Source organism: Juglans microcarpa x Juglans regia, chromosome 3D (assembly GCF_004785595.1).
Source record: "Juglans microcarpa x Juglans regia isolate MS1-56 chromosome 3D, Jm3101_v1.0, whole genome shotgun sequence".
Taxonomy (NCBI): domain Eukaryota; kingdom Viridiplantae; phylum Streptophyta; class Magnoliopsida; order Fagales; family Juglandaceae; genus Juglans; species Juglans microcarpa x Juglans regia.
This window is the reverse complement of record NC_054598.1, coordinates 18,917,571-18,989,659: the sequence shown is the minus strand read 5'-3', so window position 1 is coordinate 18,989,659 and position 72,089 is coordinate 18,917,571. Positions and strand designations below refer to the sequence as shown.

Below are 72,089 nucleotides of genomic sequence, written 5' to 3'. Positions count from 1 at the left end.
TGCGTTTGTGCATTTCTTTCTTGGGCACCTTTGTATTTGCTTTTAATCTTCCCTTCCTGTCGTTCGGATTCCTTTCAATTGATAGCCTCTAACAAATTCTCATGCTTTTTCCTGTAGTGCTAGGTCTTCTCGACCCCACAACTCTCTTCCTCGTGCAGAGGGTGTTGGCGCGGGCCACTCCCCTATCTTCGATGAAATGTCGGGTTTTCCTCCAGTGCCCTCACATTTTGTTCCTCATTGAAATGCTGGGTTCTGTGGCTAGGTATCCCCACCTCGACCGATATCACAGCCTTGTTGCAATATGCCAAGGTGAATGGTGTTTCTCCGATCGGGATTTTGACTATCATTCTATAGGCCCACAACACTCAGAGCATTTCCTCAATCCAAAAACCCTTATTTTCTTCTAGTCTTTTCTTCAATATGCCCATGATGGTTTTAGTTGTTGCCTCAATTTGCTCGTTAGCCTAAGGGTGCCCTAGGGAAAAGTACTTGGCTTTAATTCCGAGCTCGAAGCAATAGTTTCGATAGTGTTTTGAATCGAATTGTCTCCCATTGTCTGAGATTATACTCTATGGTATCCTAAATCGACATATGATTGTCTTTCATGGAAATTTGGTGATGTTCTAAGAAGTTATGTTGTCGTGGCTTCAGCCTCTACCCACTTTTTGAAATAATCAACAAACTTTGCTCTCCCTTTTCCTGGCGGCATGGGGCCAATTAGGTCCACCCCCACTAGGCGAATGGCTATGGGGAAGTGATTGATATCAGTTCCTCGAGTGGGCTGCTTGGGACTGGTGAGTGTAACTAACATTGGGAGCACTTCCTAGTGAATTAATTGGCGTCTTTAAGGGCGTGCAACCAATAGTACCTTGCTCTCACGAATTTAGCCGCCAGAATTCTTCCTCCTGAATGATTTCTACATATCCCTTTGTGCACTTCCTCCATGATGTATTTGGCATCTTCTCTAGACACACATCTCAATAGGGATTTTGAGAAACCCCACTTATATAGAGTGCCATTAATCATGGTGAATCGAGCCGCTTTGCTATTTACTTTTCTCGCCTTTTCCTTATACCAGGTGAGTCCTACTAGTACTGCCTTGTATTCGGCTTCGTTGTTTGCGACCTTGAATCTGAGTTTTATGGCATAGTATGTTTCAGTGCCATTCTCAATGAATCATCGATGTATATTTGCCATGGTCTTTTTGTAGGACGTTCTGATGATTTCTCGAGAAAATGTAAAATTTCAACCACGAAATCGGCCAAAACATGTCCCTTCCCCACGGTCCTAGGGATATAGTCGATGTTGAATTCGTTTAATTCGATGGACCACTTTACTAGCTGACTCGAGGAGTCCAATCGCTGCAACACTTTTTGTAACACCTGGTCCCCGCCAAGCCACTTTACAAAATCTTTGGGTTTATAGTCATGAAAAAAATAATAATAATAATCATTTGAGATTACGAGTAAAAATTTTTGGAAGAGAGTTTGGGCCTAAGATATTTTTGGTGGATTATAATATTTCATTAGGTTTGATAATTAGGTTTAAAATCTTTTGATGGACCAAGTAGATGTTCATTTGGAAAATTTATGAGACAAGTGTATATATTTTTTTAGGCTAAAGAGCCCAGCCGTGAGATCGAATCCAGACTTCACATCGCATGGTGTCAAGCCGTTCCTATTTCATGCACGTCCACCCCTTCCTTTTATTTAGGTTTGTTCCGCTTTCTACTTATAGTTTATATATAAGTTAAGCTTTCTCAACCCTAGATTCATTGTCGCTGCCCTCATTTCATGCCCTCAGCACACACGAAACCATTGCCATTGCAGCCAATCTCCACCCTTCCGTAAAGCACCAAACCGCAAGCCTCGGTTGCGTTCAGCAGCTCCGCCACCCTCCGTAGCCAGGCTAATGCGTCGTTTCGACGTTTTCCACCGAACTCAGTCCACGCATGGAACCTCAGCCACTCTAGTCCACCACTCAAGCCGTGCGCCACCACCCTCTCCACGTAAAATAAAAATAAAATAAAATAAAAACCACCTTTGTTTGCACCACCGAAAAACAGAGCACCAACCTTCCTCCATAGTGAACTCCGACGCCGCCACCCAAACTGCTCAGCCTCAAGCGGGAACAGCCGGAAGACGCCGGTCGTATGCCCAGGTCCGCCGTGACCACCCTCGGTAAGCCGAGCTCTGTCTCCGTGCTCTGTCTCCCATCGTTCTCTCTCGCTCACCTCTCCTTCTCTTTTTCTCATGCTCAGCGCAACTCGACGAAAGCTCCGCCGCACACCTGCTCTCCAGTCGTGTCGCCACTGCCTACCCAGTCCAGCCGTCGCACACTGCTGCCTGGTTTCCCCTTGAGTAAGCCCTGCCGCAGCGCATGTTTTAGTCTTCTTTAGTGTCTGTTAGTTGACTATAAGGGAAACAGTATATATTAGATTTTTCGGTAAAGAAGAAGAGTTTGTTTTTACCTTCCTACCCTTTTATTTTCTAAAACATGCTTTAAATTTTTGGAATGGCTTTCAATGGACTACAAGACTTATGCTGATGGCTTAGTTTTAACTTTTAACTGATTGGTGTTTAAATCTAATGAGCTTTTTTTTTTTTTTTTGTGGATTGGGCTTGAGATTAATGAGACATACGTCATTTTGAAAGACTTGTGTATTTTTATTTTATTTTATCAGGCTTGATTATTATGTTTGATACACTGTTTTAGTATTTTTTATTGGGTTGCATGTGGGTTTATTTGGTTAAGTTGGTATTTTTTTAAGAGACTGATATTTTATCGGAATATTTATTAAGTAAATACTGATAAATTTTTATAATGATCAGGAAGTACAAAATCTTATTTTGAATCCTTTTAAAAGAATATTTTTTATTTAAACAAAAACTATGATTTTAATGGTTTCGATATAGTTATGTTCTTTTTTAGTTTTATAAATTATAGTAAGATCTCATTCGTAAATAAGTTAGAATTTAATATTTTAGTCGGAGTTATTAAGTTGGATATTAATGAGTTTAGAAAGTGATGTTGGTATTTTAGGAATAATGAGAATTTTGGATTTTGAGGAATTAAAAATAGGTTATTTTAGAAGTTTAGGCTTAAATATCGAAATACGAGATTGAATAGAGGTTTATGAAAATTTACGTGATTGTTTTATAGGTGACGATTAAGTTTGTTCGGCATTGTTAAGGAAATTTTCAAAAAAGTTAAGAAATCTGGGTAAGCGGGGTTCATATACTAGTTTTGCATAAAAGAAATGAAATGAGGTTGACTTTGAAAATAAGCATGTTTGTTTTTTAAAAGAACTCTGAAAACGATCTCAGATGTTTATTCTGCATATGCATAAATTCTATATAAGAGAAAATATTTTCTGTCATGACTGGTGTAGACATAGTTAATTTTGTACATTTTATTCTGAACTATGCAAAAGAGCGAATGTGAAAATCTAAAAGTTTTTGGTTATGAATAAATGAAAATATTTTGATTCTGTTTATTTCGAACATGTGAGATGATCTGAAGCTATTTAGTATTTTGTTTGATATGATGTGTCATCTGAAAATCTTGGCATGAATTTCTAATTCTGTATTCTGATTAAATCTGATTCTGATATTCTGCTCGGTTTCCGTTACGGCTCAACCACGGGTTATAATAGTGGATACGGCGCAACCACGGGTAATAATAGTGGATAAGGCCGAACCACGGATTATAATAGTGGATACGGTCCCGCCACGGGTATAATAGTGGTTTATAACCCTACCACGGAGGTTAAATATGGTATATGTCCTGATGTGATGTTCTGATATTATAAAGATCAGGTCTCAGATTTTGATATGCCAAAAGATTTTTGAATAAGAAATTTATTTGAAAGCTTCGCTCTGAAATTTTTGATAACATGCTTTGGTTATGCATTCTGAAAGTAACTATTTTGTACTGCCTTCTAAATTCTGAAAATACTCATGTTTACACACTAGTATATATTTTCTACTTACTGAGTTGTTGATAACTCACCCTCTTATCTCCATAATATTTTGCAGATAATTTCAATGCATCGGCTGGAAGTCAAGAATAGGGAATGCTTTCAAGTTTTGTTGATCATAGAGGACTAAGTGCCTTAGGGTACAAGGACTTTTTGGAGAGTATTTTGGTAGTGTTAATATTTTGTGTTGCTTTGATATTTTGAGCAAGGAATATTTCTAGTCTTTGTGGAAATATTAATGTATATATTGAGGTACTTCTAAGGTGCCATTGTGTAGGAACATGGATAATTGTGTTGAACGAATATATTAATATGTTAAGGAGACTCTGGGTTATTTTTAAAAGTGTTATTGGAGATGATTTTTAGGTAACGTGAGTTAACTCTCCGGACCCTCAGGAACGGGCATAACACTTTTTGTAGTAGTGTTGCTGTGACTATTCTTATGGGGTGTGCATGGAAAATAAGGCCTCAGCCGACAGGCGGCTTTTACTACTGTGAATGCTATCATTTCGACCTTTAGATATTGGGTCTCGACCCCTCTGAGAGCTCAACTTATATAGTACACTAGTCTTTGTACACTTCATTCTTCACATATGAGAGCGGCAGAGACGGTATCCAGTGTGACTGATAGATACAAGAGCAGGGTTTGTTGTGCTTGGTTTGACTCAACAGTGGCATGCACTAGGTATTCTTTGAGCTGCGCAAACACTTTCTCACACTCAGCATCCCAAGTTTGTATTTTCCTCAAGACCCGTAAAAACGACAAGCATTTGTCAGTTGACCTAGACACAAATCTGTTGAGTGCTGCTATTTTCCCGGCCAACTTTTGAACCTCATTTAGGTTCTTTGGAGACTTCATCTCGATGACTGGTCGTACTTTCTCTGGGTTAACCATGATCCATCTTTCTGATACCATGAAACCCAAAAACTTGCCCGACTACACCCCAAATGCGCATTTCATTGGGTTGAGTTTCATTTTGTATTGTCGTAACACCCCCAAACGCTTCTCTTAGGTCTTCTACATGCAGCTTTTGACTAATAGGTCGTCAACGTATACCTCTATATTTCGTCCTATTTATTCTTTGAACATCCTATTTACCAGCCTTTGGTACGTTGCCCATGCATGTTTCAGACCAAAGGGCTTGACTTTGTAATAGTATAGCCCCTAGTCAGTTATGAACGCCGTTTTTTCCTGTTGAATTGACTCATCCATATCTGATTATACCTTGAATAGGCGTCTATGAAACTCAACATTTTGTGTCCCACGATGGAATCTACGATCAAGTCTATTCGGGGTAATGTATGCTATCATTTGGGTAGGCCTTGTTGAGATCGGTAAAATCTACGCACATTCGTCATTTCCCGTGTAATTATTTTTACTAGCACCATATTCGAGCGCCATTTAGGGTAGTGGGTTTCTCTTATGAACCTAGCTGCCAGGAGTCTGTCTACTTCTTCCGCAATGGCTGCATATTTCTCAACAGTAAGGCTTTGATTGAATTTTGAAGATGTTACGACTCAGTTTTTTGGGTTTCTATAGTCTAGTTTCACAAATCCATTCGACTTCGACATTGAAATTATTAAGAAAATAATACAAATAATTAAATCTACCTCTTCACATCAATTTAACCTTTTGAAATAAGTGGTGATTTTATATGATATCATAACATAGATCTTGAATTCGAACTTTAACTCTACACTTTATCTCTATTTAATTAAATATTTTACGTCTTGGGCTCATTAATTGAATGGAAGCTTGCCCATTTACGTGTTGGACTCATTCTTAAAATTTCACGTGAGGAGAAGTGTTAAGAATATTTGTACAAGTACCTCCAATTCAAGCTCTATCAATACATAATTTAAACTCGCTTGAATTGATTCCATTCCTTACTTATAGTTTTTCATGGTCGTATTTGGATTAATATTTTGCATGATCATGTGTTAAGTTGGAAGGGTACTGGTTGCACATGCAAGAAATTGTGTTGTTAAACACAGGTAGGTGCTGATTGGGTGGATTATGCTTGCGGTATCGGGTTGGATAAAAAATAGGGTTGCATTGTTTTATTTGTAAAGGGTGAACATCTTGGTGTAAGGTTAGATTGAATGTGTATGATAAGTGTTATTTTTATGTGATTTTTATTATTCTTTTTATTTATGAAAAGTGTCATTTTCTCTTCAATACTATTGATTTTATTTTATTTCTACATATTTTTGTTTATTTTCTTGGATTTGAAGAAATTAGAAGATTTGTGTAAAATGAGAGCATTTTGGTATAAAAGAAGAAACTACAAATCCAGACCAATAAAAGGCAGCGAGATCTGAAAAGAGCATATGAGATTTGGGCGAGAAGCCTTGTCCCGTGGGCAGCAAAGAGATGTTTCTCACCCAAAGGCGAGAGAAGACTTACCTCTCGGTAGGTGAGGAGAGGACTGTGTGGTCTTTGTGACCTCATGTCCATTCATTTGTGACCTCCACGCCAGTTATATTCAGCGCACATAGCATCTACTCCGTGGGATAATTTCTCCCAAGCGGGATCAATCTGCTACTAACCACCAAATTCGAGTTTCGAAATCAATCTATTGGAGACCAAATCCTCCCGAATTCCGCAATTCAAGCCGCATATCACTGAATTTTCCATTTTAGATAATCCCGTTATTCTTGGGATAATTTCATTTTATTTTAACATATCTATCTGTAGAAATTATTTTCTAGATTTTTAGACTAGATTGTAGCTGCAGTTATCTTGTTTCCGTATTTAAATTTCGACATCTATTTAATCTCGACTTGTGGGATAAATAACATTTTTTCGAGTTCTAAATCAGAGTTTGGAGTTTTTATATATTAAAGTCTGGGTTTGAGTTTAGAGTTCCAATTTTTATTATTGAAGTGTTCTTTCGAAAAGGGGAAACTGGAGGGCAAATGTGAGAGCCGAATGTTTCATCAACTGACTTCAACAAATAACACCAGTTTTATTGTTTTTCTTTTTAATTTAATTATGAACTAATTCTATTTTCTAGAACTTTTATGTAGCCTGACAAGAACACACAATTTATATTTCAAGTTATTTTATTTTCAATATTCCCATGATTAAATGTTTATTTCTTATTTTTAATGCTTGCAGGTGCAGATACCTATGAATTGGCGCATATGTTAATGCACATTACGTGTTCCACAGCAGGTGCAGATACCTATGAACTGGCATGTATGTTAATGCACTCACAACTGGTGCAGATACCTATGTTATGATGCGGTAATTGACAAGGACACACGGATAAAGGGGAACCATGTAGCACCCATATGGTCACTATATGGTCACTTTTATTAGTCACGCTTAATTATTGAATAAGATTTCAAGTTCATGTATATCATGTTTATGCTTATGTTATTTAACGTTTAGTTCATGTTCAATTTCAGTCATTTAACGTTAAGTTCAAGTTCAATTCATGTTCAGTTCACATTCAGTTTTATGTCATGTTTAAGTTCACATCAATTCATTTCTTCTCATGTCAGTTCATGTCATGTTGAGTTTCTAGTTTAGTCTATGCTCTGTTTAAATCATGTCAGTTCAAGCCATGTTATATGTCAAGTCACGTTATACTTAGTACAACAGTGCTAGTACTAGTGGGACAGATTATTGCAACCCGCCCTCTCAACAAAATTGCACTGCATGCAAGTTTCAAAGCTGCTTGGAACTTCATCAAAAAATTCGAGATTGAAAATTTAGAGGTAAAGCTTTTCCTTTTCACATTTCAGAACTCTCAAGACCAGCAGAGAATTCTAATCAAGCTCTATGGAACTTTAAAGGTCACTTACTTATCTTCAGCCATGGCCTCCTGGATCCACCTGGCATGAAATTAGCTTGAACTCCTCAATTTTTTACGTATAAATTCATGGCCTCACTTTAGAGCATATGACAATGGAGAATGCTACTAAAATAGGGAATGCTATTCAAAGGTTAGTGGAGGTGGATGTGGACCCTCAGTTTGAAATAACATGCAAAAAGTTTATCACGTAAAAGTTGAAATGGGTATAACAAAACCTTTGAAACAAGATTTCTGGCTTCCTAGAGACCACAACATAGACACTTGGGTCTCTTTCAAATACGAGAGATTTTCAGACTCCTACTATGCATATGGGAGGCTTGGTCACTCACAAATATTATGTACTTTTCTTAAGGGAATCCCAACTGAGTTACCGTTTGGTTCATGGCTTCGAGCAGATTCGTACAGTTCGGGATCATACCATCAATCTCATTAAAATCAAACAGCTTCTCAAGCAATTATGCACATTGATAAAAAAAAAAATGGAGGGAATTTCACCAACGGACAACACCAAAATAATCAGCTTGAATCAGTCTGAAAACCTAAATACAGCCAAAGAAGCTACAAAAGGGAAAGAAAAAATAGATATATTTTCTAGTGAACTCCCTGAAACATTACTGCACCAAACCTTTCAATTGACAACTTCATCAGACTCCTCATCAATTTCACAATCTGTTGGATCCATTCATTCATTGGTTTCAAGTTTCTCAGTTAAAACCCACATGGTTGAACCTTATAATCCAGAATTTATCTCAACCGATCCTCCTCTGAACCAAAAAAAGCCTGTGAGAGTCTCTTCCCCACACGAACTGATATCCAAGAATGAATTTACAAAACAAACAAAAAATGCTGAAATCCAAATTGGCCCATTGAAACTCCTGCAATCTTCTTCGTCAGCATCTCAGGCCAACATCGTGGTGGCCAAACATGGATCAGGGAATTATTAGACAATACAGGAGGCGATAATCGCATCGTTGAAGTGATCGGGAAGTGGGAGGCCATGGATGCCTTCTATGGCGCCGTCTCCCCCAGGCCAACCACAATCGACATCATATCCTTAAGCCCAGCCACTGTCAACGACTTTTCCCTCAGATCACAGTGATTTCTTCCTCAACCCACAGTCGGCCTCCATGTCATGGTTGCCTTCTACTGCAATTTCTCTCTCATCCCATGATTTCCAGCCACAACCACCACAATCGATGATTTTCCCCTCACATCCCAATCGGCAAAACCTCCATGCCTAGATGAAGTCCACTTTAGCAACTCATCCACTGTGTGTGTGCAACCCGGACATCTCACTGTGTACAACATTTAATACTGTGTGCAATAAAGTCTCCTCACCAACTGAAGAGCCTCTTTATGTGGGAATTAACTCAAGGCCAGCAAACCCTTTCCAATCAGCTACAGACGACGAGACTAAAATAAACAAGATTAAGGACAGAATATAGGAAAATCACCTTTAACGTAGTTAGGAATATCAGACCTATGAGTGAAATCATCTGCCAGCTTCATTACGCAAGAGTTTAATCTTTACATGGTCAACACTTTTACTTCATCAAAAAAGATAAAAACATCTTTTCCAAAAAAGATAAATTTTTCCTTAAAGTCATTGACAGAAGTGGTTGAACTAGGGGGTTATTATATCATCTACTGATAGTCTCAAAAATCAATTTCCTACCCAAAATCAACTAATCGACAATCAATTCTCAACATGCAACAGTCAGAAACATGTGCTTTTTGAGGACATCAATCATCCCATGCCGAAAAAGTAAGTTAACCTACAACCCATCACTGTGAGCCTATTTCTCTTCCTGCATCCTTAATTCAAAGGGGCCCTTATATTGATTTGCAAGCCCATTTAAATCCTTTGAAATCTAGTCAAAACTCCTCATTTGATGAAGGCCCACATGGGGACAAAAATAAGGCTTTAACTCCTCATCCGGTCAAAACTCCTATTAGTCAAGTTGTAAACAAAGGGGAAAAGAAAAGAATTATCCTCCACCAATTGAAGCTTTGGACTTGCAGCCAGTGAAGAAAAGAAAAATCAGTTCAATAGAAGATAGTCACCTCGACAATTCTATCCTCTTAAGAGGATGCTTATATAGCCAATATGCTAATAAATCTTAAACATGAACCATTGGGATTCTAAGGTTTGGATAGTGAGAATACCTGATAAGTGTTGAGAATGTTTGTAAATAATAGTAAAAAAGTAATGAAAAAATAATAATAAAATATTGAATAGTAGTAAAAAGTATGTGAAAAGTAATTAATAGTAGACAAGTAGGTGAAAAGTAATAATAAAGTAAAGAATAGTAGTGAGAGTACTTGGGATACTCTCACTTGCCAAATAAGGAGAAGCTCCTAGATCTACCCCATATCTTAGATCAGCTTCTCAAAATTCCAAGAAATCCAAAAGCTAAAGAGGCAAGCTCCAATATGCCTCCCCCATCTAAATGAATACATTAATTTGGAATTGTAGGGATTTGGTTCGCCCTAAAACAATAAAATCTTTAAGGGCCAATATTTAGAAATATAACCCGGATATTATTTTTTTGTTGGAAACCATGGTGTCATATGAACGTACCATGTCTATTGTAAATAGCTTGGGTTTCTAGAATTTTCTGAATTTTTCGACCTTTGGTATTAAAGTGGGTCTTTTGCTTGTATGGCGACCGGGTGTAGATATTGAACTGGTTAATATTAATATGAATGTAATATATGTTTTAATCTACTATGATCCTCATTACCATCCTTAGCTTTTCACCTTTGTCTATGCGTCGACACAATGGAAATTCAAAGCAAATTTTTGGAACCATTTAAATTCCATATCTAGATCATTCCCAAGACCTTGGTGCTCTGTAGGGGATTTTAATGACTTATTAAAACAATCTGAAACACATGAGACTAGTGGCAACAACTTCAAATGGAAGCTAAGGAATTTAATGGATAGTCATGGCCTAATTAACATTGGATACTCGGGCCCTTCATTCACTTGGAGTAATAATAGATATGGTAGTGCACTCATTAGAGAAACATTTGATAGAGAGATCGTTAATCAAGACTAACAAATGCTTTTTCCAGAAGCTTCATTACAAAATTTGATATCCTTGGCTTCAAATCATAATCCCCTTCTTCTGAGTACAATTGCTAATCAGAGTCGGCTACATTCTTTTAAATTTGAAGAATTTTGGATATACAAACCTTTGAGTCAGATAATTATTCAAGAAGCATGGAATAAGCAATTCAGAGGAATACCGACCTATATTTTATGCAGGAAGATAAAAGCAACAAAAGCAGCTCTAAAAGAATGGAATAAAGTTCACTTCAGCAAAATCCAATTTCATATCCACAATATTTAAAGAAATCTTCTTGAAGTGCAAAGTTTACTCCCAACTTTATACAACTCCAACACGATCTTTATAAGCAGTTGAAAAATGAAGAAATATTATGGAGACAAAAATTCCGAATATCATGGCTAGCAATAACAGACCTCAACACTAAATTCTACCACCTCTTGATGATAATAAAAAGGAGAAGGAATGCCATAAACTCCATCAAACTGGCCAGGTAATTGGTTGATGAACCAATTTCTAATTGAAACAACTTTTACCGATTATTTTCAAAATATTTATACTTTTTTGAATCCTATAAATCCGGGTCACCTAGATAAAAAAAATATAGCATGACTTTGTAAAAATTATATTTTCGTTTACATAAAACAGTAAAAAGGGTAGAACACAATTATATACATAAAACAAAAGCACCAGCATAGTTACAAGCAATATATAAACAGTCACTTTATGCAATATTCACAATCACGTCAATAGGCACCTGTACCGTTACGTCAATTTTCTACTCAATTTATATATTTTTATAAAATAATTTATAAAAATAACATTAATTTATATAAATAATATTTTTATAAATTAAAAATATGAGAAATATTTTAGTCTAAATTATATAGAATAAATTTATAAATTGAGGTAATTTGATGTTGTATGTTGGACTATAAAATTATTTTTATTATAAAATAAATCAAACAAATTTCATAAAATCATTTTAATTTATTCTTTTTAAGTAATATTAGTACCAGTTTTAAATTGGTCTCATTTGGTTAAATAAATAAGATAGGAGAAAAGTTAAAATTAAATAAAATATTTTAAAAATATAATTTTTTAATATAATTTTTATTTTAAATTTTTTTAATATAATTATAGAAGTGAAAACTCCGAACCTAATTTTGTATTTATGCAAACATAAAAAATATAAAAAGTTATTGGTTTGACATTCGGTGGTTGCCAATATGTACGGAGGAAGTTTTTTCTCCTATGTGAACGTGATTCAGTGAGGTCGTTGTCGTGTTTCAAGAGGCCTTCCCCAGTGTTTTGGTTGTCGATCGGATCCACAAAAACGATTCCGCCAATCGACAAAGTCACTCTCTCTTGACACGCCATTCTTTAGCGACCCCTAGCCCCTGCTTTTCCGTTCGATCTGAAATTCTTCCGTCTTCCTTAGCTCAAAGAAAGAGAGAGAGCATTGGTCTTCGGGTTTTTTGCCTCGAGACTCGAGCAGGAAAATGTCGTCCTTTATCAAGCTGGACGATTCCCCCATGTTTCTGAAGCAGGTAAACACCCTTTCCGACTATATCGTTTTCTTATAAGACTTCTATATTTCAGTTGTTCTATAAAAGTGCCTTTTCCTGACTCACATGCGGAATTCTAAACCTTTTGTTTTATTTTTCTATCGTTATTTCTAGTTCGATTATCTATCCCTTTTAGTTCTAACGATCTCGTGGCGGTGGTAATTGTTACCAAAAGGTGTATAGAAAGTTTTGGACCTGCATTGAGCTTAACTGGCTTGCTAAATCGTGAACACATAGAGACGGTGGGAGGGAGGGAACTGCTTTAGTTGATCCATTCTTTGTGATCATAGTTGTGTTACTGGTCCTGACATCAATCCCCCTCAAGTCTCACTAATCAACCACCAGTACAAAAAATGAGGGGTGGGAGTAGGGAGGAATGTGGTGATTGAGATGGTTGAAAGAAGGTTGGCAGGCTAGAAAAAGGACTTACTTGTCAAAAGGGGGATAGAATTGCTTTAATCAAGACCAGCCTTTCAACCTTCCCACATACTTTCTATCCTTATTTCCCTTGCAGGTGTGGCTAATTGGATTGAGAAGATTTTTTGTGCCTTCTTGAGGAGGGTAATTGCGGAGGAGGCCAAGTTTCACTTGATTAGTTGGGACAATGTTTGTTCCCTGATTTCTAGCAAAAGGTTGGGGGTTTACAAGTTGAGAATTTTTTAGTAAGCCCTTTTAGGGAAGTGGTTGTGGAGATACCATGAGGAATGGGAGACATTGTGGAAGGTTCTTATTGAATCCAAGTACTAGTGTGCATGTTGGTTGATGTTCTAATGAAGTGAGAGGCGTGCATGGTGTGGGGTTGCGGAAAAATATTAGGAATGGTTGGGGGCTTTTTGCTAGTCACTTTAGCTTTGTGGTTGGTGAGGGATCCAAGGTCAGATTTTGGCATGGCATTTGGTGCAGTGATCTGGCTGGCCCTCAAGATTGCATTTCCTACCCTCTATCGAATTGCTTGCAATCAAGATGCTTTGGTGGGGGATCATTTTGACAACTCTAGTGGCTCTACTTAAAGAAATGTTCACTTCTTAGAGCTGCTCAAGATTGGGAATTGGTACTATTTACAACTTTTTAGCTTTCTGTACGCTATGAGTATTGGTAGTTTTTAGATGGATGGACAACATGCTTTGGACTCATTCTGGGAATAAGAAGTTCATTCTTCGATTCATGTAGAAGTTCACTCTTCAATTCATGTACAAGGTTATGCTATGCCAAAACAATAATCTTTTTTCTTGGAAGTGTGTATGGATGTAGTGTGCCTCCCAAAGTTGTTTTCTTTGGTAAACCCCAAGGGGTTGGCCCAAGTGGTAAAGGCCTTGGTCTTGGGGCATCACTCCTTTCAAGGTTCAAGGTTCAAGGTTCAACACCTCATGGGTGCAAACAATCCTTTGGGACCATACCTCCTAGTGAAAAGTCAGCAATTTAACCAGTTTCATTTAGAGAAACTTTCAAGAGTGCGGTGCACGAGACCAGAGTTTACTCTGCAGGGGTGGGTCCAAAAGGCCTTGCCTTGGAGAGGTTCCTCAACATAAAAAAAAAAAAAAAGTTGTTTTCCTTGGTGGATTACTTCCTTTGGGAAAATCCTTACTATGGACAACCTTAGGAGGCATGAGCTTATTGTTATGGTTTGGTGTTATATATGCAAAAAATGTGGTGAATCTGTGGATCATTTACTACTTCACTACGAGGTGGCGAGGGTATTATGGAATGAGATTTTTCGCAGGACCGAACTTGTGTGGGTAATGCCTAGGAGGGTGGTGGGTCTTTTTTAATTGTTGGAGAGGCCTTCATGGTAATCCTGAATTGCTACCTTGTGGAATATGATTCCTCTGTCTAACGCGGTGCAATTGGGTTGGAAGGAATGGCTGCAGTTTTGAAGACCGAGAACATTCTTTGGGTGAACTTAGATATTTCTTCTTCCACACCTTATTTCTATGGGCTTCGGCTATTGTATTCAATGGGACTAGTTTTCATGACTTTCTTGTATCCATATCTAGTTCCTAACTTGTAACTAGGTGTTCTCTTTTGTATATTTCTTGTGTACTTGTGCTACTCCTATTTACACGAATCAATAAAACTTTATTTTACTTATAAAAGAAAATTCAATCTTTATTCCCTGCCAGTAAAATAAAAGAAAATTCAATCTTTATTGCCTGCCCTTTGGATGGCACAAAAGTAGTGATATCTTGAAAGCGTAACATTTTACACCGATAAATCTGAGATCAGTTATGCACAATCAACAGTAACGGCTCCATCTCTTTCTTTTTGTTTTTTTTCTGCATGTTCTCAATAGATGGTACAAATTCTGTGCAAAAGTTTACAAGATGTTGCTTAGATTCACGGGCTATATTATGTAATGTCAACAACCAAATTGTTAGTCCCAAATTTTATCAGCCTATACAATGAATCTCTAGATCCTCATTATTGTTATATAATATAGCTTGTTTCATAGCAACATTGACTTCAAGATGATTTCATTGGCATTGCTAGTGTTGGCATACATCTTCTATACGTTACTTACAGTTTGACTTTCTATTTAAAGAGAAGTGGTTGTCCTTATTTTAATTTTTCTTTTAAATTTTCCCTGATTGAACAGATACATGCTCTAGAGCAGACAACCGATGAGTTGAAAGATCGTTGCCAAAGGCTATATAAAGGGTCTAAGAAGTTTATGTAAGTCCTCAGGATATTCTCATTCTATCTTACCGACCCTTCTATTTGATCACCTCAATTGTTCTTGAAAGTGTTATGACTAGATTCTTTTAGTGCTCCTCAAAAAAAAAAAAAAAAAAAAAAAAGGAAAAAGAAAATAAGAAAAAGACTATTTGATCACCTCAATTGTTCTTGAAATTGTTATGACAAGATTCTTTTAGTGCTCCTCAAAAAAAAAAAAAAAAAAAAGAAAAAAAAAGAGAAAAAAAAAGAAAAAAGAAAAAAAGAAAAAGAAATAAGGTTCAATTTAGTGTTATTTCAGTATTGAGATGTGCAAATCCTGCCCGAAATTTGGTAGGAGTTGCTCAAAAAATGTGCAAATTGATCAAAGCTTGGAGTTGGGTTGTCAGATTTGGATTTTCCTGGTTTTGTGGGTCCGGTTGTGCCTGGTTTGATGATTCCTGGTTGACTTGGCTTGATGTTTCTTCATTGATCCAGTTTTACAGATCCATGTTGACTTTGAACCTGCCTAAATTTGATGGGTTGGATCCAGATTGACTCAACTCTTAATCTAAATTAATCAAGATCTGTTTTATCAACTAATTTGAGATAGGGATATCCTTAAATCTTAAGCATGTGTTATCAATGCAGCCAAACAGAATCGTCTCATTCCTTAAATATTGCCAATTCAAGCATTAGCCTCTTCACAGTCTTTCAGTGCCACATTGAGGCTTCATCCATTGAAACCACTCAAAACCACCTTGAGCTCATTCAGCCATGGCAGAAACATCGAAATCCATAAAGCCATAAACTTTCACAGAAATGATTAACTGCCACAAAAAAAATGGAGACTACTGACAATACTATCAGCCTCCATAGAAACCATTGAAAACCTCAAAGACCATTGAAAAAACTACGCATGACCAACAAATACAAATCACAAACACCCCTTAATCGGTGAGTAACTTAGGGGAAAAGACCTATAACAATGACCAAGGATTTTTCCCAATGCAGATGTCCAAACTAAGAATGTCTCTCTTGAGGGAGCCTCACTCCTCCGAACAGTCTTCCATGGAAAGATGATGCTATCATTGGGTATTAATGTATTGTAGAATGACTTAACATCAAACACCCCTTGCTTGGATAGGCTCCAACGTAATTTGTGTACACCATTTTGATTCTTTCTAAATGCATAAACTGAGCATAAAAGGATGTAAAGCTGTATACCTTCCAATTATTATGTGCCGCATTTGTGAAATTCACTTCCCATTGAAGAGAACCATTTAGAAGCTTTAGATTATCTTCCACTGATGCTTCGTTCATCCTAGCAAGGCTGAATAGTTCCGTGAAAGCTACTTTGAGGGGTCGATCTTTGCACCACACGTCATGCCAAAACTTTATCTTTGATCCATCACCCACCTCATAATTGATGTGTTGAGAGAACTCCCCCCACATCTGTCGTATGTACTTCCATAGCCCAACCACATAGCTCCCATACACCTCATTCGAGCACCATCCGCCCCATGTATTGCCATATTTTTCGTCTGTGACCTGCCTATATAGGCTATCAAGTTCATTAGTATACTGCCAAAGCCATTTTCCAACAAACGCTCTAGTGAATGTAATCAGTCTTCTGATGTTTAAAACTCCTTCTACCATTGGGGAACATATATTTGGCCATTTTACTAGATGAAACTTAACCTACTCTCCCATAAGTCCCTTTGTATATTTACAATTCGGTTAGCTACACCCATGGGGGTGGAAATAGAGACATGTTTTGATCGATAAACAATATTTTATTGATCATAAGAATAGGCAAGAGCCTAAGTATAGGTGACATATACAAGAGCAATGCCTAAGTGTGCTAATTTAGTGATATAGGGAATTCGTGAAAAGTCATGCCATGAAAATAAATTACAATTTACTTATCAAAAAAGAAAAAGAAAAGAAAAATCAATTACAATTGACCAATGGAGTAAAATATTGAAAAATAAATTTCTAAACTCATCCATTGACCGCTTTTGATCTTCAAAACTTCTTTCGTTCCTCTCCCTCCAAATACACTACCATAAACATATTGGAACCATCTTCCACATTGATGTGATCTAAGAGTTACCCAATGTCTCTCCAAGAAGCTAGAAGGTCGATTACCCATCTCGGCATCACCCAAGCTAATCCCATCTGAGCAAAGATTTCATTCCACAATGTCCAGACAATCTCACAATGAAGTAGTAGGTGGTCAAAAGACTCCGCTTTTTTTTTTTTTTTTTTTTTTTCCACATACAACACCAATCCATGACTATAATTTGATATTTCCTTAAGTTGTTTAGAGTGAGGATCTTCCCCAAGGAAGCCGTTGTTGCCTTTAGGGGGGTGCCTTTGTCTTCCAAATACTCTCCCATGGGAATGGATTTGTATTGTGTGTTGTCATGGCTTGGTAGAAAGTGCGGATTGCGAACTTCCATTTCTTAAAGAGGCACCAAAAAATCTTGTCTTTGGCTCTCCCCACCAAACGGGTGGAGTACATTAGGTCATAGAGCTTCGAAAAAGCGTCAATTTTCCAATCTTGTGCATTCCTTAGGGGAATACCATTGGAGAGTATTAATAGGTACACAATTGAGGCTTCTTCAATAGAGGCATAAAATAAGTTGGCAAATTGGATAGAGTATTTTTTATCATAGGTGACTCAACGACTTCTCTTTGATAGATATATTCTCTTCCATCTAGCCAATCGACGCTCTAGTTTCTCCATAATTCCTTTCCCATATTGGTTTGGCTTTGAAGTGACCTCCTAGAGGAAGGCCTAGGTATGTTGTAGGCAATGATCAGCGTGCCATATGAAAATAACCAGTGTGAAATAGAAAGATCTCCCTCACTCCGAGTCCCCATTTTCTAGAAGACTCCTATCCACCAAAGCCGAGATAATCCTACTAAGGGCCTCCATGATGATAACGACCAACAGGGAAGACAACATATCCCCTTGTTGAAATCCACAGGTGCTACGAAAGAAACCCATGGAAAAGTTAATATTTTTTTTTTTTGATGTCGGGGAACCTCTCCAAGGCAGGGCCCTTCGGACCCACCCCTGCAGAGTAAATCTCGGTCCCGTGCACCACATCCTCGGAAGTTTCCCTGCATGGAACTGGTTAAATCACTGGCTTTTCACCAGGGGGTGTGGACCCTAGAGATTGTTTGCACCCAAGGGGATTTGAACATTGGACCCGGGGGAAGCATACCCCCAAGCCCAAGACCTTTACCACTTGAGCCAACCCCTAGGGGTTAAAAAAAAAAAAAATTAATATTTCTAAGTAATCAAGCTTTGAGATTTCCCTGACAAACTATGCAACGCTCCAAGGGAGGCCCAAGCCACATCAGGGTCTAATACTCCAAAATGACTGGTCAGCGGTCAATGATACAATTGGAGCCCCATTGGAACTATTATAAAGAGTAAGAGCTTCTCATTCCCAAGTATTGTGGGATCCCATACACCACCCACCCTTGGCACTCACAAACTACCTTTGAAAATTAAAAAATACATAAGTCAGTATGGCAACCTGAAGCAGTTTTCAAAATAAGAACTGGAATTTGTCTATCAACTGCCCATCGCCTCTCTCTCTCTCTCTCTCTCTCTGCCCTCCTCAACCTTGGCAGTTTTGGTGTTTTTCTCCTTTTTCATGTTTTTTCATTTAGATTCGATATCTAATTTTATTAGGAGGGTAAAAGGAAAGTAATGTGTTTCAATAAAATTTGTTTTTGTATCCTACAAGACTTGTATTTTTTTTTAAAATTTTATTATTTTTTAATATCTTTGCTATCATTTACAAGCCATAGCAGAGGAAAGCTTCTGATTTCTTGTTTTGGTTTTTTTAACAGAGCAGCTCTTGGGGAAGCATTTAATGGAGACTCTGCCTTTGCAGACTCATTAGAAGCATTTGGTGGTGGACAGGATGATCCTGTTAGCGTATCCATTGGAGGTTTTTGAGATCAATATTTATATTCTGCCTTAATTCCTATGAGTCTGCTATTATTTTTATCAGCTATTATTTCTATGAATTTTATTGCAATTGAATAAATAATTTTTTTTTTTTTAATAAGTGCAATTGAATAAACAATTTGATACCATTATTCTTGTTATTGCACTATTGTCCATCTTGTTTCAGCGGCAAACCAATTATCATTTCAAAATTCAGAAACCATATGCACTAATTTTGTATGCATAGGCATACTTGAAATGTTGAACATTTGGTAATACTTGACTATTATAATTTTTAATAGAACAATAGGCCCCAATTTCAAGTTAATGAGACAAATGAGTTACTAATCATGTTCAAACTTGGCTTTAATATTACTGGTAAATGGAGGATTTAAGCTTTATGTTGATTGATAAGCTGACAAAAAAATATGAAGAGCTACAGTGTAACTTCTATTTCTGGTTCCTCTGTTCCAGGTCCAGTAATGTCCAAGTTTATTAATGCATTTCATGAGCTGGCTACCCATAAAGAGCTTCTTCGTTCCCAAGTGAGTTGTCAATTGTCAAGCAATGAAAATTTCCTTCCAATTATGTGTTGGCATTTGTGAATCCTAAATGGTATTTGTTTCTCATGTAGAGAATGGTAAATAATTGAACTAGAAGTGCTTTTGCCTCTAAGTATCTATTTTTAACATGCCCCTTTCACTTTAGAAAATTCATTTTCATTATTTTGACATTCTCTTGGTCTTGGTAATTGCTGCATGAAGATGATGCTTTGTTTAGTAAGCCAGTTTTTCAACATGCTGTTTAATGATTTTAAAATTGGTATTTTGCAAAAAAAAAGTCCCGCATACCATCCTAGGCTCAAACACACCTCCAACTATGATTCATGACATCTCACACCTCAAATCAAACTTTTTATTCTGAGTTACACACCGTGTCAGATTGGTGGATCAAATGTGGTAAAATGATGGATTCCCTCCATTTTAACATAGTTGCTCTCATTTTTTTTTTAAATAAAAATAAATTAGTTGGCCACCATGGGAACCATGTTGTGGCTTCTATGGCTCTCTCTCTCTGTCTCTCTCTCTCTCTCTCTCTCATGCAGGGTATTTAACTTAGGTTCAGGCACGTATGTTGCACCTTAAACATCATTGGTATTGGTTGCCATAGAAACTCATGTGTATGCTTTTGTTCCACAAACTTTTGTAGTTTCACTACATCAGCAAGACAGTCATCTTCGAAATTCTAGTAGTGGTCTATCTCCTGCCATAAGCCCCATAGCTTATGGTAGTAAGTTGCCACAGACCAATCACCCTAGTTGGTTCCTTAAATTCATCGCTTCTAGTCATATACTGGAGACGCAATTCCCTTGCTCGAATATGTTTCATCAAATGCCTCCATGTTTCCTTTACACTGTGAAGAAATAACAAATCCTGATTGATGTCTGGCTGCATGATATTTAATAACCATGACCTAATGGTGGAGTTTTTCACTTCCCATTTACTGTATTTAGGATCTGGAACCTTTGGATCTGGAATCTTACCATTCAGATATCCCATTGGCCCTCTACTCTTAATATATTAATGCTGATGTATCTAAGCCAAATGATTACACCCATCCATTTGACAGTTGTGATTTGAAGGGTTGTGTTATCATTTGGGGAGGAAACCTGACTATCCCCTTTCTGTTCTTACACAGGTCCGACTCACATAAGACATGTCGAGACCAGGCATAAAAGAGATCACAAACCAAGGCCAACTAAGTATTAGAAGGCTAATCAAAGCATATCATACTTGAGAAATTACTCCAATGGTAATTAAAACACACTACAATGAAAAATAAGACCAAATGATCCTCCTGCTCATTCTGACTCTTGGAGTATACCATTATGTCATTAGTGAACTCCACGAATTGGTTGAGAATCTGAGATGCTCTTAAAATAGTTTCCTAATGAGGTCTATAAAACTGTTGGGGCATTAACCAAACCAAAGGGCATGGTAAGGAACCCTTAATATCCAAAACTGGTCTTGAAAGCTGCCTTTGGAATATCTTGATTCTTTACCTTCAGTTGATGTTACCTTGAGTGATGGTGTTTACAGAAGACCTAAACTCCTTTAAACAAACATAAACATTGTCAATGTAACTTAGATGATTCTTGATTGTGACTCAGGTTAGCTCTCCATAGTCAATAGCCATCATTTTTAGACAAAGATTTTTTTTGATCGGTAAACAAAATTTTATTGATCATAAGAATAGGCAAAAGCCTAGGTATACGGGACATATACAAGAGCGTCGCCTGAGCGTGCTAGTTCAGCGATACGAGAAACTCATGGAAACTCATTCCATTAAAATCAATTACATCCGACCAATGAAGTAAAGTATTGAAAAACAATTTCCTAAGCTTTTCCATTGATCTCTCTCGATCTTCGAAGCTTTTATCGTTCATTTCCCTCCAAATGCACCACTGTAAGCATATTGGAACCTTCTTCCATATTGTTGCAATATGAGAGTTAGCCTGAAGGCCTCTCCAAGAAGCTAAGAGATTGATCAACCTTCTCGGCATCACCCAAGTTAGTCCCACCCTAGTGAAGAAGTGATTCCACAAGGTCGTGACAATTTTACAATGAAGTAATAAATGATCAACTGACTCCCCACTCTTTTTGCACATACAACACCACTCCATGACAATGAATCCATGTTTCCTTAAATTGTTGAGTGTGAGGATCTTTTCCAATGAAGCTGTCCATACAAAGAAGAGTGTCTTTAAGGGTGCCTTTGTCTTCCAAATACTCGTCCATGGGAATGGGTTTGTTGTATGTGTGTTCATGGCTTGATAGTAGGAGTGGATGGTGAACTTCCCTTTCTTGGAGTGACGCAAGAAAATCTTGTCATCAACTTCCCTCCTCACGTGAGTGGAATATATGAGATCATAAAACTCCGATATTGTGTCGATTTCCCAATCATGTGCTTTTCTAAAGAAAGTGACATTCCATCGAGGAGGACCATTTGATATAACCAAAAGGTCCGCAATTAAGGCTTCTTTCATTCTTGCTATATCATAGATTTCTGGATAAGCTTCCTTGAATGTCTTGTTGCCATACAATATGTCATGCCAAAATTTGATTTTGATTCCGTCACCCACCTCAAACCAGGTATTTCTAAAGTATGCATCCCATCCTCTTCTTATGTGCTTCCACACCTCATATAGTGCACTTATCTCATTTGAACACCAACCTCCCCATGCTTCACCGTACTTCGATTCTATTATATTTCTCCACGAGGTCCTCCGTTCTTAATGGTATCTCCACAACCATTTTCCCAACAAAGGCATGTTAAAAACTTGCAAATTCTTGATACCCAGACCTCATTCTGAGATGGGAGAGCGTGCTATGACCCATTTTACCAAATGAAACTTAACTCATCATTCATCCCCCTGACAAGAATTTTGATGTCTGCAAGGCGACATTACGCCAAATACACCTTTTATCTACCAACTCATGTAACTATTACTACAATTCACTTGAATTAGATGCTGTCATTTTATATGGTGCATTAGGAATGGGTATAGTGCCCTGAATGAGGTCAATACTTATGCATACTCCCTCACAATAGGAATTTTTTCCAACTTCACTATGTCATTCTGATATTCCACAAGTAAGAAAGACTAGACATGCCGATTATCAAAAAAGAAAGAAAGAAAGACTAGACATCCCTTCCTAAGCAAGTTGCCTGAATAGTTGAGATCATTTGTGGGAGGGAGTTTAAACACCAACCAATAAGTTTGAATACCGATCTTTCAAGAGATCTAAATACCACTATAGTATACACAACCTTGACCAGATGTTAGCAGGTATCCCTAAGATGATGTTCAAGCCATTAGGTCTGTAGGCCCCTTGTTGGAATAAACAGTCTCATGCAAAATGGCCAACCCTGACGCACTTGTAATAGACACTGGTTGCATGCTGAACTATGTTAATGTGTTTGTTCATATTTAGGGCAAATTGGTGCTGGTCTTCCACCGACCTTGATTCCTTCCTTAACTCCAAGGCTGATTCGATGTCATTACAACTTGTTCCATAATATATTAAGTTCAAACAATAATCATTATATCAAATATTGTCACTAGAAAATCCAATCCTATTATCACTAGTGACTTTGTTTCCTTACTAAATTACTTGTCTTGCTAACTAGCCAAGATTCTGTGAAGCCTTTTTGTACTCATCCATGGAAGCCTGGATGAGTTCTTTAAGGATTACCCTTAATTCACTCTCTTTTACATATGAATCTTTTCACAAAGATGGGCAAGCAATATTTACTTTGATATTTGGCCAGGGAGCCTCCTAGACATACAATTATGGTTTCCCTAGAGGCCTATTGATATCAATATCACACCACGGAATGGGTTTGAGCTCGATGAGCTTCCTATATGTACATATATTTTAAAATCAAATTTCCGATAAGAATCCATATTGTTTTCATGGTTTTCTTGCCCTTTTTCTTTTTCTGGTTAGGTGTATCTTTTATATACTTCCTATGTGCTTGGATGTTTAGGTGTATGTTTTGTGTTTTTCCTATGTGGTTGGATGGTGCTCTTTTTGTGTTTAAATGAAATTCAAATAATTAAAAAAAAGGAGCTCTGATGTCTCTACCCTACACGTGCTTATGCTATCTATCTAACGCTTTATAATAATGCTTCATCAGAATTTAAACAGAGATCGCAGGTAATGTTATGAAGCTTAATTTGTTACTCCATCTGACACTTGAGTCAAAGAAGCAAAAGCATGTAATTATCTTTGGAGTTCTATGAAAGTCATTTGCTATAACTTTTATATAGTTGATGGTGAATATATATTTAGCCTTGCATCAAAACGGTGAAAAAACTAATTTCTCCTTGATGGAAAAAGGCTAAATATTTTGTAGTTATTGTGTTCTATTTTGAATTTTAATTTTTATATTGAGTAGACAAAATCTTTGTCGCAGGTTGAGCATGTCTTGATTGACCGTCTAACGCAATTTATGACTGTTGATTTGGAAGATGCAAAGGTAGACTTTTGTGCCACTAGCATTTATAATAATCACCTTCTTGGAAGATGAGGTTTTGTTGTTGAATTCCAGTTATTTGGTTTAGGCCTTGCTAATTTAAGTTCAAGGAAACCATGTCCTATTAAGATTAGACATTAGATGGAGACATATGGATGCAACATCGTTTCTTTCTTTCTTTTTTTTTTTTTTTTTTTTTTTTTTTTTTTTTTTTCTCTCTCTCTATAAAATTGTTCCTGCTTCTTTCTTATGTTAGATTTTTTTGATACGTAAGAATAAAACTATTGATTGAAAATAGGCATAGCCCAAGTACACAGGAAGTATACATGGAGTACACCTAGTAACAACTAGGAACTAGAAATGGAAACAAGCAAATTGTGGAGACTATACCTATTACAACCAATGACAGAAGCCCAAGAAAATAGAGTGTTAAAGAAGAAACTCTTCAACTCGTCCAAGGACCTCTCCTGATCTTCAAAACATCTACTCTCTCCATCCATAGGCACCACATAATACTAAGAGGAATCATTTTCCACACAGCAGTAATACGAATATCTTGAAGAATTCTCCACTACCTTTCTAGGCATTACCCAAGCCACACTGGTCCAGTTGAAAATATCATCCCCCAAAAACCTGGCCACCTCGCAATGTAACAATAAATGATCAATAGTTTCCCCATTTTTCTTACATAAATAACACCATTCCATAATGTTTAGACCACATTTTCTCAAGTTGTCAATGGTGAGAATTTTCCCAAGGGAAGCAGTCTAACCAAAGAAAACAATCTTGGGAGGTACCTTGCATCTCCAAATACTCTTCCCAGGAAAATGGTTACTATGAGGACCCGAAAGAGCCTTGTAAAAAGATCGAATCGTGAATATCCTACTCCCAACTGGAGTTCAAATCATCCCGTCCTCAACATTACCAATATTCATAGCACACAACGAACTGAAAAAATGAGCAATGTTTCCAAGTTCCCAATCTTGAGCCGCTCTATTGAAAGAAACATTCAACTGGGTTGAGCCATTGGAGCAATCCAACAAATCAGCCATCATAGCCTCCTTATCACTTGCAATCTAAAAGAGAGTGGGGAAAACTCTCTTAAGGGCCCTAATACCACACCAAACATTATGCCAGAAATGAACACTAGAACTCGTACAAACCTCAAAACTGATGAATTTGGAAAACCCCTATCCTTTATGAATATTTTTTCACAACCCCACTTCATATGCCCCCCTAACTTCAATAGAACACCATCCCCCCTTATCACTCCCAGACTTAGATTCAACAACCCCCAACAAAGCATCCTCCTCCCAATGATACCTCCACAACCACTTCCCAAGGAGTTCCTTATTAAAAGTCCTCAAGTTACGCACCCCCAAACCACCACAAACAACCGTGGAACAAACTTTGTCCCATCTAACAAGATAGAACTTAGGTTCCTCCCCAATTCCACCCGAAAGAAAAGCATGAAAGACTTTCTCAATGCGAGATGCCAAATTGCAGGTAAAGGAAAAAGAGAGAAAATATGTTGGGAGATTGGGAGGAGTGCTTTTGATAGGAATGATTCTGCATCCTTTAGACAAGTAAATTCTTTTCCATCCTGCTAGCCTTCTTCCAGTCTTTTCTAATGCACCATCCCAAATAATCTTCGCCTGAAAAGCAACCGCCAAAGGAAGACCAAGATAATTAAATGGTAACGAAGTAACTTTACAACCCAGAATGCTAGCCAAACTTCAAATATTACTCACAGAATCTACGGGTATCATTTCAGACTTCAAGAGGTTCACCTTCAATCCCAAGATAGCTTCAAAACAAAGCAATAATGCCCTCAAATATTGAATATAACCACGACCCGGCTCACAAAAGAGCAAAGTATCATCTGCGAAGAGGAGATGAGAGATATTAACACCACTCACTGAGAAACCTGAAAGAATTCTTCCTCCAACAGCAGCATCCAGCATACGACTGAGAGCATAGATGACAATTACAAATAGAAAAGGAGAGAGAGGGTCCTTGTCTTAGCCCCCAAGAACTGTTGAAAAAACCCACCGGAGATCCCTTCACCAGAATCGAGAAAGCTTGTAGTCCACATCAATTACATTCTCAATAGTTAGGAATCTGGATATCAGTGGGCATTATCCAACCTCCAAAACTGAATATCATGTTAATGCATGAATTTCCATTGAAAGTAATTTTCTTTTTTCATGGATTCTAACTAACTAATGTCCTGCAAATTCTAGTTATGAATCCTGAATTTTGATTTATCACAGAATCTACTGGTGGGTATTGGGATGAAGTTCTTTTCTTCTCTTTTTTTGCTTTTTGTTTGTTTTTTTACTCGCTTACCCTTCATTTGCAGGAATCAAGTAGACGCTTTGAAAAATCTATTCATGCCTATGATCAGGTATGAACATTTATTAGATGCATTTTGATGCATTTATTGATAATGGAATGAAGTTTCTCCATTTGAGGTAGGAACAATAAGTAAATGTTCCTACTGATAATGGAGTATTGTTCCTACCGATAATGGAGAAGGTATGAAACTTCATACATATTAGAAGGTATAACCAATGACATTTATTAGATGCATTTTGAGGCATGAAGTTTCTCCATTATTCCTGTCCTGATGCTTGAGTGGTATACTAGTAATTGAACTTTAAATGAATGGAAATTCTTAGACCTTAAAACCACACTTCTAAAAACTCTTACCTCATCATCTTTCCAATCTGGATTTTGTTGATATGTTGCGCTGTGAAATTTCCATCAATTAGTCTCTCTTGTACATCCTTTTTATAGTGTCATGTCAATGAAGTTATATCCTTGACTGTAGTCATGTATGTTTGTATGTATGTGTTTTTACATTGCCAGGCACGGGAAAAGTTTGTGTCTTTGAAGAAAAATACAAGAGGAGACGTTGTTGCAGCTTTGGAAGAGGTAATGCTTCGTTTTTATTATGTAATGACTAACCTATCGAACCCTTTCCTGAACAAATGTTTACATCTTGTTATGACTCAACTTGTTGATCTTTTTCTTGACCTGTTTTGCGTTTAACTGAAATTCTCAAGATAATCATTCCTAGCATAGTGGTTTATCTTAATCTGAGCACATGGTGCTATGATTGTTATTCAATGTGCTGGCTTGCATATCACTGTGTATATTATAGATATTGGTGTGACTGGCCAAACATTAACACTCTTCTTCGAAAGCTCAATCTCTTAACAAGTGCCATGTTCATAACTGACTGTTTTGTAGCGTGATTAGTGTCTGGTTGATGGAGAGTGACATAATATGTGTTGGACTCGACTTGTACGGAATCATCTCCACAGTTTTGAAGAACATGGGTTTTTTTTCTTGAATATTGCTTTTATTTTGTTGTTTTATAATACGGGTATGTAATCTTAAGCACATGGAATCTGCTTCACCTACGGGGTTGACAGATTTGCGTTGTGGTAGATATGCATAATGAAATAAAATTGTAGATGAGAACGAGATTCGGGCTCTAGCGTGTTAGAGGAAATAGGGGCACTTATTAATGTGGGAAAAAGACGTGTGAAAATTGTATGAATCGATTAGAGTGATTCTCCTCCTGCTGCTCAACCAGCTTGGTCTGACCTGACTTTGACTGCTTTCTGATCGCTGGTCAATGAAAACTCCAGATCCTTAGCTCAATACCATAAAAATAGTGGTATTATTTTTAAGCATGGTTAATATATTTGTATAATTTGGCGAAGTATTCAGTATCCCTTTTGGTTTGGTTAATATAGTTGCATCATGGTAAAATATTCAGCATCTGTTTTGTTTTGGTAAAGGAAGGAACATTTTCTTTCCAAAAGTTTAGCATCTTACAGTCCACAATGTCCCTTAATTTTGACAGGATCTACAGAACTCAAAGTCAGCTTTTGAGAGTAGCCGTTTCAATTTAGTATGCCTTCATCTTAACTGAATATATGCTCTTGGAGAAAGTCGCTTTTGTCATTCTGCTTGTAATGTACTGTGCTTTCTGGTTCAAGTGTAGGTAAATGCCCTGATGAATATTGAATCAAAGAAGAAATATGAGTTCTTGGAAACTATAAGTGCAATGATGGATGCTCACCTGAGATACTTTAAGCTGGTTTGCTTGTTCAACTCTTAAATCTAAATTTCGTAGATGTCAATGTGTTTGCCAATTTGTAGACTGAAGATTGGATTTGCTATGCGCTTCAGGGTTATGAGTTGTTGAGCCCAATGGAACCATTTATTCACCAGGTATGATTGTCATTTACTTCTCATTTGACATATATTAATCCTTTTGATGTTGTCGAATGGAATCCTCTGGCATTTTCCGCACACATATTATGGTAGATGGCTCAACTAAGCATGCATGGAGTTAAACAAAGAAGGTTGAGTTGATGTATTTCGTCATGATACTTATAAAAAAAATGTATTTCTTCATGTTAAGTCATTTCAAAAAATTACAAGTATCTTGTTAAACTAAAAACAAAGGGATTGCAGCATGTTGGAATTTGCAAAATATGTGAATGGATCACTTCTTGCCGGAAATTTGCTTAACCCTTTTCTTTTGTTCCTTCTTGTTTTCCATTTTCTTTTCATGTTTTCTTGTTAGTTGGGCATTTTGGTATTAGTTTTCCGTTTTGTGATGGGTTTGAGGTGGAAGCTTCTCATTGATTCTAAGATTTTTGAGTCTCAATGTGAGAATGAGTAGTGGTGGCGGATTACGGAGAGAAGTTGCTGTCAATGGACAGCTTTGCTGTCCATATTTGTTTCCTTATTTATTTCCTTGATTTTCTCTTCTGTACAATTAGTATAATATTTGACAGATTGTATAGGGATAGAATTAGCATATACTTATTTCTTTCCATGTATAGAACTCTTCTACAGTTTATATAATAAACTGAGATCACAAGGCCAAGACATTCGGCCATTCATACAGAACTTTGACCTATTTTGACATGATTATTTGGGATGGTGCATTAGAAAAGACTGGAGTTGATGGAGGAATGTATAGGGAATTTTTCTGTAGCTTGTTCTTTTAAAAATGTGGAGGATGGGTGGGAGTGGGCCTTTGTGGGTGTTTATGGTCCAAATTCAGATTGGGAAATGAGTTTTTTGTGGGAAGAATCGGTGGGTTTGTATTCTCTTTGGGATGTACCATGGTGTATGTGCTGGGACTTCAACATTACTCAGTTCCCGAGTGAACGTTAAGGTGAATCTAGTTTTTCTTCGGCAATGGAGGAGTTTTATGTGTTTATCTTTGATTTGGATCTCTTGGATCTTCTGCTTGTGGGGGGTGTATCCACTTGGTCCAACAGTCGAGGTTGGTCGAGATTTGATCAATTTCTTGTTCTCCTTCTTGGGAAGTACATTATCTGGAGCTGTGTCAAAAGAGATTGCCTCGTGTGTGTTCGAACCATTTCCCCATTTTGTTGGACAATGGTGGTATTCATGGGGGTCTGAGGCATTTTAAGTTTGAAAACATGTGGTTAGGAGTTGATGGTTTTGTTGATAAGGTTAGGAGCCAATAGTCTTCTTTTCAGTTCATGGGTACTCCCAGTTTCATTCTTGCTGGTAAGCTCAGAGCATTGAAGTTCAACTTAAACAAGTGGAATGCAAAAGTTTTTGGGAATATTAATGGTTAGAAAAAGCCACTTATGGAGGAGTTATAGGATTTGGAGTCTGGGGAGGAGTTTGGGGTTCCTTTGAGGAGGTCATTTTGAGAAAAAAAAATCAGTGGTGGCTAAACTTGAGAGGGTGTTGTTGATGGAGGAAATCTCTTGGCGGCAAAAATCAAGGACTCTTTGGTTGAAAGAGGAGAATAAATGTACTAAATTTTTTCATAGAACAACCAACTCACACTGGAGGAACAATTCTATTGAGATGCTTCACTCTGATGGTTGTGTGATTTCATCTCCACCTGAGATTCAAGATCTTATAGTGCATTATTCTGAAGGTCTTCTCACCGAATCAGCTTCTAGGAGGCCTAAAATTGATGGGTTGATTTTCTTGATCCTCTTAGTGTGAGTTGGTTGGAGAGACTGTTTGATGAAGATGACGTTTTTTAGGTGGTTAGTGGGATGGTCAAAGATAAAGCTCCTGATTCGGATGGGTTTTCAATGGTCTTTTTTCAAGTTTGTTGTGAGATTTTGAAAGAAGATGTGATGCCGGTTTTTCAGGAGTTTTTTTCCTTTAAAATTTTTGAAAAATACTCAATGCTACTTTAATTGCTCTCATTCCCTAGAAACCTGGGGCTTCAAGGTTAAAGGATTTTCGTCCTATTAGTCTTGTGAGTGGGGTTTACAAGATAATATTGAAGGTTCTACTTATAAACAAAAAAAAGATAATATCGAAGGTTCTTGCCAATCGTATAAGCAAGGTGATGGAGCAAATTATCTCTAAGCCCTAAAATGCCTTTGTTCGGGGGAGACAAATTCTTGATTTGGTGCTTATTTCTAATGAATGTCTAGACAGTCGCATAAGGGATGGTGTTCCTGGTGTTCTTTGTAAGCTTAATTTGGAAAATGCATTTGATCATGTGAATGGGGACTTCTTTTTCTACATGCTTGGGAGATGCCGTTTTGCGGAAAGGTGGTGTTCGTGGATTAGGCCTTGTGTTCTACTGCTTGATTCTTGGTGTTGGTTATTCGTAACTTGTTGGTTTTTTCCACAGGTCACGTGGTTTGAGACAGGGGGACCCTTTGCCCCCTTTCATCTTTATCATTATTATGGAGGCATTGGGTCGGATGGTGGTGGCCACTTTTTTTTTTGTGGGGTGGGGGGGGGGGTGGGGGAGTGTGTTTTCTTTCAAGTTTCTCTGTTGGTAATGCTATTAATGGGTCTATTACACTTTGGCATCTTCTTTTTGTGGATGACATCCTCATTTTTTGTGATGCGGGGATTGTTTTCAGATTCAAGCCTTCAGGGCTGTGTTATTATGTTTTGAAGTTGTATTGGGCCTCAGGGTGAACCTTGGCAAGTTTGTTTGGCTGTAAAATTGCTTCTTTACCTTTGAAATATTTGGGCCTTTCGTTGGGGGCGCCTTTTAAGTCTAGTGCTATTTGGGATGGGGTTGTTGAGAAAGTTGAGAAAATGTTGGCTGGTTGGAAGTGATATATTTATCTAAAGGGGGCAGACTTACTCTTGTCAAGAGTACCCTTTCCAATCTCCACACTTTTTATCATTGGCTCCATTGTCTGCAGGGGTGGCCAACCGGATTGAGAAGTTGTTTTGTGCTTTTTTATGGGGTGGTATGGGAGAGGAAACTAAATTCCATCTTGTTTGTTGGTATAAAGCTTGTTCTCCTATTTCGGTTGGATAAGGATAGTTGCTTTGGAGGGAGGTCATTGATCAGAAGTATGAAAATGCTTGGGGAGGTTGGTGTTCTAATCCCGCCCCCCCCGGGGGGGGGGGGGGGGGGTGTGTGTGTGTGTTATGGTGTGGGTCTTTGGAAGCTCATTAGAAAGGGTTGAGAGAGTTTTGTTAGTCATGGTAGTTATGCTCTTGGAGAGGGATTTAGGATCCGTTTCTGGTTTGACATTTGATGTGGTGATTGAGCCCTCAATAGTGTATTTCCGGTTATCTTTCTATTGGCTTCAGATTGGTTTGCTGCAGTATCTGATTTGCTTTGTCGTTCTCATGGCTCGATTTAGTGGGATATTTGCTTAACTAGAGCTGTTCAAGATTGGGAGATTGACGAAGTTTCAGCTTTCTTCAGCTTTTTATACTCTTTGAGGCTTGATGGTAATGATGAGGATAGGATGTTGTGGAAGTCCAAGGGTGTGTAAAAGTTCACCGTTCATTTGTACTATAAGCTGTTGACTATTCAGAATTGTCCTCCTTTTCCTTGGAAGTGTATTTGGCGGTCTCACGTGCTTTCCAAAGTTGCTTTTTTCATTTGGACTGCCTCTCTTGGGAAAACTTTGATGTTGGATAATTTAAGGAAGCGGGGTATTAAAGTTATGGATTGGTGTTTCATGTGTAAAAAGAATGGGGAAACCGTTGATCATCTACTCTTGCATTGTGAGGTGGCAAGGGCTTTGTGGGATGACATTTTTTGTAGAATCGGCTTGGCTTGGGTGATGTCTTTGAGAGTGGTTGATCTTCTTGCATGTTGGAACGGGCTTCATGGTTGTTCTCAAGTGGATGTGGCCTGGAAGATGGTTCCTTTGTGTCTTATGTGGTGCATTTGGATGGAATGGAATGAGCAGTGTTTTAATGACAAGGAGCGTACTTTGGAGCAACTCTGGAATTTCTTTGTGCACTCTTCGTTGCTTTGGTTTTCTGCTTTAGTGATTAATGATGCGTCTGTTCATGATTTTCTAGCATCGCTTTCTGTTTCCTAGAATGTATTTAGGTGTTTTCTTTTATATACTTCCTGTGTACATGGGCTTCGCCTATGCATTATTTTCTAATAAAATTACTTCTTACTTATCAAAAAACAAAGAAGGTTGAGTTCTATAGTGAAACACATTTGAATCATTGTGTGCATCACACATGTGAGAATTTTAAGGGCTGGCCTGCACTCCTGCTGGCAATAACTTTCATGTTTGTATGCTAATATCTGGTAAGAAATGACATGTGTACATGTGGTAATAGGCTAGTTCTGTGTATTGATTTTTTAATTGGGGGGGGGGGGGGGGGGGGGGGGTTGAATCCACTCCATTAATAGAAATGTAATGGATTTTTGTTTGCATTTAGTTTTTCCCCTTGTCAGCTATAAATAAAATGAGACAAGTCATATGGTAGGCCGTTGTCAACTGATTCATATTAAAGTCATTGGAACTAGATGAAATTATTTGTAACACCCCCTTCCTCTAGGGTTAGGGATGCCGCTATCATAAACAATTTTGTGGGCCAGTTATAAGGAGATTCCATTAACCACAAAATGCGTTGAAACTTTATGAATAAAGAGCTCAAAGTATAAGGTCATGTCTTGCCAACCTCTTAATTCTTTCCGTTGGAAGTGCCTTTGGAGGTGTAAGGTACCTCTCAAGGTCGCTTTTTTTGGTTGGCTGGCTGCTTATGGGAGAATTCTGATGGTGGATAATTTGAGAAAGCATGGCCTTATGTGCTACCCCATATGATAAGGATGAGGGTCGGTAGTGTATGAGATCCCACATTGCTTGGGAATGAGAAGTTCTTATTTTTATAATGTTCCAATGGGCTCTAATTGTATCGTTGACTAGTCCTTTTGGAATATAAGCCATGTGACTTGGCCTATATAGTCAATAGTGGAATTTGTTCCAAGACTATATAGTCATAACTTCAATAAAAACCCTTAATGTTAATATAAAAGACATTTTTGAGAAACTCTTTCATAAAGAATAAAACTAAATCTAGTCTTGGTCTCAGTCCCATCAAATTAAATAGTGAGTTGAATACTCAATAAGCAATACATCATGCAAAAAACATTACTTTAAATTATAGAAGTTTTTGCACTCTTATAACATGCATGACCTTAACATTATCCATACATATCATTCATGCAATCCTCATTGCACACGAGTATGCCCTGTGTGCTAGGGTTGGCGATCTTAAAGATAATGATTCCGATCTGTGGCCATAGGTGGAATCCAGTCAAAAAGGAGATGGACATCACTAGGTGCATATCAAGTGATCCATTCTTGGCGTTGCCATCCACCTCATCATCGCTCACCAATTATCTGTTATCAGCCATCATACATCACATGCAATCATACATTCACTTTCCTATCTTTTCTTTTCCTTTACTTTCATATTTTTTATTCATCATTAACACAATAACTCCCTTTCAAGCTCCTATGTGTTTTGATTGGGAACTGTTTCCTTAATGACTAGTTAAGGTTATGATTGGAGCAAAAAACTAGAACAACTAATCTAGGTTACGATTGGTCTATCATTTACATGTTACCATGTTAGTTCCTATTTAAACTACATTATCTAAACTAAGTGGTAAAGTTTGGTTTTTCCTATTCGTAGGGCACTTTTAATAGCAGTGCAGTTCAGTTTTTCTTTAGTAAGAGTTCTTAAACAGTCCTTTAATGGTGTAAGTTTATCCTTATGTCATGCAAATTTAAGGTCATTCTAGAGTCCAAGTCTGAGGCTGCTCAAAACAGCCCTTACCATGGCCCTTAGGCTGGTGTGAGGGCTGGCAGCCCTGATGGCTGCCATAAAGAGGAGTTTTAAAGCTCCTGAAATTGTGTGTTGTGGTGACTGTTGGCTGGAATTTCCAGCAAGGTATGGTAGGGTTCTTTTCCTTGAAAGCCCCTTTAATTCAATGTCATCAATGATGCTTGATCCTTTGCACTTTGTTTGTGTAGTGTTATATCCAGTTCAGGGTCCTATTATCATCTCTCAAGTGAGTGAGGTGCTGTCAAATTTATGACAGCAACTGTGTCACATGTAAAGTTTACCAAGATTTTATGAACTCTCCTAAATATGCATGCTAGGTGCTGTATTATGCTAGTACTCCAGGCGTTCATGCTTTCTAGTCTTTGTTATGTCTAAATAGTGGAGATAATCAATTTCTAGGGCTGTTTGGGGTTGCTGGCAGCAACCCTTTTCTGACTATTTTAATAAAAACATAGCAATTGACAATGAGGGAGGCTTCATGCGGACTTTGTGACCTGAATCTCAATGTCTCTTGAGGAGAACCTTACCCACAATTCTCATCTGCCCTAGGCAGCAAGCAATACCCCTCAATTTTTTATTTTCTTGATGATGTGAAGACATGGACAGCATCGTGTATTAGAGGTGGCAGCCATTTAACTTTTACTTTATAGGAGGTGCATGGATTGATGAGATTCTCACATAGCTTTTTTTGATAAGTGGATACTTACACAGTGTTGCCATGACAAGGGCAATTTGAGGAAGATTTCAGCTGGTTTCTCGACACCTTGACTGCCAGCCTGTTGTGAGGGTTTAGCGTATACCCAATACACAATTTTCTTGATACGTAAAATAAAGTTTTATTGAATCAAGTAAATAAGCGTAGCCCAAGTACACATGAAGAATGAGAACACCTAGTTACTAGTTAAGAGCTAGAATTGGATACAAGAAAGTCATGACAACTAGCGCCGTTGAAAAAAAATAGCGGAAGCCAGTAGAAATAAAGTATGAAACAATAGAAATATCTAAGTTCTTCTAAAGAGCGTTCCTGGTTTTTAAAAGTCCGGCAGTTCTTTTCAAGACAAATGTACCACATAAGACAAAGGAATCATTTTCCACATAGTTGCAATTTGGGTGTTACCTGAAGCTCTCTCCATCAGGCAAGAAGATCCACCACCCTCCTAGGCATCACCCATGCAATTCCCATCCTATTGAAGACATGATTTTTTCTGAGTTTTGTCTTACCTGGTTGTGCAGCAGGACTTTGATAAATTTTATAGCTTTTCCTTTAAAGATTTGGATGAAGAAACTTCAATTCCTGGACAGCCAACAATCAGCAAGTCTTAGGCCTCGTTTGTTTTCATAGATGAGATGAGATGAGATGAGTTGAGATTAAAGTTAAAAGTTGAATAAAATATTGTTAGAATATATTTTTTTAATATTATTTTTCCTTTGGGATTTGAAAAAGTTGAATTGTTTATTTTATTTTGTGTGGAAATTTGAAAAAGTTATAATGCTTATATGAGATGAGATGAGTTGAGAGTAGTTGTGAAAACAAACGAGTCCTTAGAGTGTGTACCTGAGCTAGACCAACTGCTCCAAGAGCACTCATCAACGTACAAGGAAGAAGATACTTTTTTGGAGCTTTATTTTTACATTGAGTGGCAGCAGCAGCAACACCATCTGCACACTAACCCGATTCTGACAACCACCCGTCCCCTTTTTTTCTGTTTAAACGAACTGAAACGTGAAAACAGAAGTCCAACAGATTCTTGAAAGTCAAACCTGCTCTGATACCATGCCAAGATTAGGGTTTTGAGAGAATATGATGGGCAGTCCAAAAAACATGTCCTACTCGCTCACTATTGCATTATATATATACCATAACTTGCATTTTACTTTTATACCCTCATTGGGTATTATGCCATCTAACAGTTATATTATAGGATAGGATTATTTTTGAGTTTTAAAAAGAATTTTTTTTATAGTATGGGAATAATTAATACAGTCAACTGAGAATTTTTACTCTAAATTTTCCCATAAACACCAATATTCTTTCCTGAACAAAATTAAATGGTAATCGGTTGTTTATTTCACTTGATACATTGTATGACTGAATTTTTCTTTTAAATTTATATTTTGATAGGGTCTGCCTTTTTATTTTGATGGATGTCATGAAAGTGGCAAAAAAGCAATGGGGGTTTATTTCATTTTCAGTAACAATGAAGAGCCAAGCCTTTATATGGGACTATTGCTGGTTTTCTCCCCATAGCATTTGGTGAATGTCAAATATTCACTGTTTAATTATGTTATGATTAAAACTCTTACCTAGTTTTCCCTCTGTTATTTTTTTTGTTGTTTTACTTTTTCATCTTTGTCAATGATCTGAAGACCATACAAGTTTTGACAATTACATTTTAACTTTCGTAGCTGTAATGGTGTGGAAAACAGAATTCACGCTGTGCAATGAAATAGAGCAAAATCAGTTTTGATCTGAATTTTTGAGCATTCAATAAAGGAGAAGTTTACACTTCCTTTTTTGGTAGAGATACTTAACATTCATCTCATCTAACAATGTAATTATCACTGTCAAATGAGTATGCATAGGTGGAGTCTTTCATTGCCTACTAGCTTTGATGATTTCTTGGTTTCATAATTAACTTGTATTTGCTTGCTGTGTCTGAAATTAGGTATTAACATATGCACAGCAATCTAAAGAAAGGGCCAATGTTGAACAAGATAAACTTGCAAAAAGGATTCAGGAATACAGAATGCAATCTGAGCTGGACAACATGCGAGCTTCAAGTAATTTAGAGCATTCCTCAGGTATTAATAACATTCATGTTGCTGGTAAGAGCTCGTACGGAAATGTTGAAGGAATCATGCAGTCCACAAGTGGGGAGGTGATTAACTAGTTTCTGTAGTTTTCTTTTAACTTCCAGGCCATGAAGTTGCCCTAGGTTTCCATTAATGTCGTTTTAATGTTTTGATCTTGTATGTAGTCATCAACAGGTACTATTATCATATTTGTATGTTTTAAATTTTTAGGTCCAGGCTGTCAAACAAGGATATCTATTGAAGCGATCTTCAAGTTTAAGAGGTGATTGGAAGAGGAGGTTCTTTGTACTTGACAGTCAAGGGACTTTTTGTTATTACAGAATCAAGAGTACCAAACCTGTGGTATGATACTGTTATAATTGTCATGATTCTTAATGACTTATATGGTTTGGCCCAACTGAAAATTTGTTACTTGCAATTCTTGTCTTGAAGTACTCAAAGCGTTTTCAAAAGTCATTGGAAGCTTGTGTAGATAGAGGCCTTTATAGTTTATATTTTTCCACTTTCAGAAAGCAATAAAGATGAAACACAGCTTTATTTTTTGGGATGCATCTTTCTCTTAGGTTTGATGCTCAGAATGCTAACATGATTCTAGATTGATCTTTCCTCTCTCTCTCTCTCCATTTTCTTTTCTATTTACTTGCCTTTTATTATGTTACAATCCCTACCCTCAGTTTATTCATTCCTTAAATAGTTTATTCATTTGAGAGGGGAGCTGTATGGAGGGTGATTATAGATTTAAAATATGGTGAGTTGTGGGGATGATGGTGCTCGAATGAGGTGAGTGGACCATATGGGGTGGGGCTATGGAAACACATAAGAAGAGGCTGGACCAATCTCCATCAATCAACACGTTTTGTAGTTGGGGAAATGCCGACTCATTGTATTGGATTGGTGTTACATGTGTAAGAAAAGTGGTGAGTTTGTGGATCATCTATTATTGCATTGTGATGTAGCCATGAGCTTATGGAACGGTATCTTTGCGAGAGTGGGACTCTTTTGGGCAATGCCAAGAAGTGACTTTTTGGCCAGCTGGCAAGGCATTTGGAGTAACTCTCAAATTGTAGCTATGTGGAAGATGATACCAACTTGCCTGTGATGGTGCATATGGATGGAGAGGAATGGTCGGAGTTTTGAGGATCGTGAACGGACAATGGACAAGCTTAGAACTTTTTTTCTTTACACTTTATTCCATTGGTCGATTGTAATAGACTTTATTGGCATGAACATACATGATTTTCTTGTATCTTAGATAGTCATGCCTAGGTGTGGCTTTTGTATATGTCCCGTGTACTTATAAAATTCTTATTTACTGATAAAAAAATCTTTATTATTTGAGCCCCAAACAAGGCTTATGAACCTAATATCTACAAAACTATGTACATGTTAATTTCACCTCAGCTAGTCTCAACGTCCTTAGATGTTACTTGGTGCTGCATCAAATTTGGTATCATAGTAGGTAAACACCATGCTTGCACAAACTGGGAGAACCTACGGGGGTAGATTGGCCAATAATTATCAGGATGACTTGCTGCTTATGTTTTTTGGTCAATTTGTTGGCTTAAGAGTTCATCTGCGCCTTTGACAACTCGGGTGGAACTCATTAAGTCAAGCTCTTGCCACTCCACATACATCCTATCACCATGAAGTTGGGAGGTCTTATGGAGCTGCAGTAATTGACTGAGAGCTGCTGAACAAGATGAACAGTAGTTTGAACCAGAAAACTTAACTTCTACATGTGAAGCAAGGGCTGATAGGCCTCCACAAGTTCCCCCAGCATCCTCTTGTGGCCTTGTCTTGGATGTTGTTTGAGATATACAATGAGCCACAAAAAACGATGGATAATATTGCCAAAAGGTAAAGATAGAAGTGCTAAGCTTTGATGGCAGACTTGATCTTGCAGTTATTGATGATTGCCATTATATACAGGATAAGAGACCAGAATGGTTTGCTGGGATGAATTTGGTGGCTCTAACAAAAAGGTGGAGCTGGAATGAAAAATTTTCCAAGTGGTAGTTGCCGTTGAATTATCAACACAATATGTGAGCAGCTTGTAAATTGTTAGGACTAGTAAAAAGGTGGTGCTGGAATGGTGTTGAAGCTGACATTAAGGTTATGGCAGCTCCCGATGGGTACATGTCAAGAGATGAATGCAAAATTTTGCAAGTGGTAGTTAGGCTTCTACTGGGCTCAAAACCAATGTTTTGAATACCGTACCGGTAACCGTTGTGGTCAAGGCATTGAAACGAGATATTTTGGTGCCGGTACTGTTTTGGAATAGTCTATATATGAATAAATTATATATATAAATATATATATTCCAAAATAATAGTCTATATATGAATAAATTATATATAAATTATAAATAGTTTGGTCTGAATTGTGGGGTAAAAAAAATGAGCTTGTAGTTTGAAGAAATGAAAAAAAGAAGAAAAAGGTAAAGGTCAAAATATCTGCCGGTACGAGCCAAAATATAGGCTGGTTCGGGCCGAAACGGCTAAAATTCTGACCGGTACGAAACTATACCCTTCTTTGTACTGGCTACGCCATAGAAACGGTATATTTCGGCTGTACCTGCCGGTATGGTACGAAATTCAAAACTTTGCTCAGAGCCCTTTCCTTGGAGCTTAACCCAATATTTTCATGTTCTTAGAGGGCTAGAAGCATTTCTAAATAGACCGAAGGTGTTGGCAATGGGGTGGGGAGGGATTTGTTTCCTAGTGTGGCTAGGTTTCCTAGCAAGGTTAGGATTCACTGGTTTCACTAGTATTTCTTGGTATACCAAGAAACCAAGAAATACTTCTCTTTTAGGGTTTTAATCCGACGTTGATGACTGTGGCAGTCTCCTATGTAGTGGAATTTTTCTCTATAGTGATTTTAGGGCTTGGGTATTACACCGAAATTCCCCATTCAGCATCAGTATAAGCTTTTGTCTTCAAGGAATCATGTAGATTAATTGGAACACCTTTGGTCGAGTTTGTGGTTAAAAGATAAATATGGCAACTGATTGCTGATGTCTCTTTTCTCCACCGAAGGACTCTTACCATGCTGTCCTGGGTTATCAATAGCTTTACATCCCGATATTCCTATTTCCGAGAAGGTCAATTATATTATTTTGTTGAGGAAGAGATATTTATATCCAGATCTTGCAACTTCATCTCTAGAAAGTAGTTCAGATTGTTGAAGTTTTTTATTTGAAATTCATGTGCCAGGGATTCCTCGTCATCATCGGTTCCAGTAAGCACTCTGCTGTCCAATAAGAGCCATAACCTTCCTTTGTCGAGAATTTTCAATAATAGTGTGTGGTCAGCTGGCCTTCATACCATGATGAAATTAAGAGAGGAAAGTAACAATAGAATTTGCTAGGGGAAATTAAACCCTGAAGCTTGAAATTTTCATTGATATGATTTATTATTTAGACAGTAGGAGAATCTAGAGCTAATGATAATATCATACAATTAAAGGGCGAATTGAAACAAACATGGAAAGCATAAATTAAGGTGTAAATTACAAATTTCCAAGCCTAGGATAAATTAAGGTCACCAACCATAAGCACAATCTGTTTACATATATAGGACTTGAATGTTTCCCATAAAGCTGGTATAACAAGCTTCAATGTTGGGCTTGCAACATTGAAAAATCTCAACTTTACCCTTTGATGCTTCTTCTGAATTATTTTTGCAGCATGATGAGATTAAGGTCATTATGAATAGTAAATTGTCTCAACTCAAGGTGGGACCGTGGGGTGATAGCCAAAGTATTTTTAGTTCTGTGGAAGAATAGGCCATTATCAGATTGTATATGTAATTCCAAGGATGAATTTTTGTAAATTGACCTTGATATCTGATATCTGTGAGAGATTCTGTCCCTTAAACTCAAGGAACTAGTTTCCTCCAGGCATGGGGAGATGTTGCAAATAATACGGCATTGAGGTTGGGAAAACACTGCATGAAGTGGGAAGGTTGCTTCAAAACCAAACATAATTATTTAGCTTGATTGACAACGGGAGGATGCTTGAAGAAGTGAGTGGTGGCTCTCAGGTTTTCATCTTTGAAATATTCTGGCCTTTTCCTATTGTTGACAGCAGTTGGTTAGTTTGCTTGATCATGTGTGAGGCCTATATCAGCTACCCATTAAAGTTTACAGAAGAGGGTAAATAGAGGCTTATCTGAGGCATGTATTATTGTTTTCAAAGATTAATAAAAAAGTTCGGTAGGTTGAGGACTATATAAAGCATATATTGGTTTCTTTCGAAAGGCAATAGAAGAAATGCAAAGTACTGTCTTTTATTTGACATGTGACGAGGCATCTGTGTTGAGTGTGATGCTCTAAACAATAGGGTGATCTATGTTGATCCTACTTTCTGTCCATTGTCTTTCATGTTTACCTCTCTTGTTCTGTGTCCTAACCTCTTTGCTTATATTATTCTCTCTATATTCTAATATTTAAGCCCCAAAACATGCATAAGATCTGTTAGTTTTGCCTTAAAAATTGCATTATGCTTCAAATTATCTCGTTACATTCCTGGAAAACTTGTCATTTCTCAATACTGAAGTTCTTTATATTTGCAACTCTTTTTTTTTTTTTTTTTTTATCAGTAAATAAGAATTTTATTAAATATTCGCACTTAAACATTTTCTACTCATGATTTCTTCTTCTCTACTTTCTCTTCAAAAGCTTTGAGTTGTTTGAATTTCCATGTTAATCCTGGGCAACAATTTGTCCATAATATATATTCTCCATCGTTAGCGACATTCCCTCATGCTAAACATATGTACCTCATTCGTTTTCATAAATGAATTCATCTACTGAGAAAAAAACTTTTAGTTTCAATCAAATTTTCCCTCTTTTATTGTAATTAATCAAACTTCTTTTTTTCTTCTGGGGGAATGGGTAAGCAATCAGTGTTTTCCTGATCATGAATGTATCAATAGATTATATCTCAACTATTACATACAATTATGAAATGTCTTTTGTTTTGTTCATCAATTTATTCTTGCCAGTGTATAAACTGAATGATACTCAGACAAAACAAATAAATACTGGAACCATACTGAGCTGCATAATCTTCCAGCCAGGTTCAGACATTTGATGCTATTGTGCATGCTTGTTCCTGTACAAAACTTCTTTCCAACCACATACACATCTGTCTTTTCTGACAAACTCTTTGATAAGTTCAACTGCTTGAAGTGAAGTATTACGGCAAGCCTAGTATTATGGAATTCATTGTTATATACATCTTGAGTTGTCTTTTCTCAACCCCCACCCATCCTTCAGCAGGGTTCTCAATCATACAATTTTATTCGCTCAAGTGAACATAATAGCAGCGTGTTTGGTAGATTCCGTTCACGGCACAACCGGCAAGCATCATTTGATGATGAAATTCTCAGCTGCCGTACTGTTGATCTCTGCACATCAACTATAAAGATAGATGCAGAGGACATGGATCTACGTCTTTGCTTCCGAGTAATTTCTCCATTAAAAACTTACACATTACAGGTAACTGACTTTGGTGTTTTTTTTTGATAAGTATGACTTTGGTTTTTAGTATCTTATCATGGCTATTCTGCTGCATTGTAGAGACTTTACTGCATAAGTGTCCTTGTTTTCCTGCAGGAAAGCTGCTGGGTTGGTTTTCCAAGTGTACTAAGCATTTAATTACATTCTACTGATTTGTGGCAAAGAATTGTAATTAATTTTGTCAACATTTTCATAAATATGCGAAAACAAAAAGTTTTTGAAGCATGATGAAAATGCTGAAAACAATTTGGAAACTTATTGGAATGCTAGGAAATGTGAAAGTGATCATAAATAAATTTAGTTTATAGATTGGTTAAAATGTGATGGGCATATACCCTTGATCACGGTGGACAACAGGGGTATGGAATTGGAGAGAATGTAGGCATCATCCAAAAAATAGATCATCCATTGATGACCTTCCAGTGCAACTAAAGGAGTTGCATAGATGATGATGATTATAATAGTTTTGCTGCAATAAGCGTGCATCAAAATCACTTATATAATCTAATCCAGTTGCATTTTTCAGAAATCATAAATTATAAAAAATGAACGTGGGTAGAATCAGTTGTAAGTAGGTCATTTAGCTGTTTGAATCCACTGAGTCGCAAAATCTAAATATGTATGTATACGAACTTGGGTTTGAAGTAAATTGGAATCATATCAATATGATATTTACAACTGAGAGGCAATATCATCCAAAGATCAGAAAAAAATAAAAGAACAAGACAAGTATTACATTCCTTTCAATGAAACAGTGTATGATGAAGGATAATGTGTTGTTTCTTTGAATATTTGTATTTTGTTTTCTGGATGACTCTCGGGGTGCCTTCTAAGCCACTCGGGTACTTTTCTAGGAGGGCTTGTTTCAGTTTCAAGTGTGATAGAGATGTTTTGCATTTTTTTGAAGGCTATAAAGTGTATATATGTTCTGTAACAACCTTCCTTTCTGGTTGTTTCTTTTTATAATTTTTTTGTTCCTTTTAAATTGGTAGCAATATGATCATAATATTCTGGAGCATATTGTCCCTAGTTTTTTATCATAAACTTGTTTGGTCAGGCTGAAAATGAAGCAGATAGGATGGACTGGATAAACAAAATTACAGGAGCTATTACATCTCTTTTGAATTCTCATTTTCTTCAAAAGGTCTGTTCATTCAAAGCATCGTCTCTCTCATTGTGATGGCATACAATTTGTTGATGGAAATCAATTGTAGCTTTCACTAACAAGAACTAGCTGTATCTTCTGCAGCTGCATCCTGGAAGAAAACTTGTCAAGAGTAGCAGTGGTGCTTTTACTGATGTTCAATCACTAGACAGTCATGAAAGTTTAAAAGATGACACAAAATTCAGTGAAGCTGATTCGGTTTCTAGTATCCTGAGAGCAATTCCTGGAAACGATATTTGTGCAGAGTGCAGCACTCCTGAACCAGATTGGGCATCTCTCAATCTCGGTGTATTATTATGTATTGAATGCTCTGGTGTTCATCGGAATCTAGGCGTTCATATCTCAAAGGTGCCTTTTATTTTAAAACGAAAAGTTGGAAAGTTATTACTTTTGTTTTATTATGTAGCTTATAGTTGTCTGCATCTGTTTTGTGTCCTGACTGTTTCTTGTCCTAACACTAACAAATTTTTCTGAGAATATTATCATTTATTCTTTGATGATAATGATATTATTTTATGAAATTACGAACTCAAAAAAAAAAAAAAACATATTTTATGAAAGTACACAGTAGCTGTGCCAGTGATGACTGAAGAGTTGTGTTTCTCTGTTCTTTCTGCCTTTTAGACAATTTTCAGCGTCTCACCCTTATATTCCCTTGGCACTCTTTCAATGTCATTCCATTCATATACTAGCATTTAAATGATACGCAATATAACTTCTCTAGCATGCAGACATGCCTTTTCCACCTTGCCAAATTCGGTGTTATTTTATTTTTTATAAGTAAGATAATTTTCATCGTTGATAAAAAGGCACTGTCTAAGCACACCAGGAGTATACATCAGATATACCTAACTGGAGAAAGAAAAAGAATCAAGGAAGTTCTGAAAACTAAATCTAGGAAAACATCAATGAGCTGCCATCCACAGCTATATTGTAAGGAATAAAAACTTTGGATTCTCCATTGTTCTTGTGCTGTCTTCAAAACTCCTTACACTTCTTTCACGCAAAATGCACGACATTAGGCAACTGATCCATTTCCCTTAACATTCAGCTGTGTTCATAGTCAATCGACCTTTCCATCATGCTAACATTTCTACCACTTGTCTCAGCATCATCCATACCAACCCATAAAAGCCAAAAGCAGCTTGCCACAAAGTACTAGCTAACTGACAATGAAGTAAGAGCTGATCCACGGTTTGCCCAGCCCTTTTGTACATGCAACACCACTCCATTATCACAATGTCTCGTCTGTACATTCTCCAAGATAAGTATTTTCCTTAATGCAGCCGTTCAAACACAGAAGGCCGCTTTAGGCGGCCTTACTTCCCCAAATGGATTTTCAAGGGAGGATAACATTGTCATGAGGGATCAAAAGCATTATTATTTTTTGATTAAAAGCATTATAAAACAACCCGGCTTCAAATAATCCCACTTGGACGAGGTTCATTGCATATTTTGTTTCTCATTTTGTCTCATGCACGTACGCTACAACAGAACATAGAATGAGGTCCATTTGTCAATCCTGTATTGTTCTAATAAACACACTACCCATTCGATATCCATTCGAAAGCTGGAAGTCTTGGCCACTGATCCTTCCTGAGAGCAAGGTGGAATATATCCAGAAAAGCCCCTTTAAGAATGATCTATTTGCTAGAAGCCTTATGTTAAGTTTCATGTAAACACTATTTGGTAAAGTTAAGTTTCATGTTCAATGAGAAGCTTTATGTTAATTTTCAGAGTAATAACCTGATGACCAAAATGTTAGCATGATTGAAGTTTCCTCTACTGCAGGTGAGATCTTTAACTTTAGATGTCAGGGTTTGGGAACCTACTGTCTTGGACTTGTTCCGGAACTTGGGCAATTCTTTTTGCAACTCCATATGGGAGGAATTGCTTCTTCATGAGAATGAAAGGTAAGATTTCATTGTTCTGTTTTGTTCTGTTGCCATATTAACTACATACCACATAGGAACAATGCAAAACAGTTTATTTAAAGATTCATGACTACTAGATATCAATAGATTTGGAGCCAACCATCACTGCTAGTTTAAATGGAAGTGATTGTAATCTTGCTATAAAGGAACTGTTGGAATATGTTATATCTTCATAAGCTCCTCAAATGCATGCTCTCTCATTGGTTCAAAACCAGCAAAGTGTAGACAGTCTCTATGACCTTAGTTGTATTAAGCTTTGCTACACAATCACTTTTTTTTTTTAATGCTAATTGATCAAGCAGTTTTTGAAACATCTATTGATGAGAGATACAATTGCATTCACCAAACATGGCAGTTGCAACAACTGACGTGAACTAATGGTTGTTGTTTTCTACCTCATGATCTTACACAGAATTTCACCAACATTCCGCTAGTTTCTTGGAAGCGATTTGCTTTTTCTGAATTATGGTTTCGTGAAGTCTTTGGTACAATGAATAAATGGTAATCTAGGTCTTGTGTTTCAGTCAATAGAGATTTAGTTCACGCTAGATTCGACCAGGAGTGGATAAAAGAAGCGTGTAGTTGTCAAATCAGATTCCTTTAATCCTTTCCAACTGGCAGATTGGTTACTCTGGAAGTCCATATTTAGTTAATATTATTGCTTTTGAGGGGGTTACGACGAATGGACGGAGGTGTGGTGGAGCCTTTGCCTTGGCCTCTGGAAAGGAAAATGAAGGAGCTAAGTTTTAAGGCATCCCTGCTCTGGTCCCTTTATGCACACTGCCAATGTACTTCTCAATGGTTGGTATGTCATTGGAATGGGTGCTTCAAAAAGTTAAACAAATTATGGATTGTTTGTGGATTTCTTGTGAGGGGTTTGAAGATCAATTCAGGGCTCTACATGTTGCTATCAAGAGGGGCCATGCTCATTGCTCATTCTTCTAATCAATGTCTAGACGAGAGAGCTCAAGAGACTCACTTGTTCTATCAATTACGATGTCAAAGAGGGAAGCAAGAGTTGAGGAAGTTAAAGGGGAGTGCAAGAAATCCTTTTTTATGAAGCCTAAGATCCTCTCTTGGAATGTTTGGGGGCTTAATGATTTCACCAAGTGCCTTTGGTTGAAGAACTTGCTTTGTCATTGGAAAGTGCATATCGTGTATGTAGGAAACAGAGTTGGAACTTATTGATAGAAGCACCATTAAAAGCTTGTGGGGATGTTTGTATGTGAGTTGAATGTTTCTCTCAAGAGGGTTGTGAAGTAACTTGATGAGTGTATAGGAGACTATTTGGTGGCATGCTCCTTCAAGAATGTGGAGGATGGCTTGGAGTGGGCTTTTGCTAGCATCTATGGGCGGGCGGGCGGACTTGGATAGTAATAGGAGATTTTTGTGGGATGAGATTGTCGGTTTATGCAGTTGATGGGATGTGCCGTAGTGTATTCGAGGGGATTTTAATACAACTCTGTTCGGTTGGAAGATTAAGAGTGACTAGCCTCAATCCGGCCATGACAAGATTTTTTGAGTTTATTTTTGATTTGGATCTCTTGGATATTCCCCTTGCTGGGGGTGCATTCACATGGTCCCATAATCGGGCTTGGTCAAGAGTGGACTGAAACTTGGTATCTCCCTCTTGGGAGGCAGAATTTCCCGCATTGTGCCAGAAGAGATTACCTATGGTCTATTTGGACCGCTTTATTATCATGTTGGATTGTTGGGTATTCATGAGGTCTGCAGGTATTTCAAGTTTTCATACATGTGGTTAGTTTTTTGGACAAGGTGGGACAATGATGGTCATCATACCAGATTGAGGGCACTCACAAGTTTTATATTGGCCAGCAAACTCAAACCTTCAAAGAAAGACCTCAAGACATGGAATGTTGACGTCTTTGGGATTGCATATGCCAAAAGAAGTCTATTTGAGGAGCTGCAAGGTTTGGAGGATAGGGAGGAGATAAGGGAGGAATTGGGGATGGCTCTAGGTTCCATCTCATTAGTTGGGACAAGTTTTCTTCCTGAATTCTAGTGGATGGTTGGAGGCCTGCAGGTTAAACAGGTTAAGGATATTTAACAAGGCCCTCTTTGGGAAGTGGTTGTGCTGCCATCATCAGGAGTAGGCTTTATGGAGGGTTTTTATTGACTCCAAGTATGGGAGCGATCAGGGCTCGGGGAGATGTTGTCCTAATGAAGTTAGGGGAGCCCACACCGTGGGCTGTGAAAGAAAAAATATATTTTCTTCTGGTAAAAATATTATTTATAGAACTAGGAAAATGCCCAAGTACAATTGGTCTAAATACCCTTACAAAGGGTTTGCTTTCAATATATCTAAGAGGTGTTACACATTTGTTGCCAGATTTCCAGTGCCTAATCTGCTATACAAGGTAAGTATTTACATCCTACTTGACAGTCTAGCTAGGAAGGAAAATATCTATCTTGAAATGTAAGTATTACTAAAAATACAATAATTGACCCTAAATCATATCTCCACAATATCCCCCCTCAAATTGATGCTGGGAGATCTAGAAGCATCAATTTGTCAATCAAGAACTGATGTCGATGCTGATGAAGAGCTTTAGTGAAGATGTCAACCGTTTGAAGTGTAGTGGAAATGTGAGGAAGAGTAATCACATGCTTGTCAAAAGCTTCATGAATGGAATGACAATCAACTTCGATGTGTTTTGTATGGTCATGAAAAACAGGATTAGCGGCGATTTGAATAGCACTGGTATTTTCAGCATGAAGAAGAGTGGAATGGAGTTGAGGAAATCTAAGTTCACCCAATAACCCACGTGATCTCAGAACAAGCGGAAGACATAGCACGATACTTCGACTTGGTGGAGGATTTGAAACTATGTCTTGCTTCTTACTCTTCTAAGAAATAAGCGCATTGCCTAAGAACATGCACCACCCTGTAACAGAGTGACGAGTATCCGCACAACCAGCCCAATCAGCATCACTATACCCCACCAACTGTAAAGAAGACTCCTTAGGAAAGAATAACCCGCATTAGGAGTGCCTTTTAGATAGCGGATAATGCGGCAGACAACGGCTAAATGAAGGTGTCTGGGAGCTTGCATGAATTGACTGATTTGCTGCATAACAAAAGAAATGTTAGGGCGAGTAATTGTCAAGTAGTTCAAACTCCCAACAAGTTGTTGATACAAGGATGGATCTGATAGAAGCTCGCCTTCTTCCTAACAAAGCTTGAGATTTACCTCCAATGGAGTAAGAACAGAATTACCCGATTGAAGACCAGCTAAAGATATCACTTCCTGTGTGTATTTGTACTGGTGTAACAAGTTACCAGTTGGAGTAAGTTGCACCTCAAGACCAAGAAAGTACTACAGGGGACCAAGATCTTTCATATGAAAGGAGGCCTTGAGATGCTGTTGCAATTGCTGAATCAACTCAGCATCAGAGCCAGTAATCACAATGTCATCGACATATACCAGAAGCAACACAAGTCTTGTAGAAGTCTTGCGAAGAAAAAGAGAGGAATCATATTGACTTTGAGCAAAATGAAAAGCAAGCAGAGTAGAGCGAAATTTATCAAACCATGCACGCGGAGCCTGTTTCAGTCCATACAAAGATCGCCTGAGCCGACAAACCTTGGAAGAAGATGTAGCAAACATCCCAGGAGGTACGGTCATATAGATTTCTTTCTTCAGATCCCCATGCAGAATAGCATTCTTCACATCCATTTGTCAGAGAGACCACCCTTGTGACGTAGCAAGTGCCAAGATAGTCCTCACAGTAGTCATTTTGGCGATAGGTGCAAATGCTTCTTCATAATCAATACCATACTTCTAGTGGTTCCCAAGAGCTACGAGATAGGCCTTATATCTGTCCAGTGAACCATCAGATTTAAACTTGACTGAGTACACTCATTTACAACCAATAGGTTTGACATCAAAGGGACAAGCCACAATATCCTAGGTGTGATTGTCTTGAAGAGCCTGCATTTCTTCTTGCATGACCTGCAGCCAACATGCATGTGTGGCTGCCTGAACATAAGAGCGAGGAACAAAAATAGTGTCAAGAGTTGCAGTAAGCGAGGTAATAGGAAAACCATACCTATCTGGTGCATGTGTAACTCTGGTGGAGCGCCGAGGTCTGGGAACCACGGGATTAGATGATTAGGGTCTGGAAGGGGCGCTGCAGAAGGTGGAAGACGTCGATGATACACAACACCTGGTTTATACCTCTCAATAGAGGAAGACACATCATCAAAAGTAGGCAAAAGAGTAATAGGAGGATCAGAAATAACCTAAGATTGAAAGAAATATTGATTTTCGAAGAAAATCACATTTCGAGAGTTCTAGAATTTGTTTGCATGAGCATCATAACAAACAGACCCTTTCTGAGTAGGACTATAGCCCATAAAAGCACACGTGACAGACTGGGCAGCAAGCTTGTGATGATCAACGGGTGGAGATGAACAAAACAAACACACCCAAAAGTATGAAAGGATTGATACTCAGGAGATCTGCCAAATAATCGAGAGTAAGAAGAATCATAATTTAGAGTGTCAGTAGGCAAACGATTGATCTGATAGACAGCAGTAGATAAAGCTTCTACCCAAAACTTAGAAGGCACAGAAGAATTAATCAACAAAGTACAAATGACATCTAAGAGATGACGATTCTTACGCTCATCAACTCTATTTTGTTGAGGTGTATAAGGACAAGAACGTTGGGAAATGATCCCCTTGTGTTGGAGATAAGTTTGAAAAGAATGAGACATGTACTCCCCCCGAGGAGCATAAAGTTGGAGGGTGCAAAAGAAGAGGGCTGAATAGAAGCCTGAAAAGCTTGGGATTGGCAATTCTGAGGCCGCACTTGGCAGTCTTTGATGATATGGTCTTCTTTCTTGCAGTAGAACAAACTTTCTTAGGGCAATTGCGGGCAATATGACCAAACTCCTTGCAATTGAAACACTACAACTTATTCCTCCCTCTCCCTTGTGCTGCATAGGCTACAATAACAGTTTCAGAAGTCATATATGTCTGAGTGGAGAGCCGTTGTTCTTCACTCAATAAGTCTCCCAAACAAATATCCAAAGAAGGAACCGGATTACAGTTCAATAAGCCAGCCCGAACAGGTTCAAATTCAGGCCGCAACTTCATAAGGAATTGGTCACGTTGACTCTCAGCATGAACCACTTGAAGAGCTGCTTGTGCTGCCAGGGGAGCCTTAGTATGAACAATTGCAAAGTACTCACTCAAGAGATTAATAAAACCAGAATAAAGTTGTTCAATGGTCAAATTACCTTGACTGTAATTACTAATATCCAAATCCAATTGGTTCCGAGCACTGTGATCTTGGTGATCAATACGGTGGAGATAGTCCCACATAGCCTGGGCAGTAGCAAAACAACGAACATTGGTCACAAGATGGGGCTCAATCGTCCCTAATAGCCAAGAGACCACCTTAGCATCCTTGACCTCCCATTGTGCAAATTCCTTTTCATCAATGGGAACTTTAGAAGAGGTATCAATCTGATTTGATAATTTTTTTCCTTTCAAAAACATCTTAAACTGAAATTCCCAACTAGGAAAATTCTTTCCAGTAAACTGAATATTGTATCCTCAATAGACATGACGAAAGACACGTAAAAATTAGTAGCAAATCCAATCAAAGGAACCAAAATAGATGCTGATGGCCCAATAAAATAGACAGCCCACACGAAACCAAGGCACGGTAAGTAGAACCAACAAATGGCCCACAAGAAAAAAATATGTAGAGATACCTTGCCAAGAAACAAACGGCAACCAGAGTGCCAGAGGAGCTTGCCGAAACCAACAAATCACGACAGAAATGGCCGATGGTCACGCAGCCACCCACAGATAACGCTGACGGCCACAAACGGTACTGACAACCACAACAATCTGAAGACAAACACCACAGATAGCTCCGAGAACCACCAAAAAATGCTGACAAACACCAAAAACAGCAAACTCACCACTGAGAACAACCAAAACAATCGAGAACAACCACAGATAGCTTCGACTCCTCAAATGAGAACAACCAAGAGCAAGAAAATCTTGCAGAACAGGAAAAAAAAATTCCTCCTATCGCATACGAAGGATTTAGACCACAAAGATGAATATTAGAGTAGGGGCTCTGGTACCATGTCAAATTGGTCTGAATAACCTTACCAGAGGGTTTGCTTTTAATATATAAGAGGGGTTACACATTTGTTGCCAGATTTCCAGCGACTAATTTGCTATACGAGGTAAGTATTTACATCCTAATTGACAGTCTAGCTAGGAAGGAAAATATCTATCTAGAAAGGAAAGTATTACTAAAAATACAATAATTGACCCTAAATCATATCTCCGTAACAAAACTATTATTAATAGAAATAGGAAAATGCCTAAGTACATAAGACGTACACAAGAGGAAACACCTAATTAGGAAGAAGAGGGAGAGATAGATACAAGGAATTCATGAACATTAAGCCATTGAAATCTTTAGCTATTATTAACCAAAGAAATAATGTCTTGCAAAAAAGGCTTCTAAGCTCCTCCACCGAATGTACTTTGTCTTCAAATGCTCGTTCATTTCTTTCCTTCCAAATACTCCATAGAAGGCATATAGGGACCATCTTCCAAATTGATGGAATTTGTTGAACACTATATAGACTCCTGCTGGCGTGAAGATTAACCACCCTCTTCAGCATTACCCATGCTATCCCTATCCCGTTGATCAAATCATCTTGTAAGGCCCTAGCAACCAGGGGTGTAAACAATCCGGTCCGGTGATGGATCGAAATTTTCGGTCCATCATTTTTCTCGGACAGGTAACTATCGGTCCAATCCAGCCTAATTATTTTATTATTTTTTCATCTTTTTTTTTTTTCAAAATAATTACTAAGTTAAAATTAAGTGAATTATTAACGTGGATTATGTAACAAACTCATTAAAGAAATATTTTATTCTAATTATATTTATGATATTGATAGTTACTACTTACTAACTCAGACTTTACTTTTTAGTATGCATAATTATTAATTGTTGGGATGGAGATGGATTTTGGAGCTGAAAAATCGAGAAACATTGAGTTTGCTTGACTATTGCTCTCGACCTAGCGCTCGAGCGAAGCTCTAACCGTGAGTTTGCTTGAGGTGCGCTCGACAGTGGGCTTGAGCAAAGCTCAACCCGTGAGTTCGCTCAAGTCTCGCGTGATAGTGGGCTTGAGCGAGACACAAACCCCAGTGTTCGCTCGATCCACGCTCGACACCCCACTCGAGCCAATGTTAATGAATATCAAATAATTTCATTGTACATAGATTATTCATGCTTGCTTGCGACGTAGGTATTTAAAAAAAATTACCTAATTATTTTAATTAAGTGTAAATAGTAGAGTATGTATGCATGTATGATGTATTAACTATTTACATATAATGACATAAATTATCACATGATTTATGGTTTATTATTAATTGATAGCATATATTATTTTATATTTCATATGGTCAATGATAATAAATTAGATGAAAATTATATCATTAGCTTATATAATTACTATTTAAAAATAATATATTAAATTATTAAAAATATTTAAAAAAAATATTTTTTTTTGATCCAATTCGGTCCGGTCCGGTCCAAAATTGGTAGACCTTGGGATCAGACCGAATGTCATTGATCCACATATTTTGGGACTGAGATCGACCAATCCATAATTCGGTTTGGTCTAGACCGAAAAGTTCGGTCCGGTTGGTTTTGCCGGTCCGGACTGAATTACTTACAGCCCTACTAGCAACCTCATAGCAAAGAAGCAAACGATCTACCATTTCACCACTTTTCTACACATGCAACACCAATCCATTATAATAATCAACCTTTTTCGTAGGTTGTCCATGGCCAAAATCTTCCCCAATGAGAGTCCACACAAAGAATGCCGCCCTTAGTGGGGCCTTGCTCTTCCAAATGTTCTTCAAAGGGAAATAATTGCTTTCTTGATTGGCAATGGCCTTGTAGAAAGAGTGAACATAAAATTTTCCTTTCTTAAAGGGGTCCATAGCAACCTAGTTTTTTTTTTTTTGATAAGTAATTAAGAAGTTTTATTCATAATAATAGGCAAAGCCCAAGTACACAGGAAGTATACATGAGAAATACCTATCTATAATGTACAACTAAAAGAAGAAATGGATGTGGAAAAACATTAGAAATGGATTGGGAAGGGGGGGGGGGGGTGTATTAGACATTTTAGATTTGAGGTAGGTGAGGGCTCTAGAGTTTGTTTTTGGCCCTTGGTGTGAATATAGGGCCCTCAAGATTGCATTCCCTACACTATCGGGTTGCGTGCGACAAGGAGGCTTCCGTGGCAGATTTGATGGATAGCTCTAGGGGCTCACTACAGTGGAACGCTAGCTTTATTAGAGAGGCCCAGGATTGGGAGGTAGGAGCTGTAACCGATTTTTTCAGGTTGCTGTATTCTGCAAACATTGGCAATGCTGTGGTGGACAGGATGACTTGGATTCATGGGCGGAGCAGCAGATTTATGGTTCAGTCCTTGTACAAGGCCTTGATGGTTCAGAACCACAACCCTTTTCCTTGGAAGTGCATTTGAAGATGTAAGGTGCCTCTCAAGGTAGCTTTGCTTGGCTGGGTTGCATCCCTTGGGAAAATGATTACCATTGATAATATGAGGAAACATGGGTCTATTACTATTAATTGCTGTGTAAAAAAGTGGTGAAACTGTAGATCCTTTATTATTACACTGTGAGGTGGGCAGGACATTCTGGGATGACATTCTTAACAGGACCAGAGTTGTATGGGTAATGCCTAGCAGGGTGGTGGATCTTCTTGCTTGTTGGAGAGGTCTTAGGGTATCCCCAAGTTGCTGCTGTGTGGAAAATGATTCCCCTATGTCTGATGTGGAGCATTTGGATGGAGAGAAATAATCGGAGCTTTGAAGATCGGGAATGTTCTTAGAGTGAACTTGAGAGATTCTTCTTCAACATGTTTTATGGGCTTCTGTAATTGTTCTCAATGTGGCTAGTTTTCACGATTTTCTTGTATCAATTTCTAGTCTATAACTTGTAACTAGGTGTTCTTTTTATATACCTCCTGTGTACTTGGGTTATGTGTGTTTACTTCTATCAATAAAATTGAATTTTACCTATCGAAAAATATTATTGCTTTTGAATTCCTATGTAATACTATTATGCAGGATAGATGAGTCAAGGACTATGATGGCTTCGGTTACAAAGCCATGCCCCAAGGATGTCATTTCTTGCAAGGAGAAATACATTCAATCAAAGGTGATCTGTAATTTTTTTCTTAAATAAATAAATAGGTAATTGGTTGATTTTATTCTTCTATTATGAATGTATTTAAATCCAAATCGTACTTGGCATTGGTGTTCGTTTTCTTTTCATTATCTTGGATGTATTCGTCCTCGTAGAGGGAGTTTCGGGTGGAGTAGTAGTCTTAAGGGAAACAAGGGGTTGGGGTTGGGATTGGGGAGATGTGTTTTGTTCCAGGCTTGGTGTATTTTGGATAGATTTCTAATTTTCACGGGTTTATTGGTCATTAGGGGCTCTCTAGTATGGGCTAGGTGTTTCTTGTATACGCCCAATGTACTTGGTTACTCCTATCGATATTAATATATATAATATTTTTACTTATAAAAAAAAAAAAATTATCTTGGATTTGCAGTAATTGTCCTGCATGATTTTCCGAGTAATACGACCTATGTGGTTCTGCCCACTAATAATTTCTTGCTTTGATGGTTAACTAAATAAGGGTAGTGTAGAAACATACATGTCTGCTTTGATTTTTTCAAAGACATGTATCATAAGAAAAAATATACTTGACCATCCACAAGACTCCCTGTTATTTCTTTGTACACGTGCTTATCTTTGCTAGTTTTTCAGATTTCAGAATGCATTCTCATGTTTTGTCTGCGTCATCCTTCTGCAATTCTTATTATAATTTACATCAACCTTTACCATCTTCCTTGTATCGTGGAAAGAGGTTCTAAATTTTAGCTGAAGAATAATATTCTTACCCTTAATCTACTTATAAAAAAAATAATATTATTACCCTTAACCAGTATGTAGAGAGATTGCTAGTCGTCAGAGAAGTAGGTGCATCTGGGATTCCTTCACATGCTTCAAAAATCTGGCAAGCAGTCAAGAGTAACAATTTGCAAGAAGTGTATCGTCTTATTGTGACTTCTGAAAAAAGTATTATCAAGACTACCTTTGATGACGTGGATGGTGTTGATATATGTCACCATGTTGATGTACAAGACTCGGAGACAATGCAAAAGAGACAGTATGATCCAGCAGTGTGCGAGAGAATCAACCACTCCAACGAGGCAGGGAACTGTCTTCAAGGTTGTTCCTTGTTGCATCTAGCATGCAACACTGGAAATCCATTGATGCTTGAGTTGTTGCTGCAATTTGGTGCTGATATTAATATGCGTGACTTCCATGGAAGGACTCCTTTGCATCACTGCATCTCCAGTGGGAACAACCAACTTGCCAGACTTCTACTCAGAAGGTAATATATCTGTTGTGAAAACAATTATGGATGTGATCTATATTTCTTGGAAAAGGTTGAGATTTGTTTTTCCTTCAAAGGTAATATATCTGTTGCGAACTTCAACAAGTTGATCTTGCCGGCATCCTACCTACCTTCGTGAACATACAAAAATTCCCTTCCATTGCTAGATCCCATATCCTTTTGAGTGACCAAATGCATTTGAAATTACCAGGACTAAAAACGATTCTCAGATAAGTTGATCACTGGTATCACTTGAATTAGCTTGATCATCTCTAGAAATTTCATAAATATTGTTCCTGGATGTGGTGAGAACAATTTTCCTTAAGGCCTGATAGAAAACCGAGGGCCAATCAAATCCCATTTCCTATGATCGACTATGAATGTGAGATCTTTCATATTCATCAAATATAAAATTTTTAGTTTAATTACTTATGGATCCGAGTGTAGATAGCACAAAGCTTCTCCCATTTCCATGTTCCTTGGATTCATATATGAAGACTAACTAGGATGTGTTGTGCAGAGGTGCACGTTCATCAATTAAAGATGGTGGGGGACTTAGTGTCCTGGAAAGAGCAATGGAGTTGGGAGCAATAACTGATGAGGAGCTATTTATATTACTTTCTGAAAGCGAGTAAACTAACACGGTCACCTCTTGTAAGTTTATTTCATCCTTTGTTTTTAACCCCCGCTTCCCAATTGTCTGTAATAATGAATGAAGCCTGGTACCACTTTGATCGTTTGGAATAAGAAAAGTCCCAAGTTTCTTATTCATTTATTTTTGAGATCTATTATTTTCTGTCCATTTATTGTTGAGTTGATTATCGTAATTAGATTTTTTTTTTTACTTTAATTTTTAATTAGATGATATTTAAAATGGTTCAAACTGGTAATATTCTCCAACGATATTCACTGGAAACATTTAAACCCTTTTCAAACTTGATAAATTCTCTAGCCAGTAGTGGGATATCTTTATTTGCTTGATTGGTTAGAGTATTCTTTACACAGAATGAGTTGTGAGTTAGATATTTAGCAAGCACATAAGATTAATTCAGCGTGAAATAAATGAAGCTCTTTTACTTTGGTGTTAACTCATTTTAGGTTTCTAGAAACAGATGACCCTAAATGCTATTTCTACTTCGCTTACTGCAATAATGCATCATAATTATTATAATGTCCATAAAGCTAAAAATATATAATTAAAGATCTAAATCATTACAGCTAATAATTTGTAAACTTGTAGTTTATAGCTAGTGATGACATTAAGCATCTCATCTCATAAAGCTATAACAATTAACTATAATGATTTATAACAAGTGATTACTCTCAAGGCCCTTATTTCTGCAGAAGTTTAAAAGCAAGCAGGAGAAAGGAGCCTACCATTGTGAGTATTCGGCCAAACTCATATTTTTCTTCCAATTTCTGTTCTTTTACTGCATATTGAAGATTATGTACAAAAAAATCACATAGCAATGTCAATAAAGTGTGACAAAATGTAAAACAAGAACTTTGTAGAAGGACTATGCTAGTTTCGTCCATGGAGGTAAGTTGAGGGTAAATGTTTAAAGAGGGATATAGCTCAGTTCGTTGAGAGGTGCCTCATCTGCCAACAAGTGAAGGCAGAGCACCAAAGATCAGTTGAGAATTTACAACCCCTACCAATCCTTGAGTGGAAATAGGATGGTAGAGCCATGGGTTTTGTGGTTAGATTGCCGATGAATCCAAGTGGGAAGAATTTAGTGTGGATGATTGTGGATCATTTAACCAAGAGTGTCCATTTTCTCCAAGTTACAAACACAGACACCTTGGGAAAGTTGACCAGGTTATATGTAAAGGAAATAGTTAGACTGCATGGGGTGCCTAAGACTATTGCATCGAATCGAGACTCGAGGTTCACTTTCCATTTTTGGAAGAGTTTACAAGCTGCAATGGGCACAAGATTGAGATTTAGCAGCACATATCACCCATAAATAGACAATCAATATGAGCGGACGATACAGACCCTAGGGAACATGTTGAGGGCGTGCACTCTAGAATTCAGGGGAAGTTGGGAGAACCATTTACCCCTCATAGAGTTCGCTTACAACAATAATTATCATGTAACCATCCAAATGGCGCCTTACGAGTCCCTTTACAGGAGAAAGTGTAGGTCACTCTTATGTTGGGATGAAGTTGGGAAAACCAAGCTCATTGGGCCAGAGTTAATCCAAGAAATGAAAGATCAAGTCATGATTATATGAGATAAGATGGCGGTAGCACAAAGTCGGAAAGAGTTATGCTGACATACGAAGAAGAGTCTTTGCCTTCGAGGAAGGAGACTAAGTATACATCAAGGTGTCACCCATTAAGGGAGTAAGATGCTTCAGGAAGAGGGGTAAGTTGAATTTGAGATATGTAGGACCATTCGAAGTGGTGGAAAAGATAGGCTCGATGGCTTCTAGGGTTGCACTATCGGTTGGTTTGGGGGACATTCTTGATGTGTTCCACGTTTTCACTTTAAGGTTAAAGTTTCAGGCAATTGGAACCCCGCATAGTCAATCTTGATAATATCGAACTTCAGCTCCATTTGACGTATGAAGAGACCTAGGTGTAAATTTTGGATTGGAAGGAACAAAGACTTAGGTCGAAGACTATACCCTTAGTAAAGGTATTGTGGGGAAATCCAGAATCTCAAAAAGAGATCACTTAGGAACAGGAAGAAAATATACAGGAGTAGTAATTTTACTTGTTTGTGTTTTTGTGATTCAACAAATATGTGTTTAATAAAATTTGAACCTTATTACAATATTTGATTTATCAGATTTGGTTGCGGTCATGACAGCACTATCCAAAATTCGAGGACAAAATTATGTTTTGGGGGGGGGGGGGGGGGGGATGTGAGAATGCATCCAAACGTTAGTAGGTACCCCTCACGCAGTAGCAATATAACTGTATCGACAATTGTAATCTCGGGTATAAGGGAAAGTCTTATTTTTTGCTTGACTATGCATAGGGTCTTTATTGTCATGTGGACGACATTCACCAGCGACAGATAGGGAGATCAATCCCATATAAGGGAAAGTCTTATGATAGTTCTTAGGAATTTTTTATGAATGTATTAAGAGTATTTTATTGAACTTTTGGAGTTCTTGGAGTGTTTTGAAAAGAGTTAGACCATGAACATCAATGGGTGTTCTTGTGGTCAAAACACTTAAAGTTTTATTTTGAAGAAATTTGTGATTTTTGTGATGTAAGTTCTGCTGGTTGATCTAGCATGTTATTTAAGTATAAGATGTGATTTTGTATGTTGCATATTTCGATTCTAGCATGAAGGATAGGATTTGAAAAAAATGCAACAAAAATCAAGAGTTTTAGCCCATACATGTTTCGACCTATGCATGTTTGACCTAGTTGTATTTATGTTTTAAAATGTTCTAATTAGATATTTAGATTTAGGACAAAATTTACATGAGGAGTGTAAATTTTGGTGAGCTTTGGAGTTAGGATGTGAAATCCTTAAGTTAGGGGTAAAATGATTATTTTTTCATATATAGAGGGGTAAAATGGTAATGGTTAGTAAGAAGTTTCTAACGTTTAGAAATCTCTCCTTATAGTTTTCCGTTTATTCAAGCATTTAAATTGTCATATTACGCTCATTGTAAGTTAGCCTCTAACTTACTTTCATGATACTTGTAGTATGGTGGTAACAGACCATTATTGTGACAACAAAGACTTTCTAGGCTTTTGTGTATATATATATATATATATATATATATATATATATATATATATATATATATAAGCCCATGAGAGTTTCGGCCATTGAAGGAAATTAGGGTTTTGAAGCTAAATGGAATTAAGGCTTGCGCCTAACCTAAAGATTTATGTTAGCTACTTGTCATCCAATGAGGCTATGTATAGGACCTGATGAATCTAGATGGAAATGAGGGAAGAGAAGTAAGAAGGAGCTAGGGTTTTGCTTACACACCTACCATAGGAAGATCTATCACTTTTTTCAATGTGTCATGCATGCATGAAGATCTTTGTTTGTGGGAGGAAAGCTTTTTGACACGTCACAATGGGAGAGAGATTCTAGAAGGAAATGATTAGGTTATGGAAAAGTAGAACTTAGGGAAGGCCAAAGGCCATGGATGGCAAAAAGGAGAAGGGAATGTTGCTTTTTACCATGTGTCATACATGTATAAAGGTAGGTAAAAAGTTTTCTTGGAAAGGGGCAAGATCAAGAAGGAAGAAAGGCCTTACATGCCTAGGGCTTCTAGAAGAATATTTTGTGTAAGAACACTTGAGGTGGACGGCTAGGGCATAGTTCTTTGTGCAAAAATGGACCAATCACATGCTTGTTCAAAAGTATGGTGAAAAGAAGATCTCCTAGGGAAGAGAAGGGTTCGGTAGCCCATGCACTTACACACACACTCCTCACATGCCACTTGACACTCATGCGCACATGTAAAAGATTGAGGAGGATTTGAGTTTGATATTCTATTCTCACCCAAACATTCTTTCAAGGATAAGCAAAGTAAGATGATACTTTCAAGAAGAGAAACATAGGAGGTATGGAGCCAACTTCTCTTTTGTTCTACACACACACACGCACGACTTCAAGAAAGAAGGGAAGTTTCGGTTTAAACAAAGTGCATCTAGAGCTTATGCTCTAACATCCACACACTTGAGCTAGGAGTAGCTTGTGTTTTGAAAGGTTCTTCCATAAGAACCCACACCTACACCCACATGGTTAGATTAGGGTTTTGTTCAAAGAAAGAAAAATGTAACCCTACTTGTTTTAAGCCTTAAAGCATGGTGTTTTTGAGGTAAGAGAGTAATGACACTAGTGATTCTTTGAGCTTGGGTTTCGTTGAAGATGAGTTTTAGATTCGAGGGGGAAGGGTCCGAAAATTTGGTGTCTTTTTCTTGGAAAGAAAAGGGCGTAAAGAGCACTATACTTGAACACACGGATTAGGGTTTTTCTTGAACAATGATCCTAACTAGTATTACATATGATTTTTCATCTTGCTTGCTATAGATACATATTTCGAATTTTTGTAAGTGCACCTCTAACTTGTACTTGGATATTTTATGCATATGGCTTGTGAATTTGTTGGTTGTTTCGATTTTGTATGGTCATTTGTGATATTGTTGTTCTTCCATGTGCTATGAACATCTCTTGATATGATTATTTTAAAGTATGATTAAAATTGTTTATGGAAGATGTGTATGTTATGAAACAAAACGGAGTAAGAAGTCAAGCTAGGATTTTGGGTTGTATTATATTGTTTGAACATGAATGTTTGTCATTTCACCGTTTTGGTATGGGACTAAGTTCATGAAAATGTCATCCATAACAAGAAGAAAATGTTTCGGCCATTCATGAGAATTTTTCATTAATGACTTTGCTCGATACATTAGAAGATTCTAAGTTCATGAAAATTGATTAAAATGCACGTTTCTTTGTATAAGAGTTTTCGGCCAACCCTATGGATAAAGTGAGATCATTGGTATTTTAAGATTAATGTGTTAAGGATGATTCTTGGTTATGTTAGGGTTTGTATGTTTCGGCCCTTACATGAAATTTATTGGAATGTATGCTCTTGATTGATGTGAATGCCTCTAAAATTGTTATAAAGGAATATGTTCGCATGTTCTAATATTTTCAAGCCGTAATGCGATATGTATTGCATGCATGAATGTCTCATAGTTATGATGAAGCATTTTGGCATTTCATGTGTCTCATGAAAGTTCTAAGATTCATTGTCATGTCACATGCATTGAGATTGTGAAAACCTTTTTTGAAAGGAAAATAGTTTTTTTTTTTTTTTTAAAAGTACCAAGTTTTTATGACGACCATAAATGCTGGGATGGGAGAATGTCCTAGTAGAACTCCTCTGTCTTCTCAAGAGTGTTTAAAATGGAGGGAGACCCATGAGTCGACAAAGTACTGTCGGTAGATCTCGAATGGTTCCTAAAAGAAAAGGTCACCGGAGCGGAATCACACCTAAAGCTAGTGGGTGCACCTACGGTGAAGGCAAAATGCAAACTGCCGTATATGAAAGACAAGACGTAGTCACCTTGGTCAAAGTGGCTAATGGTTGATGCGGTAACTAGCAAGGAACACACGGTGCATAGGGGAGCCGTGAGGTATCCAATTATATATTATAAGTCAAGAAAGGCCACGAGTTCATAAATATGCTAATTAACAAGTATGAAATGAAGAAAAAATGTTTACGAAAGCAAAAGTTATGAAATGTCATGTTTTTACACGATGTCTTCTGAAAGGTCAAGTGCATAAGTATAAGTTCATGTCCATGCATTCATTGTTAAGTTTGCTTCATATGCTTATGATATCTATTGCACGTTATTTGTTTACTTACTAAGATTTCTCAAAATCTCACTGTTGTATTTACCCACTATCATTCCCTACTCGGAATGATAGAAGATGTGCCAGGTACATGAGACCCTTAAGTATGGATGAAATCTGTGAAATAATAGAGGATGAGTTCACCATAGAGGCTCGTTGTCAATCTACCCTAGAATTGCTTAAGGTGTCAGCTCAGCGACTCAAAAATATTGTAGCTATTATCAATGAGTCCGATGCCGATTTTTCAACACTGGACCCTTAGAAGATGTTAAGACTAAGCAAGATATGAGTTTTGTATCAAGACATCTGGAGTGAGCTAAGAACTCTGTTGTAGAGGCTAAGGAAATAGCCATAGAGTTGGGTTTGGACAAAGACGTTCGATCGTCTAGGGGAATATTCTTAAGTCTGCTTGAGGATGAGACCCTGGTTTTGACCCATTCCACTTTTGGGAAAAGGCCTTTTGTTTAGCTTTAAATGTTTTGGTCCCGTGTTTTTGGGAGTTCTTTGGAAATTTGTAACAACTATGATGTCTCTTATGAATTATGAAATAGTATTGTGATCTTATGTTTTCGGTACCATGACTATTGTTTCCTTTAAATTGACTTAAGTTGACTTTTCGCTGTGATATACTGCATACTGTTAGTTATCAATAGGTGCATTACATCTTATATGTCATGTATGAGGGGCAGGTAACCCTAGTGTTGCATGTCCCAGCGTTTCAGTTTCCATAAAATCTCAAGCAGGGGCTAGGGGCACCGCAATGAATGGTCTCAGAGCGATTACATCTCTGGGTAAAACCATAAGTTGTCCTAGGAATACATGGTACCTGATGATAGGATTGGAATCTAATAGTTATAGGCTTGAACTTTGTAGCTATAGGTTTGAATCCTTAAGGAGGAACGTTTGAAGGTTAAGTATGTGGTCGACCACTATTGTGAAGTGATGAGAGAGTAAAACTCTATTTTTAGGAGAAGTGAATGTTGACACATTGGTTTGTGCATTTCAGGAGGAAAGAACCAATGGTGTGCAGACAACGTGGTGAGTTATCATTGAGGTCATGAGGCCAAGAGGCTAGAAACCCTCCATTAGAAGGAGGTAAAGCTATTGCAGAAGCCATACGGCAAATGACTGAGGTAGTATGACACCAACTGGAGCAAGGGTAGAATATGATATACGAACCGCCTAGAGGCGAAAACCGAGGATGCCCGTTTGAGAGGTTTTTGGTATATCGATACCCAAATTTTATGGGAACGAAAGGAGCCTTGAGAGCCAAGTAGTGGCTTATCGATTTAGATAGGACTTTCGACATCAGTGGATGTACCGAGAGTCAGAAAGTCCAGTATGCTGGACACTTACTTCAAGGAGAGGCTGGCATATGGTGGGACACGAAGAGACAACGTTTAGCACAAGAACTAGGTGATATCGCTACTCTTAGATGGGAATGTTTTAAGAGAGAATTCGATGGTCATTTCTTCCGAGAAATAGCCAAACAACATAAGGCACTTGAGTTTACAAACTTGACCCAAGGAAGTATGACAGTGGAGCAATATACAACTCATTTCATGGAGTTAGATAGATTCGCCCCACATTTGATTAGCACGGAGAAAATGCAAGTGAGGAAATTCCAAGATGGATTACAGCCGAGGATTCAGAACTAGATTGCTCGCTTGCAGATTGAGAGCTTTCAAGGACTAGTAAACGTTGCTTTAATAGCAGAAGCGGAGCAATGTAATTTGATTACCCAAGTACAGACTGATCATAAAAGAGGACTTCCCTACACTCCAGGGAAGAATATGGGAAAGAAGACGACCTCTTACACTCCGGATAAGGGAAATGAAAGATGATCGAAAATGTGGTGCCTGTTACATCACCACCCTGTCGCAGTTGCGGACTGAAGCACAGTGGTGAATGTCTTTTTGCCACTAGAGCATGTTTTGGATGTGGTCAAACTAGCCATATGATTCGAGACTATCCACGTCATGTGGTGGAAGGAGCATCTATGCCTAGAAACAAGGGAAAGACCCTGCAGAAAGCTAAAGTGTATGCAATCACACCGGGAAAGGTAGATCTGGAAGCCGAAGAAGCTATGGACTCTAGAGTAATTACTGGTAACGTTCTAACCCTACTATGGATGGTAGCTTGTGCTGCTAAGAAACCTTAAGTAATCCTAGTTACCCTTGTAGGTATGGTTAAATTGATGCAATAGTTGGTTTGTGCCCTGTTTGATTCGGGAGCTTCGCATTCCTTTCTATCTTATGACTACGTAAGAAGGTGTAAGTTGAGTGTGGAAACCTTATCCCAGAAGGTTTTAGTAGCTATTCTGGATAGGAAGGTAGTTGGATGCACTTGAATAGTTAGAGATTATGTATTGGAAGTTGCTGGATTGACCCTAATGGCGGATCTAATTGTTTTCTGTTTAATGGAGTTTGACTTGATCTTAGGAATGGATTGGCTATCTAAGCACTATGCTGAGATAGATTGTCGAAGAAGAAAGGTGATATTTGAGTTACCCTCAAAGGACAAGATCTTTTATATGGGGGAAGTAGTGAAGTCGATTCCATCAACCTTAATGGTTGGACGAGTAAAGAAGGCTCTGAAGGAGGGAGCTAATGCTTATCTAGTATTTATGACTAGTATGACTGAGGGAGTTAAAGGAGTCGAAGGGATTCTTGTGATAGAAGGGTTTCCTGAAGTTTTTGCCGATAATTTGCCTAGATTACCCCCAAATTGGGAAACGGAGTTCGTAATTCAGTTGGAGCCAGCTGCGGCCCCAGTATACAAGGCACCTTATTGAATGGCCCCGATTGAGTTGAAGGAGCTGAATGTGCAAATTAAGGAACTTCTTGAAAAGGGATTTATTCGCCCAAGTTCATTCCCATGGGGTGCACTAGTTCTTTTTATGAAAAAGAAGGATGGTACTATGAGGATGTGCATTGACTATTGTGACTTGAAAGGACAATTTTGATGGGATGGAATAAAGAGGGATGTGGCTGATTTTGTCGCAACATGTTCAATTTGCCAATTGGTAAAAACTGAGCACCAGACGCAAGCATGTGAGTTGCAACCGTTATCAATACCAGAATGGAAGTGGGAAGACGTGTCTATGGATTTTGTGGTAGGTTTGTGAAGGACATCATTCGGAAAGAATTCAATTTGGGTTATAGTTGACCGGTTGACCAAAAGTGTACATTTCCTACCAATTGCTAATACAGATTGGTTGGAAAAGCTCTCGCGAGTCTATGTTAAGGAAATAGTCAGACTTCATGGAGTGCCTAAGTCTATAGTATCTGATAGAGACCCGCGGTTTACTTTGCATTTTTGGCAAAGTTTACAGAAAAGGCTGGGCACGAATCTGAAGTTTAGTAGTGCGTATCATCCACAGACAGACGGATAGACAGAACGAATTATCCAGACATTGGAAGATATGCAACGTGCTTGCATAATGGATCAGAGTGGCAATTGGGAGAGCCATTTGCCATTGATAGAATTTGCTTACAATAATTGTTTTCGGGTTACAATATAGATGACACCTTATGAAGCATTGTACGAGAGAAATTGCAGATCTCTTCTATATTGGGATGAAGTAGGTGAAGGGAAGCTACTAGGATTATAATACTTGCAGGATGTACAAAAGCAAGTAGAATTGATTTGGGAAAAGATAGCTCAAAGTCGTCAAAAGAGTTATGTTGACAAGCGACGAAGAAACTTAGAGTTTAATGTGGGAGACTGGGTGTATGTCAAGGTATCATCCATGAAAGGAGTCGTACGGTTTGGAAAGAAAGGGAAACTGAGTCCCAGTTACGTAGGACCATTCAAAGTTTTGGAAAGAGTCGGTGCAGTCGCATATCGTTTGGATCTACCAGCTGAAATGCAAGGAGTGCATAATGTCTTTCATGTATCGTCCTTAAATAAGAGTTTTGGTGAAAGACAACATATAGTGATAGATGCTAGTAGCATACGATTACAACCGAATTTGTCTTATGAAGAATGGCCTATTCAGATCGTGGATAGCAAGGAACAAGAGCTAAGAAACCGATAGGTGTCGTTTGTAAAGGTTCTTTGGAACAATCCAACTTTTCAAGAGGCAGTGTGGGAAACAGATGATTCGATGAGGACTAAATACCCTCCTTTGTTTATAACCTAGAACTTATGTATTTACAAATCTTGCTTATGAATGATTGATGAGTGTATTTTATTTTCTTGTGTATGTTTGTCTTTATATCATCTATGAATTTTCGTAATAATATGTGTACCTACCATACCTGTGCACATGGCATGGCTCATAATAGGAATACCCTCGCATGTCTTTATCTTTGGTAGTACAAATTAGAGCAAGATGTGAACGTAGTCACCGAAATTGACAAATAAGAAGGGATCAAATGATGAGAGCTCATTGGCAGCAAATCGAGAGATTTGAACATCATCGTACTCAGGTGTTAGACACGGATTCTCGAAGCAATATCTTTTTAAGAAGAGCTCTACCACATGAAGAGTGTCAACCCCTACATGACCCATTTGTATGGAGAGAAGCTAGTAGGTTACGTCTTATCAGACTTAATCCTGAAGCGAAATCTTGTCACGCTGTAGAAGCTCGCATTTTGAGACATGAGCCTTTTGAAACCTCAGATACATCTGTTGATCATATCCGCTATTGTGAAGAAGGACAACCTATTGAAGGCACTGAGCTTGAGATTGAGCATAGGTTGAATGAAATGCGAGTAAACATGTATTACGATTATGACTTGGACGTGATATTCTATTTCTCAGAAGATTCAGTGACAATTGAAGAGGGCGAAGTGCCACAACCATCTTCATCTGAGGAATCTGTTGCTGCCAGTGCAAGAGGTAATAAGGAGGATTGATTTGACTTCCCCTAGTAAATTTCTTTTGGTAAGATCATGGTGCCGATTTCGAGGACAAAATCTTTTTCTAAAGGGGGAGATGTGACGACTAAGACTCTCTAGGCTTTTGTGTAATTTTTTTTTTCTTTTATATAAGCCCATGAGAGTTTTGGCCCTTGAAGGAAATTAGGGTTTTGAAGTCCAATGGAATTAGGGCTCACACCTAACCTAAAGATTTATGTTTGCTACTTGTCATCCAATGAGACTATGTATAGGACTTGATGAATCTAGATGGTGCGCAGGCAACATGCATCATTACTCGTATTTCTTGATGTTTCTCTTTTTACATTTTCATTGACATTACATACATTATATGCCTTGTCATCATTCTAGCTTACTGATATTTCTTAATATCTAAACATGGTAGTCCCACTATGATTTTGCTCCTTGGAACCGTAAACTTTGATGCAGAATTAGGCAATGATGGTGGGTATGAGCAGGAGGACCCACCACAACTGGAGGAGTAAGATAGTTTGTCCCCTTTGGACTATGATTCTGTAGTTAACTAAGTTATCATGACCTAATTGATTTGATGAATAGACGTATGGGTTGTAATAAGGTTAGCATATTTGGAGTATGAGAACTAGTGACTTAAGGATGTTTATGATGTTGAGTTTGATCCTTTTAATATTATATTTGGTACTCAATGTTGTAGTCTCAATTCGTGACTTATTTACTTCGTGACTTATTTACTATCTTTCAGTTGTTAACCTTTTTACATGCGTGTACTGAGCTTAAAAATGTTTCTAACAAAGAGGCAAGGGGTGTGACCAGTGGGGCGCATATCCTTGGCGCCACCATTCTTTGCCAAAACACAAGTAGGGGTTGAGGCGTCATAGGCGAACATGTAATACCCCATCCCTCCCTTGTAAGGTCAAGAATACTACTAACCCTTTGAGATCACTTAGTAGCCAAGGATAAAAGATACTATAGTTTTAAAATTAAACAAAACCAAACTTTGTTAAATATTGAAAATTTAAAAGAGGGCATGCAGAGATACTTATTAAAATAATTTAAAGTCTTTATTGTTGAGTCCACAACTCCATCCCAATTCACATTTTAGCTGGTTCAAAGCAGATCTCCTCCATCGAGCAAGACTTCTATGAGTTGCAGAAATAGGTAACAACTGGTATTTTAATTGAGCTTCTTTGTAGTCTTCAACAGTTTTTAGAGCCTTATATAATACCTGATTTGGTTTATCGAACTTGCCCTCAAAGATAGAAGCATTTCTTCTAATCTAAATACCTCTTAAGATAACTGCTACATATTCAATCACTTCGATCTGTAACTTACTGGTCAGCTGCTTCCATAATCCCCAAAAATCATTAGAATGTGATGGCCATTTTCTTAATGGGCTATGATTTTCCCCCCATACATCAGAAGCTCCTGGAAAAGTCCACAATGCATGTATGGTTGTTTTTTGATCTCTTTGACATATAGGACACAGTAGATTCTCAACTACCTTTCTAAGAAATAAGTTTGATTTAGTAGGTAGTGATTCATGACATGCTCTCCAAATGAAGAGAAACTACCAGCTGAAGGGTGAAACCTCAATGATGGTTGATGATGAGCAGATTGGAAATAGAAAAACAAAACATATATATACATATAGCCCATTTGATCTCTGGAAATTGATAAGCATATACCACCCCGCTTAGCCCGATGGCTTACAACTTATCAGGTGCAAAATTATTTCTTAACAACTTCTTTACAATGCATGGCAAGACTAGATCTCCTGTTACTTCAAAAATCAACAAAGATCGTAATAACATGTGATCATAAATACTCAATAAACATATGCTTTGAGAATCTCAACAAGTTATTAATAAGAAAATCATGTTTTTATTCATCATGTGAGAAACGTACTTTGAACTATTTGGTCAGTAAGTTTCACTTACACTTTAGCTTTCCTTCAAAGCATTTGCTTATGGTGATTGTAAAAAACATTTACAAGTATTTTACGCATGTTTTATTACTTTAATTATTAAAAAGACTCAAAATATTATAGAAGGCTTCTATGGGCTTTATTATCCAAAAAGGGGGGTTTTTGTTCATGTTGGAGGTAGTCCATTTGGACCTGGTTAGGACTAAGCTCTGTTCGTACTAGTCCTGTGATTTCTAATGGGCGATGCCCGTACGAATAAGAATAATGTCCAAATTATTACTGTAAGACTTACATAGTAGTCTCATTTTTTACATACTTTGGGTCTCTAGATTACAAAAGTTTTAGCCTATTCTAAGTCTCCTATGATCAATGTGAGTACGAAGTTTCTACATAAGTTTGATCATTTAGGTGTCCAAGTAAGTTTGGTCATTTGGAGAGAATTTTCTCTTCTCTTCATAATAGCATGAACTTTGTTGTTCTTATGTGAAGTAGAATTATATATAGTATATAACCCTCCTTTAGACTATATGGAACAAAAATGGGTAGAACTTTGTTTTAGATACACTCACCCTTCAAGAGTTTCCTTCAAAATCTCCTCCTTAATGATTGAACTCCGTGCTTACAAACACTTGAGAACACTCTTGGGAAGAGTTTTTGGGACACTCTCAACTCCCGCTTGGGATTTGACGGAGCTTAAAGCGTTACAGCGGATATTGCTTTTAGCAATACAATGTACCAGAAGTGCTATATCCCAAAACATAAACATACTTCATAATTTCACATGATAAACAAATATTCAGAAGGTTACAACACGTGTCCAACATGTTTGTAACATAAAGAGTATTAAGGATAGTGCTCCATAAATACAGACTGGAATCAAACTACTGCACTAAATTGCTGAGCCACTCACGCATCTCAGCTATGATGTTTAAGTTCAAGTTCAAAAAGTGGATAACCAAAGTTATCAGTTCCTTGTCGTCATCATCTCGGTATGGACTAATCAGCCTCATCCAGTTCGTAGGGCGTGGGTCCTCGAGATTCTGACACATCGTCTACCATTTCAGGGGGAATGATAGTTGGGATTACTAAGTAAGATTTGTTTAGAAATCTCAGCAAGTAAACTACTAAGTTACCAACAGGATATATATATATATATATATGCATATATATGCATACAGGATAGTAAAATGACATGGATGCATCATGACAAGAATATGAGTTTGCATGACATGACTTTTCAAATAGCATGACGTGTTTGACTTGAAAATAACGTGATTGCACATGGACTTAACATAAGCTTGACATGAATTGAACTTGACATGAACGTGAACATGAACTTGAAAACTTGTTGACATATATATGATTGATTTAACGTGAACAAATGGATGCTAAATGGGTGCCCTTGAGCCGTGTGCTCTTGCTGGTGCTGCATCACATCACAGCATCTGCGCCAGCTATGGGCATTTCATGATAACTAAACTAATTTAAAACTGATAAACATGTAGTTGGCACCCCCAACATTGGGTGCCTGACTTCGCTTTGGTAACCAGTTACTTAAGTCCCATTTAAAGCCTGTTAATGGTACTTTGTCAACCTAGAGAATTCCACATCAGTTTAAACACTCCTGCTTGGACAATGGAGTTCCACTAGGATAACTCCCCATCCTAACACTTGGGGTTGTGATAAAATTAAAAGACTCCAAATGATTTGAAAATATTTTTCATGACATACTCTATGCATGTGGCGTGGCATAACATGTACCAAAATGAATGTATGACAGATGACATTGCATAACATGGCATGTAACAGATAAGTATGTACTTGCAATAAATGGCATGTCATGACATATTATAACAATTTATAATAATAATCATATGTGACAAGAATATGACAATAATAGTTTTACCACTGTACATACATGAATACATCGAGAGTAACTAAGAGGCTAACTTACAGTGATTTAACGTTATGTAAAGTGTAGCGTGAAAAAGAGGGAACTAAAAGAAGATATTTATAAGGGTTAGAATATCTCAATAAATATGTAGAAACATAAAACTTTACTAACTTATGGCTAAAAGTGCAACGTTACCCCTCTACTTGTGAAAATTAATTTTGTCCCTAAAAATAAGGATTTTGCATATTAACTCCAAATATCACTAAAATTTACATTCTTCATATAAATTTTGTCCTAAATCAAAATATCTAATAAGAAAGATTTAAAGCTCAACAAAACTAGGAGAACCACGCTTAGGCTGATTCATATATAAAGGCCAAAAACTTGATTTTTGTTGCAATTTGACCATTCATCAACTAACATGCTTAAACTGATTTTTGCAACATTAAAAAAAATCGTATTTTACATTCTAAAATCATGCTAAGATATCAAAACACACATTTCATAAAAATCTTAAACTCACTAGATCAACAAAATTGCCAAAACACCAAGTTTAGGTCAAATAGGACCACCTCTTGGTGTTCTTGGCCTAATGCCTTTCAAGTCAACTTGAATGACTCAAAAAGTCCATAATCACACTCCTAACATGTTCATCATTTGAACCTAAGTAATAACATGCTTGATTAAACAACTAAAATCATAAAAATACAACCTACATAATCGGCTTGCACTAAAACATCAAAACCGTGTACATCATGCTTTTGGCTTGAAACAGAATTGCTAGATCCTTGACTTTCATGAAATAAATCTTCAATAAATAAAATCATATACCTCAAATTCAAGTTCTAACATGATCTAAGCATTAAATCTAGCATTACATGGCAAGAACTTCATTAAAACATA

General features: G+C 37.6%; 1 protein-coding gene and 1 long non-coding RNA gene across 8 annotated transcripts; one reads left to right on the top strand and one right to left on the bottom strand.

Moving 5' to 3' along the window:
- The first annotated feature begins 12,079 nt into the window (after positions 1–12,079).
- LOC121254890 (ADP-ribosylation factor GTPase-activating protein AGD4-like) lies at positions 12,080–56,945 on the top strand. 7 transcript variants are annotated; one of them, XM_041155088.1, is made up of 19 exons: positions 12,082–12,424; positions 15,036–15,112; positions 18,965–19,065; positions 19,539–19,609; positions 24,045–24,107; positions 26,467–26,511; positions 26,976–27,041; positions 27,982–28,029; positions 28,123–28,218; positions 28,311–28,352; positions 36,878–37,090; positions 37,242–37,367; positions 42,303–42,524; positions 43,603–43,689; positions 43,795–44,058; positions 45,502–45,623; positions 54,818–54,908; positions 55,703–56,154; positions 56,678–56,945. In XM_041155088.1, the coding sequence occupies exons 1-19, from the start codon at positions 12,377–12,379 to the stop codon at positions 56,790–56,792; spliced, it is 2,349 nt and encodes a 782-aa protein (XP_041011022.1). In that variant the 5' UTR covers positions 12,082–12,376; the 3' UTR covers positions 56,793–56,945. The 7 variants fall into 7 exon arrangements, 6 of the variants coding, with proteins under 6 accessions (XP_041011022.1, XP_041011023.1, XP_041011020.1 ...); XM_041155089.1 differs by having other exon boundaries at positions 12,083–12,424; positions 42,306–42,524; XM_041155086.1 differs by having other exon boundaries at positions 12,084–12,424; positions 37,236–37,367; positions 42,306–42,524.
- Positions 21,279–37,676, bottom strand: LOC121254891. The gene is made up of 3 exons (XR_005938738.1): positions 37,666–37,676; positions 22,569–22,573; positions 21,279–21,390 (listed from the first exon to the last, which is right to left on the bottom strand). It is a non-coding gene; the product is annotated as an uncharacterized LOC121254891 (long non-coding RNA).
- Positions 56,946–72,089: the final 15,144 nt, after the last annotated feature.

Excerpts from the sequence above, each read along its gene's own strand:
- LOC121254890 (XM_041155085.1), top strand. The coding sequence starts at position 12,377 with ATGTCGTCCTTTATCAAGCTGGACGATTCCCCCATGTTTCTGAAGCAG. Across the intron at positions 19,066-19,538 it reads TGTTAGCGTATCCATTGGAG|GTCCAGTAATGTCCAAGTTT; the intron begins GTTTTTGAGATC and ends CCTCTGTTCCAG. Across the intron at positions 37,368-42,302 it reads TCAAGAGTACCAAACCTGTG|CAGGGTTCTCAATCATACAA; the intron begins GTATGATACTGT and ends CCCATCCTTCAG.